The 72,089-nt window shown below is 41.5% G+C and overlaps 1 protein-coding gene across 1 annotated transcript; it reads left to right on the top strand.

Annotated features, from left to right (window-relative positions):
- Positions 1–36,279: 36,279 nt before the first annotated feature.
- On the top strand, positions 36,280–69,999 carry TES (testin LIM domain protein). Its single transcript, XM_081331859.1, has 7 exons — positions 36,280–36,585; positions 51,325–51,410; positions 57,867–58,119; positions 59,219–59,554; positions 62,687–62,902; positions 65,375–65,533; positions 69,251–69,999. Exons 1-7 carry the CDS (start codon positions 36,559–36,561, stop codon positions 69,440–69,442), a joined length of 1,269 nt encoding a protein of 422 aa, XP_081187985.1. The 5' UTR covers positions 36,280–36,558; the 3' UTR covers positions 69,443–69,999.
- The last annotated feature ends 2,090 nt before the right edge of the window (positions 70,000–72,089 follow it).

Below are 72,089 nucleotides of genomic sequence, written 5' to 3'. Positions count from 1 at the left end.
ACGCTAATAAACCAGGTAGATGGTTAGCTTATAGATTGAGGAAAAAACAAAGGGCTTCTAATATAGATAAGATTGAGCATAAAGGAAGGGTTGTGTTTCAACAGGACCTTATCAAGGACGCTTTTGTGGATTTTTATTCTAAATTATATGCTAAGGAGAAAATTAATGAAAAAGACATTGATATATATTTGGAGAATGCTAGCATCCCGGTTCTTACGCAAGTACAAAAAGAGGGGATTAATCAATTGATTACAGAAGAAGAAATTTTTACAGCAATTAAGGAACTGAAGGTGGATAAAGCACCAGGTACGGATGGTTTGACAGCGGCCTATTACAAAAATTTACAATTAGAGATGATAAAACCGTTAAAGGAACTGTTCCAGACAATCCAGAGGGGGGGAAAGGTGCCACCGTCTTGGAGAACAGCTTTTATTTCCTTGATTCCGAAGGAAGACCAAGATGTTACTCAAGTTAAAAATTACAGACCGATATCGCTTTTAAATACAGATTACAAGATATTTGCTAAGGTTTTGGCTAATAGACTGATGAGGGTTCTGCAACAGGTGATTCATGGGGACCAAAAAGGATTTATTAGTGGTAGGCAAATGAAAAATAATGTGAGGCATATAGTTGATGTGTTAGAGTTTTTGGAAAGGAACAACCAGATCTCTGCGGCGCTAATTTTTTTAGATGCTGAAAAAGCTTTTGATCAATTGAGTTGGCAATTTTTGTTGAAAGTTTTAGACAAAATGGATTTTGGGGAAAATTTTGTGCAACCGATCAGGGCATTATATCAAAAACAAACTGCCCGAATTATAGTTAATAATAGTTTGACAGAAGCATGTAATATTGAGAAGGGCACAAGGCAAGGGTGTCCGTTATCGCCCTTGTTATTTGTGTTAACATTAGAGATATTATTGATTAAAATACGGAATTCGGAAAAAATTAAGGGGATACAAATTAGAGATCAGGATTATAGATTGAGAGCATTCGCAGATGATCTGGTTGTTACAGTGACTCAGCCAGAGAACTCTGTTGTGGACCTGATGGAGATAATAACACAATATGGGAAGGTTTCTGGATTTAAAGTTAATACACAGAAAACCAAAATTTTGGCCAGAAATATGACAGTTTTGCAAAAGGCTCTCTTAGAAGGACTAACTGGATTTGAGATTGTTAAAAGGGTTAAATATTTGGGGGTGCTTTTGTCGCCCTCTAATACAAAGTTATATAAAAATAATTATGAAAAACTATGGGGGAGAATTCAAAAAGAATTGGAGAGTTGGGAAAAATTGCAATTGTCTTTGTTGGGACGGATTGCAGCAGTGAAAATGAACGTCCTGCCTAAATTTTTATTTTTATTTCAAATGATACCGATTCTTAAGAAAGATTCTAATTTGGAGGAATGGCAGCGAGGTATCAATAAATTTGTGTGGGCAGGGAAAAAGCCACGAGTTAAACTTAAGATTATGCAGGATACTCGTGAGAGAGGTGGGCTTAAAATGCCCAATTTTAAATTATATTATGAAGCTGCTGCATTAGTAGGAATAAGTGATTGGATTAATTTGACACAAGAGAGATTATTAAATCTTGAGGGCCATGATTTGTTGTTTGGCTGGCATGCATATTTGTTGTATGATAAGAAGGTAGATAATGTGTTTAGAGTGCATATTTTAAGACAGGCATTGCTGAGAGTCTGGAAGAAGTATAGACATAAGTTAGATTACAGGATACCACTGTGGGCAATTCCAAAACACGCAATAGAAAATATACATGCTGGTTTCAAACATGATGTGACTACGTACAAGGAGATCCTAAGTTTGGAAAGAAATGTCTGGTGTTTGAAATCATATAGCCTCTTGCGAGAAGAGAAGGTTGTTCAAAACTGGTTTCAATACACTCAGTTACGGGCCAGGTGGAAAGAAGATCAGAAAAAGGGTTTTACAATGACTGATGAAAATTTGATAAAGCAAATTAGAAATCAGGGACCCGCACATATTAAACGGATATATCTTGCGTTGATAGAGATTGATTCGGAAACAGAACTTGTTAAGGATTGTATGATAAAATGGGCCCAAAACATCCAGGAAGTTATTACAATGGACACGTGGGAAAAGATTTGGGTGAGGAACGTAAAATTCACACAAGCTCAAAATCTAAGAGAGAACTTTTACAAAATGTTTTATAGATGGCATCTAGATCCTAAAAAGCTTGCAAGTATGTATCCGAATTATCAGCCTAAATGCTGGAGGTGCGGTGATGAAGACGCAACATATTTTCACATATGGTGGACTTGTAAAAAGGTTAAGGCTTTTTGGATAAAAGTCTGGTGGAACATGCAGAAGATTTTTAAACAGAGGATTAAGTTTTGTCCGCAACTTTTCTTGTTGGGAATAATTACAGATGCTACAGTTGTGGACACTAAGTTGATGTTGAATTTCATTACGGCAGCAAGACTTTTGATAGGTCAGTATTGGAAGAAAGAGGAACTGCCGACCATAGAAGAGTGGACTTTAAAGGTTTCCGACCTGGCAGAGATGGCGAAGATTTCGGCCTATTTGAAAGATCACTCGCAAGAACGCTATATTATGGAATGGAGAAAATGGATTGAGTTTATCCAGAACAAGTATAGGGTTAAGAAGTTTTATGTAGCATTTGAATAAATCTTCTTTCTTTTTTTCTTTTTTTTATTTTAGTTTTTTTATATATATTTAATAATACTAAGGTTTGTTTTATCCTATATAAGCTAGAGAGTGATGGATTTTAGAGTTTACAGTTGTTAGTATATGGTTGTTTATGATTGTTTTTTTTTATATACCTTGTATTTAGCTCTGGGAAGTCGGGGGGGGGAGGGGGGAGGGGGGAGAGGTAGGGGGGAGGGAGAAGGGAGGGGGAGGGGGGGTTTTAAAGGAAAATTGTATGTTAAAATTTTTCAATAAAAAAAAAAGATTTTTAGTATACTCCCAATTCATCTATCACCATTCCTCACAAAATCTAATATTCAAAATACATATCCCGTTTACTTAACTTCTCACCCTCTATGTCAACAAATTAAGGATACAATATAATATCCTTCCTTTTAGCTAATTTTCAGTTGTTTTTTTAAGTAGTAATCAAAATTTCTTTTTATTTCAATATTTAATACTTCCTCTCTTCCTTTTTGTATCTGCTATCTCTTGCTTAAACTGATAATTTTCATTTTTAACATTCCATATAGACCTATTTATTACTTTCAACAATAGGTTTTTAGCTTGTCTACATTATTCACCTTTACATGACTTTTATGCACAAATCAATGTTCAAATTAGCTATTAATATTTATACTGCTAAATTTTAATGATCAAATTTTTTTCTTTATCTCAGTTCATAACAATGTCTTGTGTTCAACATACACATCTTATCTATTTAGGTACATTCTGTTTCAGATTTCAATAAGGTGGTCAAAACTCCATTCTTCTTGAGTCTTATTCTGGCTTTTTTCCTTTGCCAAATCATCTTCCATGTCCTTGTCTTTGGGTCATCGAACCAATCTCCTTGTAATATCATTTATATTAATTGATATTGGCAAAACCATCCGATCACCATTTTTTTAGAGGACCTGTAGGCCTAGGAGTGGGCCATTTCTTTATTCTTCCATATCTACGTGGTTGTTCTGAATTGTTTATCTTCTCATCCAAGTGTTCTTTTTCTAGATCCTCTAGTTCCTTCTGAGTTGTATAAGAAACCTTTTCCTTTTTCCAAGTTGTCAACGTCTTTTCTGGATTTTCAAATATCAATATTTGTTTAATAGTAGATTCTTCTGTCATAGTATTTGAATGTTTCATTTTTTCTATTGTATTTTGTATAGATGATTCTTTAGTTGTGGTCAAAGTTTGGGCTTTCATATCTGGGCTGTCTTCTTGTTCCTTCCCATAGCCTCTTAGTATTTCATTGGTTGTGGTAAGAATTTGGATTAATGTTTTCAACATAGCGAGAGTTTGTTGATCTTCATCCATAAATAAATTTTGTTCCTGGTCTTCTTCCATATTGGTATTTTAAGCTAAAGGCTTTACACTTAGAAAATCCAAAAGAGAGAATTTTTTTTCTAGGTAAGGAACACAAAGCCTTTCACAGCTGTAGTTTCAAAGTTCTCAAGGTTATGTATCTTATCTATTTCCCTGGGCAGTCAGCCAGGCCCCTTTTAAAGTTTCCCTTCGAGTCCCAAAGTTATCTTAATCTTTTCAGTTTTTCTTTTTTTTTCATAAGAAAGAATTCAGATTTCCAACAGAAGTAGACAATGAAAAATAGGAAATAAAAAATCTTTCAATCCACATGCTTTGAGAAATAAAGTTCCAATTGGGATTCAGTTACTTTTTCAACGTTTAAAATGCCCCTGGGTATTTAGTCGCCACTCTTTCTGGAGGGAGGGCAATAGTTCCCCTTCCCTCTCTGCAGGAGGGAAAATGCTTAGCAGCTTAAGGAGGTACAGAAAGTAATTAGGGTGTAAAAGAGGTAGATCTCACCCAGTCTCTTCCGCACTGCTTTAAGAGTTGCCTGGTGGAAAATGTGACTTCGGCTGTTCACAGCCTAGGGACGAACCATAATGGCTGGTCCTTTCGTCCGCCAGTTTAGACAGATCATCAGGTCTAACGGTAGAGTTGCGGCTCTCCCTCGATCCAGCGAATGCCCCTCCTTGCTGGTCACCTCTTTGGGGTGGCTTTTGGCCCCCCAGCAATGTGAAACTAGACAAGCAAGTCTCTCAGCCGTCCATAGCTGGAGGAGGCAAGAATAGACCACAAAGCCAATCTGTGAGTTTGCTCTCTCCATTGCATGCACAACACCTTCCCCACACAGCACATGTATGTATGTGTGTGAGAGACAGAGAGAGAGATCCCCTTTTTTGTAAGTTTGCTTACTCTGCAACACTTTTGCTTTCCTGCTGGCTCAATTTCTCTCTCTCTCTCTCTCTCTCTCTCTCTCTCTCTCTCTCTCTCTCACACACACACACACACACACACACACACAGAGAGAGAGAGAGAGAGAGAGAGAGAGAGAGAGAGAGAGAGAGAGAGAGAGAGAGACAGAGACAGAGACAGAGACAGAGACAGAGACAGAGACAGAGACAGAGACAGAGACAGAGAGAGAAACCCTTCCTGCTTTCTGGTCCTTTCCCTCCAGCTGCACCTGAACGGAGCAGGAGGAGGTTTAAAACAAGAGAAGGGGGGAAGAAAGGTGGAAGGTCCCCTTTTTTGCAACACAGCTTTCTTCTCCTCCTCCCCTCCTGGCTCTCTCTTTCTCTGTCTCTGTCTCTGTCTCTGTCTCTCTCTCTCTCTCTCTCTCTCTCTCTCTCACACACACACACACACACACACACACACACACAGAGAGAGAGAGAGAGAGAGAGAGAGAGAGAGAGAGAGAGAGAGAGAGAAACCCTTCCTGCTTTCTCCTTCTTCTCACCCTTTCTCTCCAGCCACCACAAAGTTCCAGGCTGCAGCTCTGAATCACTGCTGCGTTCCCCTCTCCGGCCCTACCACATGATGGAGAGGGTGACTGGGAGCCAGCCACCGCACACTCACATCTCCATGCCTTTCATCCCACAGGCTGGGCATACCCCGGGGTGCCAGGCAAGCAAGGAAAGGCATGGCACAGTGTAGCAAAGCAGAGCCGGAGGAGGAAAAGCCCTGCAAAACGGGGCCAGGGATGGGGAGGATGGCCTGGCAAAACAGAGCCACATGAGGAGAAGCCCGGAAAAGTGGGGCATGGCTGGGCATGATGGGGTTAAGCTGGGAGGGGTGGGGCAGGCTGAGGCAAATGAGCTGTAGCTGCTGCTGCACACCACCAGCCCCTGACTGCTAGCCATTTCCTGTACGTGCACCAGGGCACCCAGTTCAGTTGTAGTGGGCCAGGGCTGGGGCAGCGGAGGCTGGTCCCTTGCCATTTCTGGGACAGTCCCGGGGGGGCAAAATCTGGGCCAGATCTGGCCTGCAGGCCTTGTGTTTGACATGTCTGTTCTAGGACATATAACATCTATTTTTTCTTTAGTCTTAGCTAAAACGAAGCAACATAGTTCAGAAGGCTATAGGAACTGATGGAATACTCACTGAAATACGGCAAAAAAACAGCAGAAAAATCAGACTAAGCTATGCCAGCAAATCTGAAGAATGTCACTATGGCCAACAGACTGAAAGAGGTCAATCTATATTGCAGTACTAAAATGGAGTCTTTAATAAAATGTGCATACTATTGTACAATATTCTTAATTCCACATAATAGCAAAATAATGGTTAGGATCATCCAACACAGACTAAAGCTATACATGGAAAAAGATATGCCAATGATCAAGCTGGTGTCAACTGTCCAGTTGGCATTTCCAGAAAAAGAAACTCCTGGGACATGATTTTACCAAGAGTATAATGCTTTACTGAAAATTTACATTGGCACAGAAGAAAACAAAACCAGCTCTGGTTTTTCCACTCAAAGGCTTGCTTAGTTAAACAATAGACTCCCTCACCCACCCACCCCCTACGTTTTCACATTGTCCAACAGTAATATTTCCTCTTGTTAAGGAAACAATCCATTTCTCCTTCGAGTAACCTTGGCTCTTGGTTGCCTAGACATCATCCCTCCCATCTTTGCATTTCATTGTCAAGCTATGAGCAAAAGAGAAATACTAGGTGAAAAGGGGAATCAGTCTTGACAGCTGGCTTTAGAAAAGACCAAGGAACATGAGATATTGCTGATGACTGCTGAATAATTAAGAAAAGGAAAAAAGTCTTTTGATTGTCTCAGTCATGTCAAGCTTAGAAAGTGCTTAGAAAAATGGGAATGTCAGAACATCTCATTGTCCTCATGAGAAACTTACAGATAGATTAGGAAGTCACAGTACTGACAGAACACGATGAAACAGACTGGTTTCAATAAGTAAGACAAGGCTATATACTTCTCCTTTATTTATTGAACCTAAATGACAAAGATGGACTGGAACAAAATAAGCATGATTTTAAGACTGAAGGATAAAACACCAATAACCTGCACTATGATGAAGACATTACCACTATTGCCAAAAAAGCAAAGAGTTCTAGTGATAAAAGTCAAAGATCACAGTGCAAAAAAGGATTAAAATAAAAAGTAAAAAACTACCAAGCTAATGACAATGGATAGGACAACTGGACGTAGATTTGAGAATGAAGACACTGAACCTATGGACTACTTCTGCCTCTTGGGATCAACCATCAACAGTCATCAGGTGCAAGGAACCAGAACAACTCCATGAGAAGGTCAAGTAGTCTCCCTCTTGTTCTTCTATTTATAAGAATCTCACCAGAGTAACTGCATTCTCTTGGGAACAAGTAGATGAAGTCTTCAAGGGTCTTCTTCCTGCACAGCAACTCCAAGCTATATTGCCTCTACTCTCCCCTCTCTGATGGGTAGGTGTTTGCAGCTGTGTGAGGTAGCTGGCAGCAATGACAATATAACTATTGTGTACTGGGAGCAGGAAGGCTGGGGCCTTCCCCAGATCTGCTTGCCACTCTATATCTTTTATCCTTTGCTTCAGGATTTGTTTCAGCTGATTGTATTTCATCTTAAAAACAGAGGAGGGAGAAAAGCCTAGATTTAAAAGATTAGATTGGACAGCCTTGATCTGCTCAGACTCAAAACTGTCCTGCAGAATTAATGATGCTAGGCCTTGAGGATAAAAGGTAAGCTTTAACCAAAGGTTTATAGAAGCTGGAGACACTTTTGATTCAACTTTTATCACACCTATCTCCAGTTGTAGTTGCATGTTTGAGACACAGCAAGGTATCTGGAGAGCTGTTCTGATTAATTTAAATCATAACCTCTCCAAGGTAGTAAAACAAGAAGCTAGTGGGGCCAACCAGAATCCCATAAAGGAGCTGAGCTAGCAACTTGAAAGAAATTAAGTACAAGTGGAACATAACATCCTCCCTTGGAGAGAAAACTTTTTAGGATGGCATTGGCAGTAATAGCAGTGTATTCACAGTGAGCTTTCCTGAAGCCAGTGGTATGCATGACTACTTCTAAATACTTAAAGCAAATCACTTCTTCTATTCTATGGAAATTAAGGTTCAATGAATGGAGCTTTGGCCTATGACCAAAGCCATTATCTTAGTACTTATCTGCTAATTTATTTCCAGATGATCATTGTTGAAGTATTGGGCCAAAGTTCTAAAAGATTTTTTAAGGCCTATTGGCATTCCAAAATTTACAGCACTGTCTGCATGCAGCAGAAAGGCAATCCTGCAATCCCCTGGTTTAGGGGAATCTCATCATACCACTGATATGTATAAGGCAAGCATGACTTTGAAGGCAGTGGTGGGATTCAGCCAGTTCACACTGGTTCAATAGAACTGGTAGCTAATTTTTTGTTGACTTTGGTGAACCAGTTGAAGCCCTAGCCCTTTTCACAAGGCCCAGACTGGACCACCGGAAGTGCATGTACACCACTTCCAGAAGTCCATTCTGAGCCTGGGAGGCCTGGGGGAGGCCTCCCAGGCCCAGAACAGCCTACTGGAAATGCATGGACACCATTCTGGAAGTCCGTTCTGAGCCAGGGAGGCCTCCCAGGCCCGGCACACCAGAAGTGCATGGACACGACTTCCAGAAGTCTGTTTTGTGCCTCGGAGGCCAAGGGGAGGCCTCCCAGGCCCAGAATAGCCCATTGGAAGTGCATGGACACCACTTCTGGAAGTCCGTTCTGAGCCAGGGAGGCCTCCCAGGCCCAGAACGGCCCACTGGAAGTGCATGGATGCCACTTCTGGAAGTCCGTTCTGGGCCTCGGAGGCCCAGGCCCAGAATGGACTTCCAGAAGTGACATCCACACAGAGAACTGGTTGTCCAGGTATTTGAATCCTACAACTGTTTGAAGATGACCTTCACATTATCTCATCCCTGCAGTTCTAGTGGTCTTGTTTCTAGTGCTTCTGCTATGTAACATATTTTATTGAATGCATCTCAGAGAACAGTTCGCTTTTTGCTACCTTGAATTTAAGACTACTAGGACTTTCACACTGGTTAAAAGCTTGCAGGGGGGAAAAAGGCTTCACTAAACTATGTTGCCATCTGCAGTATTTTGTATCTCTCATGCTTTTGTTCAATCATATGCTTTTGTTCAGCAATAAGCACAACTATGACCATACAATATTGGTCTTATCTCCTATTAAATTGGTATAATTTCTGGGACCAATGCAACCATCACTCTTTATAACCAATTATTGATACCAATAATCCATTGAGATAAAGCAGCTGACTTTAAATCCATAGCTATTTATCTTCCTTTTTAAACTGAGGAAAGGAACTCAAATGTGATCTATGATATTTTGCAATACTTGAGCAGACAACATTAATTTATTCCATTCTATATTAAAGTCCACAAAACAACTTTAAATAATTTGAGGCCATATTCATTCCCTCACAAGTTCCTGACTAGAACTTCAAAATAAAATGTTTTTTACTCATAAATTTAAAAAGGGGGAAATGCACATTTTTGTGCCTAGTAAAAAGAGAAAAAAACAAAGGAAAGACCACAACTGAAAATCATTTAAATAAAAGCTTTTAATAACTCACCTTGTTTTATTCTACATACTGTTTATGTCTATATAAATTAACTCACAGATTAAAATTTAGATCAAACAGTGTTTAAGACTTTTTGTCCTCTCAGTATTGACGACTGACATTATTATTATAATAATAGGTGCAGCCACAGTAGTTAGATTTCCAGTAGGTAGACCTTCTGGCTACCAGTAATATAGGAGTTTAATATCTATTATGTTCTATCCACTAGCAAGCTACTATGGGAACTGTAGTCAAAATGAACTGGAGGTTGCTTACCCTCAGTGGTAAAGAACCTTTTGTCCATAAGCAATCCCAGATTCCTCCAGGAAGAGAAAACCAATGCTTGTATGATTTTTTTTATTTTGAAAAATGAAATGGAAAGGGGGTACTGAAGTTCAAAAAGCTTAACACATTTTCTCAATAGCCACCAAAATGTATCAAAAGAAAGGACAAAATTTCAATCACAAATCCTTATCACCATTTCCTTGGCGATCCTTAACAGCTAAATAGATTGTGTGTTGTTTTTTTTTTAAAAATCCAGCCCTGCCCTAAACCTAATTGTGAGATCTTAGCTCCTCTGAATGTTCTCTGCTTTTGTACATAATAATTTCCTGTGTCTAATTTTGCTCCATGACAATTTTCTCTTATGTGTAATAGTTTCATTGTCCTTCTTATTTGTTCTCCGGGTTGAAGGAGTCATTTATTCTCATCTGAGCAATGATTGATTGGAAGGAGCAGTGGATGTAGTGAGCCCTTAAACATTCATTAAAAAATTTTCTAAACATTCTGGCTTCACAGATCATGCCAGACCATAACAGGCTTTATTTGGTTTTGATTTAATATGGTACAGTACATGAATCCAGCCTGTCTTTTGTAAACAAAGGCTTAGCATTAGGTATGAGCCAGACACTGTGACTGATTTATAAAATCATGCTTAAAACAAACTTGTATGAGTCATTCTATCAGGTTTGCAAAAGCTGCTGAAAAATAAACATCTTAGGAGCTGAAAGAAGTCAAAGGCCTAGCCTCAGCTTTGCACTTTGTTCTACTTCTTTCTGAAATCCTTTTCCATATTCTTGCTGGTTCCTATATTCAAGGTCCAGTTTTTCAGAGACTTGTTCCATTCACTTTTTCTTGCCTCAATTCTGTAATACCACTCCCACTAGCTAACCCCTTTTCTCAAGCCATATCCTATCAAAAATCCTTTTGTCCCCCAAGTTTCTTACTAACACTCAACATTCAAGAGTTTTCAATTTCAACTGGAAAAACCATTTCGTTACTCCATGCTACAAACTACACTGCAAATGACTCCACTTCCTGAGCAAATGAATCAGCAAGAACACCCAAACCTGGACCATAGACAAATGGCAGATAAGAGTGACTATTCTGTATCTTTCTGCTGCCAACTTGTGATTGTCCAGGTTTTTGCAGCCCTACTTTTTCCAAGGATAATGTCAGGGCTGCCTCTACTCAAATCCTAGTGTTGAAGGAAAAATCTTCATCATGGTTCAGTTCAAGCCGGGAATAAACAACATGGCAACTACTTTAGGAAGAAGGTTGCAGTTTATTGAAGAGGAGAGCCAGACAGGAAGATGGCTTTGGAAGAAAAAAAGAGAGCACATGTAGGGACTGGGTTTTTATACCCTCTGGGACTTTTTTTTTATTAAAAAGTTTTACAATACATTTTATCTTTAGCAAACCAAAAAAGAAAAAAAACCCTCCCAACCCCCTCCCCCCACCCTATTCCCCCTCCCCCACCCTCCCCAACCCCTCCCTCCCTTTCCCCTCCCCCCCCCAGCTTCCCAGAGCAAAATACAGGGTATAAAAATACAATCATAATCTAACTTACGCAAACAATCCTAAACTATTTAAACTACCGAACTTTAACTCATATAAGAAAACTCCAAACATATATATATATATATCATATCAATAATTATACAAATACAAAATGATACTTTCCAATCTAATACCAAAACACAGGGTATAAAAATACAAACAAACAATCATGATCTAACTTACGCAAACAATCCTAAGCTATTCAAACTATCAAACTTTAACTCATATAGGTAAATTCCAAACATACATATATATATATCATATCAATGATTATTCAAATACAAAATAATACCTTAAATTCATATTATCCTAATATATTATACAAATTAAAATACCATAGATTACTTCCAAACTTAAAATTATTTTTTATATAATCACATCATTCTTATATTCTTATATTCTATTACCTACTCCAATATTGTCCATAAAAGTATTACAAATTAATTTCAATCAGACATAAAACAATTTATATCAGTTTTATAAAACTATTCTTCTATCCAACTAGACTTTAACATACTAAAACCAAATTAATACAACCTTTCCTTCTCCTAATATATTATACAACTTAAAATACCATACACTACCTTCCAGGCTTAAAACTTTCCATCCAAATAACAAAGCATAACCTACAGAATATCAATAAACACTACTACAAATCTTCCCAATTAAATTTTCATAATCATCTTCAAACTAAAGCAACACAAAATATTATATAATTATTTTATAAGGGTGAAAAATGAATCCCCACATACTTAATCCTTCTAGCATCCTTATTACATTATTATCTCTTGCAATTATGCAACTAAATCCTCAGGTTTGCTTCATTCTTCCAGAAACAGCACACCTCTTCCAATTTCTGGCCTTCTCCCGTGGTGATGAGATTTGACCCACTCCTGTAACTTTCACATCTGTCTGCGTTAACCCTTCAACATCTTGTGGATTCTCTCTGGAATGTTGAGGCTCTCTGTCACCTTTTTTCTTTGTAGACTCCAAAGACGATATGGGGACTGCTTTTAAAACATTACTGTAAAAGTCACGTGCCTGAACCACCGTGGTAAGACAATGCCTCGTACCTTCATGAGTCACCACCATCCCCTCTGGTATTTGCCATCTAAACTTAATATCACGTCGTCTCAATTCTTGTGTCAAAAAGGCAAATTCCTTTCTTTTTCTTAAAATTCTTGCAGGAATCTCTTTTAAAATCAAAACTTTTTGCTCATCCATTACAAAATCAATATTATAGGAGGCCTGGATAACTTCATTTCTAATCTTTCTCTTTGTGAAATAAACCACCACATCTCTGGGTAATTTCCTTTGTCTTGCAATCCACGAATTAACACGGAAGATTTTATCTATATCTTCCATTATTTCATCTGCTGGTCACTCCAACACCGCTTCCAAAACCTCAGAAACCATTCTCGTCAAATTTTCCTTAGGATTTTCTTTTAGACCTCTGATTCTCAAAGCAAGCTCCATCTGAAAATACTGTGTCGAAATCAAATCATAATCCATTTCCGCTATCATATTTTCAGTTTCTGTCATTTTGGCTTCCATTCTAGTATCATTTTGAACAAGATCTTCCACTTTTTCATCCAAAATCTCAATGCTTTTAGCCAGATTTAATGTTGCAGATGTAATGTCTGCTCTCATTTCTGCTAATTTCTCTGTAAACTTCTCCTCCAACTTTTTCTCCATTATCTCAACAAATTGTTGCATTTGCTTTTCCATAGTTTCTTGGAGCAAACTCTGCAAATCTTTTACTGTAAAAGCTGATACAGATTCAGATGCAGAGGACAATAAAGTTTTCGCCGAAGATTGCTGCCTCAGGGCAGGAACTTTAGAAGATATAGTCGCCATTTTCACCCTCTATTGTTAACTACTCACTTTCACATGCAGATTCAGCAAAGTCCATTGAGTTAAAGATCAAAACATCATCTTCACCAAAATCTCCTGCATCGCTCTGCCTGCGTCCTCTTTCTCATAAGCTCTTCCTTGCTAGCAGGGATGGTTGCGAACACCCTGTTCTGCTCCAAAAAACCCGGAGCAGAAACGCCTTGCAGTCCGGAGCATGCCCAGGCTTCGGGGGGGGCTCAATCCTTCCGCCACCAAAACTCTAAGTTCTGGCGGCCCCGGAGAGCTCTACCCCTACCTGGACGCTCACCCCCTCCTCTTCTCCCGAGGTGGGGGCTTCCAAGCCGCCGAACAGCTGATCGATGCTGTTTTCAGCGGCTCTACGGAGCTGCGAGGCTGACAGCCAAGAAATGGCTGCCTCCGGCGTCGCCTTGCCATCCGGAAGCCCCACCCTCTGGGACTTTTGTGTGGAGTTGTTTCCTATTCCTGTTTGAGGCTTTGTATTTCCTGTGTCAGGTATTTTGACCTGTGTCCCTTTGGCATCTGTGAGTTAATCCTATTATGTCCTGAGTTTGGGTGGGGTATGCAGATTTTAGGCGTCTTTGTCTTCCTAAGGTTCTAGCTGGGGGCCTCCAACCTTCCTGGATTATTTACATCTGCATTTCTCTAGAGCTGGTTTCTGCTTGGGGGGAGGGAGACTTAAGAAAATTGGTCATGTTTTTCTGCCTCTTTAAGATCTTTAAGAAAATATATTTTTCTGCCCTTTTAATATCTTTCTGCCCTTTTAATATTTCCTTCTCGGGGGGGACTGACTTCCCACACTAGGAAAGAAAAACCCTTCCCTCCATAAATTTAGAGAAAAGGTTCTTTTACTAGGAAAGAAGTGACTGCAGTTAATTCAGGCAAGATCTGAAGCAAAACTCTGTGAAGCATCAAATTGTAACAAACCCAAAATCCCACCTCTCTGTAAATAGGCAACCAAAAATATTTTGGGAAAGTCAGGTGTACCGTCTCTGGCTGTTGCATACCAAAGCTTGAAGAAATGACCTTGAAGAGAAAAAACTCTGTCTCTTCCAGCGTGCTTTCCCCCCTCCCAATTGCCCATTGTGCCCCCTCCCCATTGCCATGGCAGCTGACAGCAAGAAATATTGAAGCTGACCTCTGGCTCCCCCATCATAGGGCTTTTGCTCTGACAAGAAAACAAAAATTACACAGGCAAAACCGTATTACAAAAAACCACAGAAGAACACTGATTCATTCAGGGCTTGTCAGGATATTTTCTATAAAGGTTTGGAGGACTAAGAGCTTGAACATGTTTAGCATCCACCCATTTGGACTGTATAGGGGAAACAATGTTTCCATGCAGCTAGGTTGTCATGGTTCCAACAGATGAAACTCTTCAAAGAACTTTGAGGCATTGTTTACCTTAAAGAATCTTTATTCGAGTGGCATAGCATCAGCACGTACATGGTCGAAGCCAAAATCTGAATGACCCTCCCCTGAACACATAGTATCAAAGCACAATTCTCTCCTCTAATTAACAGTCATAAATCACATTCTCCAATTAGTTTGAAATGCAGGCTTTCCCTCCAGTCCTCCAACCCATTTCTTATCATCTCTTATTTCAAAAAATCTTGAATCATACACTACTATGATATTGCTATGTCTAACTAATTCCCATCCACATTCTTCCTCCTCCCCCTCCCCCCAGTATCATCTAATTCTAACTCTAAGAGTAACACATAAGTTAAGGAAAATGGCTGCATCTCAATATATTGTCAAAGCAAGAACATCCGATGTTAGCAGCATTGACATCCGGCCCCCTTACAAAAAGGACAGATCCTGTAATGTAAACAACAGCATAAGTTAGGGACTGTCTCTCGGTTTGTTGGGGTGTTTCCTATAAAACCTTTTGATGAATCTGTCAGCTTTCACATCACTAGATTTCACCCAAGTGGCTTCAGGCAGCAAATATCCCTTCCATTGTACTAGGTACTGCAATTTCCCCTTAAAAATTCTAGAATCAAGAATAGGCTTTACTTCATAATGAGTCTGACCCGCCACTACGAGGGCCCGGGTGCCTTCTTAGGGGGAGGTCTTAAAGTGGAGCCCCAAAAAGGTTTCAGCAAGCTGCAATGTAAGACAGGGTGAACTCTTCCTAAAAACCTAGGGAGTTTTAATTCTACTGTGACCAGATTGATGATCCTTACAATGGGGAAAGGCCCCCAAAATTTCAATCCTAATTTCTTACTGGGTAACTTGAGGCATAAATATTTAGTCGACAGATAAACCTTTTCTCCAACTTTGAATGTTCTTTGGGGAATCTTCTTTTTTTCTTTTTCTTTTTTTATAAATTTTTATTGATTTTCTAATATTACATTTAGATATTTGAAAGCAATGTGGCGGCTGAGTACAATAATTCCATTATACATAGATATCATTAGTACAGATCTCAAACTATTAGAATCCACATTCCCTCTCTTTCTCCCTTGATATCTACTGTGTCATATTTTAACTAATACAATTCTTGTTCTGTCAATCAAATGGAAAGTAACTTTCTAACATTTATCAATAATTTTTAGTTAATATATATCTTAGTTGTTTTAACTTCCAATCTTTAGACAATCAATGACCTAATCAATTTTTCTCAGTTTTAATTTTCCATTAATATTTAAATTTAACATTTAATAATTATCATTTCCACACTTTAGATGATCCCAATTCCTTTATCACCATTCCTCCCAAAGTCTAATATTCAGGATACACATCTTATCTATATAAGTTCTCACCATCTATATCAACAAGTTAATAAGGCAATCATAGTATTCTTATTTTCTAATAATTCTCAAATATCTTAAAAAAATTAATAACCAAAATTTCTTTTATTTCCACATTTAATACATCCTCTCTCTTCCTCTTTATATCTACTATCTCATATTTAGAACTAATAAAAAATTTCCCTTACTGCTACATAAAGACATATTTATTACTTTCATCAATAAGGCTTTTATATATATATATATATATATATATATATATATATATATATATATATATATATATATATATATATATATATATATATATACATAGCATAAGTCAATATTCCAATTAACCTATTAATATTTTAACTTCTAAGTTTTACATAACCAAAATTTTCTTTGTCTCAACTCATAACAGCATCTTATATTCAAATTACACATCTTATCCATTTAAGTATATTCTATTTTAAGACATACAGACATATTTATTGTTTTCATCAATAAAGTTTTAGCTTATATGTGTCTTAATCACCTTTAGAAGACCTTTATGCACAGATCAATATTCAAATTTAATTGTTAGTGTTTTATATTTCTAAGTTTTACTTGATCAAACTTTTCTTTATCTCAACTCATAACAATATCTTACATTCAAAATACACATCTTGTCTGCTTAAGTATATTCTATTTTAAGTTCTCATAACACCCATCTTATCTCTTTAAGTATATTCTATTTTAAATCTCATCTATAAATCAAAACCCCATTCTTTTTCAGTCTTATTCTAGCTTTCTTTCTTTGCCATATCATCTTCCATGTCCTTGCTTTTGGGTCATCGAGCAGATCTCTTTGGGTTGTTATATCTGTTATTTGGTGTTGAAATAACCATCCAGTTGCCATTTTTTAAAGAGGGCTAGCAGATCCAGCAGGTCTTCTTTTTGTTTTTCCATTTCCTGAACTGTTTATCTTCTCTTCCATCTGTTTCCCTTTTAGGTCCTCAGGCTCCTTCTGCTTCAAATAGGAAGTCTTTACCTCTTTCCCTTTTGTCAATTTCTTTTCTATATTTTCCATTGTCTGTATTTGTTGAGCAGTTGAGTCTTCTGTCATGATATTTAATTGTTCCACTTTTTCTGCAGTATCCTGCGTAGATGATTCTTTAGTTATGGTCATAATTTGCTTTTGCATATCCACGCTGTCTTCTTGTTTTTTTCTGTAGCTTCTTATTTCATCACCAACTGTAATTAAGGTTTGAAGATTCTCTTTCAACAGACAAAGGGTTTGGTCCTGCTCTTCTTCTATAAGGAAGATCCATTGCTCCCCCATCTTGTTAGCGGATTCCGTGGCCCCATTGGTAGATGAGTAAAAAGCAGGTGATAGGCCTTGAGATAATCCAATTAAAGAAAGCTCTTCTAAATTTTCACTGTGAACTGCACCTCCCTGTCCAAAATTATTCACTTAGGGGCACCATGCAGCTGGTAGATATGTTTCAAGAACAATTTAGTTAGTCATTGGGCAGATGGGAGTCCTTTGCAGGTGATGAAATGAGCCTGCTTCAAAAACAGGTCTATCACAGTCCAGATGACATTATTTCCTCTACTTTCAGGTAGGTCTACTATAAAATCCATAGCTATTTCTTCCCATGGTTGAGAAGGGTCTGCCACCAGCTGCAGTAACCCAGGGGTTTTCCCTGGAATTCTTTTCATGGTGGCACATACAGTACAAGTCCTGGCATAGTTTTCCACATCCTGTTTTAACCTTGGCCACCAAAATTGCCGGTGGATGAGATGTAGAGTTTTTAAATATCCAAAGTGTCCAGCCTGTTTTACGTCATGGTTGTGTTTGAGAGCGTTAAGACAGAGGGCTTCAGGCAAATACAGTTTCCCCCCCTTGTAAGCCAAATCATCCCTGCATGTTAGGGATGTTTGATTGTCTTTGAACCATTGATCGATGAGGAGCTCTCATTTTATTTTCTTTGTCCCAGGGTCATCAGGATTAGGGGCCCTGCGAGGCATGAGTTGAGCAGCAGTTTGTGGATTGGAGATAATTGTCTTGTTAACTTCTTCGCATTTGCTTTTGTACTGGGGCAATCTTGATAGCGCATCAGCTAGGAAGTTTTTTCCTCCCAGTATGTAGAGTGAAGTTGAAACAGTTAAAGTACTGTGCCTGCCGCACTTGCTTTGGGGATAATTTGCGGGGAGTTTTCAGTGCTTCTAGAGTTTTGTGGTCTGTCCATACTTCAAAAGGCACCTTGCTCCCTTCTAGATAGTGTTGCCAGTTTAATAGCCCCCACCTAATTGCAAACGCCTCCTTCTCCCAGATTACCCATCTCCTTTTGCTTTCAGTAAATTTCTTAGAGGTGTAGGTGCAGGGTTGCAAGATTCCACTTTGGTTCTTTTGCAGTAATACAGTTCCGACGGCCATGTCACTGGCATCATCTTGAATTACAAAGGGATCCCCTGGGCAGGGGTGCTTTAGGACTTGTTCAACAGCAAATAGTCTTTTTAAATTTTCAAAATCTGTTAGACAGCTCATAGTCCATGCTAGTGTTTGGCTCAGTTGCGGCTTCCCTCCTCCTTTGCCTGTTTTGAGTAGTTCTGTAAGGGGTAGGGTAATCTCAGCAAAGGAGGGGATGAATTGATGATAGAAGTTGGCAAAACCTAGAAAACTCTTGAGCAGTTTGTGAGTCTTTGGGGGCTGCCATTCAATTATAGCCCTCACTTTGGATGTGTCCATTTCAATGCCCTCATTGGGAATTCTGTAGCCAAGATAATCTAGTCGGGTCTGGTGAAATTCACATTTTGACAATTTGGCATAAAGCTTGGCATTCAATAGTTTCTTCAACACTTCTCTCACCAGCTTTATATGATCAGTCATATTCGTGCTGTATATCAGGATGTCATCAAGATACACCAGAACCCCTTTATATAAATGATTATGTAGGACCTCATTAATCAACTGCATGAATACGGCTGAGGCCCCCTGTAGTCCAAATGGCATGACTTTGAACTGATAGCTCCCCATGGGACAGTTGAAGGCAGTTTTCCATTTGTCTCCCTCTTTTATTCTCACCCAGTAATATGCCTCTTTCAGGTCTAATTTAGTAAAGACACTCCCCTTAACCAGGTGGGTTACTAAGTCCTTCAGGACGGGGAGGAGGTATTTATTTTCCACACTCACAGCATTGAGACCCTTATAGTCAATGCAGAAATGAAGAGATCCATCTTTTTTTTTTCTTTAAACAGCACAGGGACATGGCTGCCGGTTTCCTGTGAGCAGGAAGCAGTTGAGGGATTCAGAATGCCGAGCCCTTCAGCTGAATTTCTTTCTGTTTGGGGACCCTAAATGGGCCAGGAACCACCCCAGAGAGGTGGCAATAAAGGAAGGTAGTCCCAGGGACCTAGGAGAGATGGTGGTCTCCCCAATCGGTCCAGGAGAAGCCTTCCAGAAACCAACAGAAGAAAGGCTAGCTAACTCCATAGCCCAAGCTGCAAATAACAGAAGTCAAAAGCTCTATTTCAAGCTGATTGTAATCTGCGCGTTTGAATCTGGGTAAGAATATTGATTTTCTCTACCCTATCTATTTTCCTGAAGAAGAGAATTCCCAAAGCAAAAGACCTCTGAGAGAGAGAAGGAGGGTTTTTTTCCCACACACCTTTTGGCTATTGGAAGCAGTGAATTTCACCCTTTAGGAAGGGAAAAGATTAGAAAGATCTGAAAAATGAACCAATACTGACACCTACTGATGGACAAGGATTATTTGGGGACAATTTTCTGCCTCTGACCTTCAAAGTTCTCAATAAACACAGCTGTTTAGATAAAATGAGACTTACAAATCTGAGGGAACAGAAACAAAAAAAGACCTTTTTTATGAACTCTCTGGACTATACACATCTATTTAATTCTGACTTCAAAGCCATTTCCAAAGGGGGGGGGAGGAAAAAAATTTGGACTTTTGGTCATTATGGAAAATCAGAGACTTATAGAAAATATTTATCAAGAAACAATGAATACTTCACAAGAGGAAATATATGATAAGCTGCAACCAATTCAAAGGACAATGATCTCAAACTACAAAGAAATACAGAATAACTTTGAAAGTATAAATCAACTTATCTCCAATTTAATTGTACTCCAAGAAAACTCTTAGGAAAATATGGCAGAGATGACTGAACATAATTCTGAGGATAGAGACTTAAAGATGGAATTTTACAAAACAAAAGAATATGATTTAATTCAAGTGGAAGAAAAGATAACTCACATTTCAACGCTTCAAAGCAAATTTGAGGATGAGAAAAAGGATTGGAAAAAAACATTCTACAGAGATATGAAGAAAAACACCAGAACTGGAGAGACAAAAAGTGACAAGAGAAGTGGAGAGAAAAGGAAGGAAAAAGATTCCTAATAAAAAGGAGTGGGCAAACGCCCATAACAAAGATACTGATTTACCTTCTTTATCTACAGTAATACCTATGATTAAACGGAAAAATCTTTTGATTCAGCAAAGTACATTGATTAAGAAAGACACTGGGCAAAGAAAAAAGATTAAAATGGAAACTAAGATAATAGATAATGGGAGCTATCAGAGAGAATACTTAAAAAAGAAGCATTTGTTCGAATATGGTTAAAGAAATAAAAAAACCTTTGGAATATACCACTTTAAGAGGGATGAATTCTCCAAATAATATAGTATGCTTGTTTCTTTTCTGTAAAAAAAAAAGCTGAAATGACTTAAATAAAGCAAATGTGACTGAATTTAAGAAAAATATTTAAAAAAAAAGTTTTGTATTAGAGTCAAGCGACTAGATGACTAGATCTATTGAAGGTAATGTTTAAAGATTAAATATATTCTTAGTTATGGTTAAAAAGAATAAGAAATTGAGGAAATAAATATATATTAACTTAGGAGGGATATATATATATATTAAGTAGTATGTTATTTCTTATGTCTCATTGCTCTTGCTTTTTTCTTTTTTCTTTTTTCTTTTTTCTTTTTTTATTATTTTATTTATTTCTTAAGAAATATAAAAGTGTGAGGGCTTATACGGAAAAAATAGAATTAAATCTGCCATGTAAATGTAATTAATTGTTGAAAAATTTTTCACTAGTAAGAATATTTAGAACCTGGTGGGAGAAATAAACTAAAATAAGTATTGTAACAGTATTTATGATAAGGCAACAAAAATGACTAATAAGAAAAGAAATATTATACTAATATGATTATTATTCTTTAGGAATATTGGGGAAACTATATACTCAATTGTTATTTATCAAAACAATAAGAATTGTATTAACCCAATGTTTGCAAAAGAGGACATTTTGAGGAAAGAGGAAATCAACTAAAATTAATATATGGAATATAGATTGTAGAAATTAATTGTTAAAGATTGTTCTACAAATGTAACCCAGACACACTGTTTACCAATTATTGAGTAATTTATGCTTTGTTTTAAAAAATCAATAAAATATATATATTTTTTAAAAAAACAGCACAGGGCCCCCCACAGCAGACTTGGCCCATTCAATGAATCCCCTCGCTATATTTTTATCCACATATCACTGCATTTCCTCCATTTCGAGGGGGGACATAGCATACATTCTCGGTCATGGGAGTTTGGCTCCCGACAACAGTTCAATAGAGCAATCATTGGGTCAGTGAGGAGGCAGGGCATCACATTCTTTCTCACTAAATGCCTCTGCTAGGTCCTGGTACTCGGGGATGAGTGGCTTGCGGTGAGGCAGCCATGTGTGCTTGCTCATTAGGTGGACTAAAGTGTCCTGTAACATCTGTTGAATCAGTGGGGGATTTAGGCCGTATAGGTAGCCTCACAGTTCTCATTCCTTTCTCCCACCAGATATACGGCTTCCATTTGTCCAACCAGGCTAATCCTAGGATCACAGCCTGTCACTTTTGGAGCCACTAGGAAGCAAATAAACTCCCAGTGCTCACCTATTTCTAGGCGTAGGGGCTCAGTTAATTGCATGACTAAGTCCCTCCCATCAGAGAGCTATCGGCTTACTCAAACCTCATGAGTTTGGAAAGCAGTTTTGCTCGTATGCCCATTTTCATGGCAGATGGCAAGCTAATAATGCATCGGGAGCATCCAGAATTGACTAGAACTTTTAAGTTTACCTGGGCTCCTGACTTAGGGATTATGAGTTTGGCAGGCAGTGAGAAAGGTGGGACGTGTTGACTCACCATCAGGTCATTCTCTCCTTCGTCATCACAGGGGCAGATCCAGCCTTAGTCCCAGTGTCCTCCTTTGTGGGGTATGTGACTTAGGCAATCAGTTCCTGTGTGATCCAGTTGGATTTCTCTCTCATTGGCTGCTGAGCTGGTTTCTTTCTTGCTGCTGGTCCAGGTCTGTTCTGCTGTAGGGAGTAGGGAACTGAGCAGTTCGCTCCTCGATGTCCCTGCTGTCTTCAATGGAAGCACTTGATTGGTGAGCCTGCAGGTGGCCTGGGTCTTTCAACAGTCACAGTACTTGGAGGTTTTTTTGGGGGGGGTTGCTACTTGGGTTGCTCTGGCTTCAGCTTGGCTTCAGGTGGGGGAGGCTTCCTATAGCAGGCAAGCTGAACGTCTATTCTTACTGTTGCCTGGTACCATACTTGCAGCTGATCAGGTACTGCTCAATAGATGCAGGCCTGAGAGACGTGATGGTCTAACCCTTCTCTGAAGTGGACTATGGACTGCTCAGGCCACCTCTCTATCCAACCGGCTATCTTGCAAAACTCTCATACATACTCCAGATCAGGCCTGCCAGCTTGCTTTATCTTATGTATTTGTTCTTCTGCTTTGAGGGCAATGGAGGGGTCCTCAAACCTTGCTCTCAGTCCTAGGAGGAAGAGATGAGGGTCCTTCAATTCAGGGGCTTGCTCGTTATATAAATTATTCAGCCATTCAGATGCCTCTCCCTCTAAGCTGGATGCAATCAAGTGGACCATAGCAGCTGGGTCTGGGTAGAGATAGGCCTAGCAGTTCAAATGAGAGCACACTTGATTGAGAAAAAAAATCAACTGCTCTGGGTCCCCATTGAAACTTGCTCTGAAAGGTGGAGCAATCATTGGCAGCTGGGGCCCCCACTTTGGCTGTTGCACCCCCAGTTGCTGCTGACCCGACCTTGGCTGCTGCATGTTCGGGGGCTGTAGCCACCCCCCCTGTTGTGGTTGCAATACTGGCAGACATGGCCTCCTGAGTTGCTGGAGGTCTCCCAAAGGTTGCTGTCTGGGTGGGGGCTGCTGTTGTCCTCCCTGCTGCTGTAGGCCCCTCAATGATTTCTGGATGGTGAGGGTTGCTGCCGTCCCCCCTGCTGTTGGCCTGCCAGGAGCTGTGTTATCTTCAATTGCTACAGGGACCCCTGTGGCCTCAGAGGGGGTTGTTGCTGGATCTCCCTCATTTGTGGGCCCCTCAGTGGTTGCTGTACATTTGGGGGTGGTGACCAACCCCCTTGCTGTGGTTGTCCTCCTACCAGTTGCTGATCTCCTGGCCTCTGCTCCACCCCAAGCTGCTGTAAAGCCTCTATTAGTTGCTGCAAGCTCAGAGATTGCTGACCTTCCACCTGCGGGGGCTGCCATATTCCCCATTGCTGCAGGGGGCCCAGATTAGGTGATCAATATGCACAACAGTCTGGGAATTGTCTGTCCTGGCAACTGGAGCTGTCTCTCTCTGTGGGGCTGGAGGTCCTGGCAGGGCACTTCAGGGCCTGGAAGGCTGTCTGATCTGCGAAGGAGGGGCTGGGAGCTTCTCTCAACAGGAGTTGATCTCCACTTCTCATTTCTAGCTCTTCAAATCTTTCCACTGACTGACTACGAGCTGTAGACAAGTATTTCCACTCACCCGAGTCCCCAGTGGCAGATGATCTGGTAGCTTTCCACCGGTCTGGGGAATGCAATATGTGGGAATCCCTTCATGGTAGCACAACCTCTTCTGCCTTTGAAGCCCTTGAGGATGGCAAGGCCTTCTTGAGGCATCTGGAGTCTCCGCTGGGCTGGGCCCAATCTGATGACCAGATCAGGTCTCCTAGCTGATGAACCAGAGATGCCAGAAAATGACTATGATGATGACCTGTTGGTAAGTGCGCCGATCACGCCAATGACCATGCCCATAAAACTGTTAATCCTGGGCAGAGAAAGAAAAGTGGCCCTGACTGCCCTTTTAGATTCAGGGTGCATCAGATGCCTGGTCAGCCCAGCCCAGGTTGGGAAATTAGGGGTCTGGATAAGAAGGTTAAAAAAACCATTTTATTCTGCCAACTTGACGGGTCCATTGTGAGGGTCGTCCCAGCCACATTAGCTACAGAACCCTGGGCTAAACATAGAGCCTCTAATTTTCTTCATGGCCCCTGGAATGGAGTGGCCTCTCATCCTGGGGTTGGCATGGCTGAAAAAATGGAACCCACTGATAGACTAGACAGAGGGATGTTTGAAATTCCCCAAAGACAATAATCCCTTCTTAAGCAAATGAAGCCGGCCGGGAAAGGAACAGACCAGGGAAATAGCCACTTTAAGTGGTGAAGCCATGCAAACCATACCTAGGGAGTACCGAGATCTGGCTGAAGTCTTCAGTGAAAGGGGTTTGGACAAACCACCACACCCAACAACCTACAGACTATGCTTCCCAGGGCAAAGTGACCAAAGCTAAAGTTGTATTCAATGACACCCAAGGAATTAAGTGAATTGCACAAATTCATTGACAAAAATCTGGCCCATGGGTTCATACAGTCAGCCAGACCCCAGGTTGCTGCACCCATGCTGTTTAGGAAGAAGAAGGATGGTTCTCTTCATCTCTGCATGGACTACAGAGGTTTGAATGCTTTCTGCATGGAAAATGTGTACCACCTGCCCATCATGAAAGATATGCTGGCCCACCTATTGAAAAGAAAAATATTTTCTAAGTTGGACCTGCAGGAGGCATATTATAAAGTTAGGATTAAGAAAGGGGATGAATGGAAATTTAGAGTACACCCTTTTGGTCTACAAGGGGCCCCAGCAGTGTTCATGCAGCTGATCAATGAGGTGCTCCATGAGCACCTGTATAAGGGAGTTTTGGTGTACCTGGACGATATCTTAATTTACACCTAAATGAAAGTGGAACACATGATGTTGGTCAGAGAGATCCTAAATAAACTCTGGGTGGCTAAACTTTACGTGAAGTTGTCAAAGTGTGAATTCCACACAAAAAATCAACTATCTGGGCTACAGGATTTTGCATGATGGGATGGAGATGGATCTGGAGAGAGTATGTGCCATCTTAGAGTGGGTATCCCCCTGCACCAGAAAGCAGCTACAAGGCTTCCTGGGTTTTGTGAATTTCTACCGACTGTTCATCCCCTCTTTTGCCCAGATTGCTTTACCTATCACAAACTTGTTAAAAACAAAAGGGGTTGATAACTGAAACCCAGGCAGCCCCTGAAATGGACTATGGAATGCCAAGTGACATTTGAAAAACTAAAAAGGCTTTTCTCAGCACAGCCAGTTTTGAAACACCCAGATCCAGGAAAGGCATTCGTAATCCAGGCTGACACCAGCAATATAACAGTAGCACAATGTTTCTCCAAGAGAATGAGCAGGGAAAATTGCAGCCCTGTGCCTACACCTCCAAAAATTATCAGAGACCAAACAGCATTAGGCAGTTTCGGAAAAGGAAGCTTATGCAGTAAGCTGGGCCCTCCTCAGCTGGAGACACTCCCTGGAAGGGAATAAAATCCCTTTCCAAGTATGGACTGATCATAAGAACCTAAAAGCTATAAAGACACCCAGGAAGTTGTCTCCCAAGTAAGCACGATGGGCCCAACACTTCCACTGATTCAATTTTACTCTCCACTACTTACCAGGGGGGAAAGAATTTCCTAACTGATGCTCTATCTAGAATGCCATAGTACAACAGCACCAAAGTAGAGGTAGTCAAACCTTTGTTATCAATCCAACAATTAGCAGTGCTAGTAGTTACAACATCACAGAAGAAAACCCCAATGCTGTTGGACGGCACTACCTCAACAGTGTTCAAACAGGCTCTAGAGAAAGATGAGTGGGAGGAAAACTGTATGTTCCAGGCACCCAAAGGCTGAAAACTATTCAAGCCTCCCATGATTTAAAATTGGCTGGGCACCTAGTAAAGAGGCAGTTCTGGTGGCCATCATTGAAAAAAGTCATTGAAAGTTATGTAGCCAGCTGCCCTATTTGTGCTACAGTGAAATGGAGGCAAGGAAAAATGCCTGGACTTTTACAACCGGTAACAATCCCTTCAGCACCCTGGAGAGAGATCTCTATGGACTTTATTGTGGAATTGCCAGACAGCACAGGAAATACAGTTATTTGGGTCGTAACTGACTTGTTCTCAAAACAGGTCCACTTCATTTCATGCCAGAAGAGCCCATCTGCCGAAACCTTAGCTAAGATGTTCCTCCAACATATCTATTGGTTGCATGGCACTCCCCAATCCATAATTTCAGACAGTGGTGTCCAATTTACTTCACAGTTCTGGAAGGCCTTTTTGGACCTATTGGGCACAGAACAGTGCTTGAGTTCTAGTCATCATCCTCAAACGAATGGGGGACAGAATGAACTAACTCAGTTTTAGAACAGTACCTTAGATATTTTATTAACTATCAACAAGATAATTGGACTGAGGGAATGACATGCTGGTAGAAATTGGCAAAGCCCAGGAAATTCTGCAACTGCTTCCTAGTGTGGGGAGAGGCCCACTCTAGTACAGGTGTCACCTTTTCTGGGTCCATTTCCACTCCTTAATTGGATATGTGGTAGTCCAGGTAATCGATTTTATCTTGGTGAAATTCACACTTAGAAAGATTTGCATACAGTTCAGTGGCTTGGAGCCTTTTTAGGACTGCTCACACTAATTTCACATGTTCTTCCATAATTTCAGTATATATTAATATGTTATCCAAGTACACCAGTACCCCCTTGTATAAACAGTCATACAGCACTTCATTGATCATTTGTATGAATACCTCATGGGGCCCTTGTGGACCAGAACCCAGAATTGGAAACATCCCAGACAGCAGTTAAATGCAGTTTTCATTCATCGCTTTCTTTGATCCGAACTTGGTAGCAAGCTTCCCATAAGTCTAACTTAGTGAAGATTTTGCCTTTGGCTAAATGTGCCAAATGTCCTTCACCAAGGGCAGCAGGTAGACATTTTCCAAGCACACTGCATTTAGCCCTCTATAGTCCATACACAGATGAAGAGTTCCATCCTTCTTTTCCCAGAACAAAATTGGAGCTGCCACTCGCAGCCTTGTCAGTTGAATAAATCCACATTTTATTTCTATGAAGGCATGAAGCTCATTTAGCTCATGTGGAGTCATTGAGTAAAGTTAGACTTTGGAAGTTTAGCCCTGGGAAGGATTTTGATACTAGTTAGTGGGGTGGGAGCATGTCAGAGCCTTTCTCACTAAATACATCCAGCAGATCCCAATACTCCTCTGGGATTCTACACTTCCTTGTTGGGTGTCCCTGCACCAGGAATGGGATGACTCACTGCAGCCAGGTGGGCATGACCTACCAGGCATGGCCATCTGAGTGCCACCAGGTGGGCGTGTGTGAGTGGGCATGGCTGGGTTGACATGAATGATTAGGCGCAGCCCACTCGGGGTGGATGACTCGGGGCAGGTGGGTGGGTGTGGCCAAGTGGATGCAACCATGTCAATGTGGCTGGCTAGGTGGTGCCAGGTGGGCATGGCCAGTTAGGTGCAGAACAAGTCACCACAGGGAACTGGAGGTAGAGCCAACCTGGCACTCCACCAAAACAAAAATCACCCATAGACGTGCTGGCAAACAGGAAGCAAGGAAGTGGCAAAATTTCAAGCTCAAAGGATGGATTCCCCCCTCCCCGTTAGAAAAATGCACCTTTTTTCTTGCTGCTTCCTGAGCAGAGATTGCTATCTCTGGCAGGGAAGGGAGGGGCTGGATTCCTCCCCCCCAAACATAATTGTTACTTTGAGAGTTGACATTGGAGTGCTAGGTAATGCTCCAATGGCCAACACATGATAAATAATATTGCCTACTGTATATACTGAAACTTTATAAAGGATAGCAAAAATGACCTAACTTGCCTAACTGAAAATGACAGAATCTTGGAGGCCTTCAGTTTAGAAAAATGGCAAACAATGGGAATATAAAAATGAATGGATGTGGTGACAGCAGATAGGCATCTCTTTAATAATTCTGGAATTGAGTTCATAATTAAAAATAATTAAGGTAGATTCTCTCTTTCCCCCCCAAAAAAAATCCCTCATAACCAAGTACTTCTTCACATAGTTAGACAATGAAACTCAAATCTCATCAGCAAACAGTCATAAAAGGGGCTAGTCAATTTCACATAAGATAGGTTTTGTTTATCTATATTTGTTAGTAAGGATGATTAAACATTCAGCCATCTAGTGGGATGGCCTTCTCATAGATATCAAGCTCTCACTTTATCAATCAATCAGAATAGAGCTGGAAGGGACCTTGGAGGTCTTGTAGTCCAACCCCCTTCTCCAGCAGAAGACCCTAGACCATTTAAGACAAGTGATTGTCAAGTCTCTTAATGCAGGATAGGACAAGGCTTGAGCTATCACTGTGTTTCTTCATATTCTTATGATTTATATTCTTTTTTTATTGAAAAGTTTTTCAATACATTTTATCTTTAACAAAACAACCCCTCCCCACCCCCACCCCCCCTTCCCAACCCAACCCAACCCTCCCCCCCTCCCCTTCCCCCCTCCCCGACTTCCCAGAGCTAAATACAAGGTATAAAAGTAAAAAAACAATCATAAACTACCATATGCTAACAACAATAAACTATTAGGTCTATCGCACTTTAGCTCTTGTAAAATGACTACAAGCAATATAAATGTCCCATCAATACTTATTCAAATGCTAAATGAAACTTTTTAGTCCCATATTTATTCTGGATGTAATCAATCCATTTTTTCCACTCCACGATATATCGTTGTTGCGAATGGTCTTTCAAATACGCCGAAATCTTTGCCATTTCCGCCAGGTTAGAAACTTTTAAAGTCCATTCCTCTATAGTCGGCAGTTCTTCCTTCTTCCAGTATTGCCCTATTAAAAGTCTTGCTGCCGTAGTTAAGTTCAACATCAACTTAGTGTCCACAACAGTAGTGTCAGTAATAATACCCAGTAAGAACAATTGCGGAGAAAACTTTATCCTTCTCTTAAATATCTTCTGCATATTCCACCAAATTTTGATCCAGAAAGCTTTAACCGGTGCTTTTCCAGAGCATCTTGCAAAACTTTAACTGTCAAAGCAGGCGAAGGTGGAGGTGCAGGAGGCAATAAAGCTTGCAACGAAGACTGCTGCACTGGGGAAGCCCCCGCACTTCTAATAACTTTGGAAGATTTAGCCACCATTTTCCCCCACTTTTACTTACTACGCACTTTCACTTTCAAAGTCTGCAAAGTCCATTGAGCTAAAGATCAAAAGTCCACTTTCACCTTAATCTCCTGTATCGCTCTGCCTGCATCCTCATTCTCCAAAATCCTTTCCTGCTGGCAGGGATGGTTGCGAACGCCTTGTTCTGCTCCTAAAAGCACGGAGCAGAAACGCTGCACAGCCCGGAGCAAACCCAGGCTTCGGGGGGGCTCAATCCTTCAGCCGCCAGAACTTTAAGCTCTGGCGGCCCCGGAGAGCTCAACCCCGACCTGGGTACTCACCCCCTCCTCTTCTCCCGAGGAGGGGGCTTCCGAACCGCCAAAACAGCTGATCGGCACTGTTTTCGGCGGTTCTACAAAGCCGCGGAGCGGACAGCCTGGAAATGGCTGTCTTTGGCGGCGCCTTGCCACCTGGAAGTCATGATTTATATTCTTATGATACTCTTGCTTGTAATCTTAGAATCTCTTGCCTGATAGGTCCAAAGAAATAATGTGCATAGGAAGACATAGACCAATAAAGTCAGGAAATCAAAGAAAACAAACTGGTACATCTCCTATGCACAGTGACTTTCCTAACACCACCTGTGGAGGCAGAGCAAGAAAATTAAATGGCTGGAATAAGAACCAGGAAAAAAACCTAGCCCCCCCAAACATAACAAAGAAATCTGTACTCAGAAAGCAGCAAGAAAAAATGCTCTGTCTCACCAAATGGGGGGTGGGGGAATCCAGCCCCTCATTTCCCTGCCAGAGATAGCAATCTCTGCTCAGGAAGTAACAAGAAAAAAGGAGTGTTTCTCTAAAGCCGGGGGGGGGGGAGATCCACCCTTTGCTTTTGAAATTTTGCCACTTCCTTGCTTCTTGTTTGCCAGCATGTCTCTGGGTGATTTTTGTTTTGGAAGGGTGCCAAGTTGGCTCTACCTCCAGTTGTCCATGGCGACTTGTTCTGCACCTACCTGGCCATGCCCATCTGGCACCCTCTAGCCAGCCACACTGACGTGGTTGTGTCCACTTGGCCACACCCACTCACCCACCCCAAGTCAGCCGCTCCAAGTCAGCCAACCCGAGTGGCCTGCACCTAATAATTTGTGTTAACCAAGCCACGGCCACTCACCCATGCCTACCTGGTGGCACTCAGATGGCCCTGCCTGCCCAGTCACGCCCACCTGGCTGCAGTGAGTCATCATAGACTCTCCCCCCCCCGCACCACAACTCCCAGCTCCCTTGGTTCTTTGGCTTTCTTGCCTCATCTAGCTGGCAAAACCCTAACCTTCAGCCATTTGAGTCTCAGGCCCAGCTTTTCATTGACCTCAGAGCTAACCATGCACCTAATGCAGCCTGAGTTCAGTAAAGCCAACATCCTTTCCTGGATCCCTGAGAAAGGCACCAGTAGTTCCACAAGGATCATGTGTCGACTTACCAGGGGGTCATCATCGTAGTTGTTTTCACTCACCCAAGCTGGTCACAGTTCCCAACCCCTCAGATCCAGTAGGAGTGAACTCTACAACAGGGCTTTTCAACCTTTTCACCCATTGTACCACTTTTAGGATAAGGCAATATCCGAGTACCACCAGTCACCCAGCAAGGTGTCAAAAACTTGACCAAAAAAAGGAAAAAAATGATAAACTACACTTAGTCCTCGATTTACAACAATTCGCTTAGTGACTGTTTGAAGTTACAACGGCACTGAAAAAAGTGACTTATGACCATTTTTCACACTTATGACTGTTGCAGCATACCCAGGTTCATGTGATTTACATTCGGATGCTTGGCAACTGATTCATACTTATGACAGTCACAGTGTCCCAGGGTCATGTGATCACCTTTTGCAACTTTTTGACAAGTGAAGTCAATGGCCAGGGGCGGGGGGACAGCTCATCACTCAGGTTGCAGGGTGCCTGTGGGGGGGGGGGGAATCCATGCGTGTCTGGTGGAGAGGGGTGGGACTGGGGTGGGTGCCCTCCTTCCCTCCCTCTCTCCCATTGTCCCTTCCTTCCTTCTTTCCTTCCTTTCTTCCCTCCTTCTTTGCCCCTTCCTTCCTTCCCTCCCAGTGTCCCTTCCTTCCTTCCTTCCTTCCTTCCTTCCTTCCTTCCTTCCTTCCTTCCTCCCTTCCTCCCTCTCTTTCTGTCAGAATCCAGTTATATTTCATTTCTATCTATCTTCTCTAAAAACCAATCCTTACTATCTCATGGATTCTGTCACACTAAAAAAGGGGAGGGGGTATGCATGGGGGTTTTACTACTTTCACTTCCTGTATACAATATAAAGTAACCTTTTGTTGATTCACTTCAGGGCTGCTAACCATAACAATGTAGCCATCTGCTGTTCATCCTATGCCTCTCGGAAGCTCTTCTCTTTACTGACAGCGAGGGAAATGGGGAGGGGGAAATGAAATGGGGAGAGGGAAATGAAATCGGGGCAATAAGAAGATTTAATGATCATGCCAATGGAGCTGGACTGATGTTATCTTTCCTGAAGTAACACCTCGAAATCTGCCAATTTGAATCTCCTGGAAGAACTGTGGGTGGAGGGGATGCTTGGGAACACTTTAAAACATTGAATGGTGGTGGGGGATCCCCTAGATCCTGTCTAACATGCCTTCAGTCAATTTCTCTTAATAAAAATTCCTGTTGGAAGAAACCGCTTCCATGAGTTCTATTTTCTTAAGATGTAGATTGAAGTGGGTCTTTACACTTTCCTTCCTTCCTTCTTTGTCCCTTTCTTCCTTCCCATTGTCCCTACCTTTCTTCTTTCCTTCCTTTCTTCCTTCCTTCCCTCCCTCTTTTTCCTTTCCTTTTGCAAGCAGAAAATCTTACACAGGAATTGCAGCCGGGGATTTCTCCCCCCACACACACACACACTTTTTCTCTGGCTTGCCCCACATCTGGGGTTTCCTCATTTCTTCTTTCCTTCCTTTTTTCTTTCACTCTTTGTCCCTTTCTTCCTCCCTCCCTCCCTCCCTCCCTCCCTTTCCTTCCTTCCCTCTTTTACCCTTCCTTCTTTCCCTCCCATTGTCCCTATCTTTCTTCTTTCCTTCTTTCCTTTCTTCCTTCCTTCCCTCTTTGCATAGGAATTGCAGCCGGGGATGTCTCTCTCTCTCTCTCTCTCTCTCTCTCTCTCTCTCTCTCACACACACACACACACACACACACACACACACACACACACACTCTTTCCCTGGCTTGTCCCGCATCTGGGGTTTCTTCATTTCTTTCTTCCTTCCTTCCTTCCTTCCTTCCTTCCTTCCTTCCTTCCTTCCTTCCTTCCTTCCTTCCTTTCTTTCTTTCTTTCTTCCCTCCCTCTTTGTCCCTTCCTTCCTTCCACTGGGAGCTCTTTGTGGACTGGAGCCTGTCAGCGGAGGTCAAGGCCGGCCATATGGAGTCACCAGCTGATCAGCGGCCTTGGATGCGGCCTCCCAGGCACACAGCATTGCGCCCATCCACCGGCCTTGCTGCATTGACCCACTGGGAGCTCTCTATGGACTGGAGCCCATCAGAGGAGGTTAGGGCCAGCTGTACGGAGTCACCAACAATGGGGGGGGAGGGAGTCAGGTGGGCACGTTTTTTCCTCCATGCCCGCATTCTTATGGCTTCACCTGGTGCGCATCAGCAAAACAAACGTGGGCCTTGATTCTCACCTGCTGCCACAGGATGAGTCCTTGAGGAGGGTGTGCACCATCTGGCTGCTTTGCTTTCCCCTCTGTAAAGCCAGACACCTCAGGAATAGGAGGGGTGAAAAGTCTCAAACCCGGGAGGCAATGTGAGGGCCGTGAGCAGTGAAGGCACATCGCAAGCTCGCTGGGGAGGGGAGAGAGGAAAAGAAGATGTAAGAGAGTGAGGCCACAACAGAATAAGAGAAAGAGAAGGAGAAAAAGGAGGGGCAGTTGTGAGGTTGATGCTCAGGGCCGCGATGCAAGTGCTCTCAAACACCTACCTGCCAAGGGAGTGGATGGCTCTGTCCCCTTCAGGCTCGCACTTGCTTCTGAAGTAAGAAGAGGGGGGAAAGGATGACACAGATCCTGCATGAGAAGAGTTCGATCTGGTTGCTGCACAATGAGTCCCTGGGGAGGGTGGGGCCTCACTCTGCGCCTGTGCTCTTCGCACACCCTCAGTAGGGTTTCTGCAGGCTGCAGCCAAGCAGCATGTTCTCTGGCAGCAAGTGAGCTGGGAAAGAGTGGAGCAGAGTGGGGAGGCAGGGAGGGAGGAAGGCAACACCGTGTACCACCAGTCAGGTGCTCGCGTACCCTTGGTGGGTTGGCATTCCACAGCTCAGTGCCCCTTCTTCCCATACTTGGAACATGCTGTACTTGGTCTAGGTCTGGAGTGGCTTTTTGCTGACCTCAGGGCTTTTTTCTGCACAGGGGGGGAGATTTGTTCCATACACGGTTGCTACGGTGTCGGTTCAAGGCGAGGTCGATTTTTGGGACTCCCCATATTTCACCCCCAATGCTGGGACCTTTGGGGCTTGACACCTTTGACGGGCAGCCCCTAGTGGCAGAGGACGTGCTCAGCAATTAGTGGTGGTAGTGGTATTGCTTGCATTGGCGCCAGTCCAGCCAGAGTAGGTGCAGTGCCACCATAGTAGTTCCAGCCTTGGCTAGGCTTGGGTTGACCCAGGGAACATGGGTATTGGTCCTTGCACAAGTTTCCCAGGCTCTTTGACTCTTCATTGCTTCTTAGGGAAGGGCCTGGTTCAGCATCCTCCAGATTTTCATCAAGAGAGGCTCTTCCCTTTTCCCTACATCCTACATCCTGTGACTATCTGGGTTTACAGGTCCCTTACCAATCTGCCTAGTCTCAACTGCAGTGTGGTGGTGGTGGGGATGTCATAGCCCAGGGTTCCTCCAGTTCACTCCCGTGGTTGGACATTAGAGGCTTGGTAGACTGCTGTCTCTGGGTTGACCATTGAAGCAGATCTTGCCTAATGTCTCAGGGCTACCTCTACTCAAATCCTAGGAAAGAAAAACCCTTTACTCCATAGATTTAGAGAAAAGGTTCTTTTACTTGGAAAGAAGTGACTACAATTAATTCAGGCAAGATCTGAGGCAAAACTGTGTGAAGCATCAAATCGTAACAAACCCAAAATCCCACCCCCCCTGTAACTAGCAAACAGAGTTCACACAGCCAAAAAATGTTTTGGGAAAGTCAGGTGTACTGTCTCTGCCTGCTGCATACCAAAGCTTGAAAAAACGAACTTGAAGACAAAAGCAAAGTCCAAACTATCTGCAACATGAAAACTTCATGAAAAATTTTCCACCAACTCTGTCTCCACCAGTGGGCTTCCCTCCCTTAATTGCCCATTGCCCCCCTCCCTGTTGTCATGGCAGCTGACAGCAAGCAACTGAAGAATGAAGCTGACAGATAGCTTGGTTTTATTTTGAACATAAAATCAGTCAGATACAAGAAGTCAATTAACAAAAGTATAGGACAATCATGGCAAAACTTTCAGAGACTGAGTGCCCAAACTGCAACCTAAAACCCACTTATGTTATCATTGGGTGCTAAGTGGGCATGGCCCACTGGAGGAAAATTCCACTTAGGGTTAGGGTTAGGTCACCATGAACTCATACAGGAAAATGGACATCGCCAATTAACTCGGAGGGCTTAGGTATGGTTAGGAGGGCACTTACCTTTCTAGGCGGCCCTATCTGTGTTTCCTGGTAAAATAAATGGGAAAATCCCATTGGAGGAAAATTCCACTTGAGGTTAGGGTTAGGTCACCATAAACATATACATGAAAATGGACATTGCCAACAAACTCGGAGTGCTTGGGTATGATTACAAGAACATTGACTTTTATAGGCTGCCCTATCTATATTTCCTGGTAAAATACAAGGGAAAATCCCATTGGAGGAAAATTCCACTTAGGGTTAGGGTTAGGTCACCATGAACTCACACAGGAAAATGGACATCACCAACAAACCCGGAGGGCTTGGGTATGGTTAGGAGGGCACTTACCTTTCTAGGCTGCCCTATGTTTCCTGGTAAAATACATGGGAAAATCCCATTGGACGAAAATTCCACTTAGGGTTAGGATTACCTCACCATGAACTCATAGAGCAAAATGGACATCACCATTTATTTATTTATTTTGCACACAGTGGCGGAGGCCTACAGTGAAAAGGTTTTATAAAACCCAGCTGAAGGCCTAGGATTGGGGTGACAACGTGCATGCCAAGAGAGAGGGCTCTGCATGCCACCTGTGGCATGCGTGCCATAGGTTCACCACCACAGGTATAGGATATAAAATGAGAGGCAAATATCTTCTTCAAGAGAACTCAACTCCTGATGACTCCATATGTATGTCCATGCAATTTTTCCATTGCCTTCTTTTGATATTTTTCATTTTCTACAGCCTTCAGATTTCAAGGTATCTCTTATACTCTACTAAGGGTGGACCACCATGCCTAGCTTTTGTAGATCTGGCGAGGCAATGCCATCTAGCTGAGTCCAAAATTCAAGAGAGCGGCGGGGGCGGGGGGAGGGAAAGATTCATTAATTACCCAAACGCGGGGAAGTAGTTTTTCAAAAGAAAGAATAATCTCGTTAAGAGCAGTCCGTCCCTCAATCCAATCCAATAATAAATTGTTCGTGTTTTTTCTTCGTCTTAGATGAGAAAGAAAACATAGTCAAATGCACCAGCAGCAATTGGCTGAGCTGGGCGGCTGCGTCAGCAAATACCTTTGCCATGACCTTCTCTGACACCTCATTCATTGACTGACTCAGAAACCCTGCGAAAAGTCCCGCTTTAAGCCTAGACTTCGGTTGGCTCAAACCGCTGCCAAAGCTCTGACTTGCGTTCACTTAACGCACGCAATTAAACGCGAATTGCCCCCGGGCAAAAGCCAACCCGCCTGCCGAGTAAAGGTATTCGGAAGCCCCGCCATTGGCTGTCAGACTTGCAAGCTGCTGGGGTTTAATTGGCTGCAGGGCTTCCTTTGTTCCTTTCCCCGCTGCCGCAGAAGACGGAAGTTTGACTCTACTCCGCAGCAGCTGGAGAGATGCAAAAGGAGACCAGGAGCTAGCGTGTGGAGCAATCTCGCGAAACACATTTCCTTTCTAACCACATCCTTCTATCATCAGTAAAGGTGGAGGAGGAAGGAAAAAGGCGTCTCTGTTGCCGTTGGTCCCGGAATCTCGTGTTCTCCGTGCCGAGGATCCCGACATGGATTTGGAGAGCAAAATCAAGAAGGTAAGAGAACAGTGAGTCAGGAAACTGGGTAATTGGTCAGAAGTTACCTGTATGCGCTGGGCAATTCCGGAATCCCTTGGAATCTTGTCTTGCCCTTTGACATGGTCTCAAATTTGGCACCCCACCATTTCAGTCCTTTTTCACCGAAGCCAGAGAATAGTGTTTTGGGAAGGGAAATTGATGATTTTCTTTTTGTAGAGACTAACTATTTGGTCGGTTGGTTGACTGGCTGTTGATTGGGTTGAAGGTGAGACTATATGCATGTTTATGGTACATAAATGTTTATATAGTACAATATGATCATAATTTAGGTAGAGGTAAATCTTGTTCACTCCTTTAAATAAAGGTTACATTGAATTACCTACTTCCTCCAGCTGAATACAAAATATAAATGGTGTGTGTGGGGGGACCCTTAATAATGTACAACCATTTCAGTTAGGAATGTTGAAATGTTGGCATAAAATTGCATACTTACATATTGTCCAAAATGCTACCTGAACAAAGTTGCTCAGGCAAACCCCCAACATAAAAAGAAACCTATCTTCATTTCTGCTGCCTATCTACACAGGAAGACTCCAGAAACAAAAGTTCTTTGAGTACAAAGACATCAAGACATATGTTTCTATGATAAATAGATTAACTTATGTCAATGTTTTCTATAATTTTTGCATTTGCTTCTGGCTTTGGTGACTTTAGATGAGCTGATCTTGTGCACATATTGTAGTTCAAGACATTAGGTTAAAAACACTGAAATAGTTAAACTTGTCATCCCTTATTCAAATTGATGACTTTAATTTTGACTGTATCACGTTACCTGGAGATGAATCTTCCCAAAGTTAGGATCTTAGAAAATATTAAAATTGAATGAAACTTCTTCCTCTGGTGGCAGATAAAAGCTTTGCTTTATTTGGGTAGGTGGGGTGACAAGAACAGATCATATGTCCTGTAGCATTCTTTACTGACTATTGTTACTGCTATTGTTTCTGAATTGGTTGAAATTGTGGGTGGTCCTCAATACAAACTCTTTGGAAGGCCTGTGTTCTTGGGCCACGATATGAAAAGCTGATAAATATAAATCTCAGGCATGTAAACAACATAAATATTAGATCTATTTTATGATTAAATGTCTGGAAAGGTGCATCTGAATAATGGACTTTGCTACATCAGTTTGCTGTATAAGCTTTTTTTTTTAAAAAAAAATATATAGCTGTGAAATGTGCTTTTTAAAAATTATAGATAATTTTCTTTATAGAGCACACTAAATATTAGAAATTTGCAGAGAAAGCTGTTTATTATTATGGCTTGTCAGACATTCTATTTATCAAATGTTTCTGCTTATAATAACTAAAAAAAGATGAGATATACAATTCCTTGTCACCCTTGAAAATGATGCAGAAGTCAAATTGAATGTAGAAGAATTAAGTCCTGGGACGACTGGAGTCTTTATCTTTTTCGTCCTGTTTTTCCTAAAAGAGAGTTAAAAGAAATAATGTATGGAAAACCTATATAGGACCAAAAGCTTGTGTCAGAGGTTAAGAACAGCTCTAATGTTGTTGAGCTATACATGTTAGTAATCTTATCAGCCCTGCTATAGTGGACGATGCATCTATATGGGAACGGACTATATAATTACCGTAATTGTATTTGTAGCCCAAGAGCTGCCTACCTATGCAGTAACATTCTCCCAACCATAAAATGGTACTCAGCAACTGGCTGAAATTCAGATGCGATGCTAAGATATTAAAATCAGAGTTTGTTGATTTTTTAAAAAAAATGTAACGCTAAGCAGCAACAGGTTTCTATATTCCTTTGAATGTTTTTATTTTTGGTCAGGTCATTCTATTTTGCCTTTTCTCTGTCCAAGTATCTAGAAATTAGATTCATCTTTGCTGTACAGAGCAGTGTTTCCCAGTCTTGCCTATGTTAAATCTCACCAATCTTCTAGGAGAGAGACCCATCAAACTACATTGCATGTGTAATGCATTCAAAGACATTTTGTTATTAAATGTATCAGTTATGGCAGTGGTGGAGAACCTTTTGGAGACCAAGTGCCCAAACTGCAACCCAAACCCCACTTATATATCGTCGGGTGCCGAGTGGGCATGGCCCATTGTCTGGGTGTGGCCCATTGGCTGGGCATGGCCCATTGGCTGGGCGTGGCTGCGGTGGTAATGGCAGACTGGGTGGGACTAAAAAGTTCAATCAATTCCAACTTTGCGAGATCTTTTTTTCCCTGTGAGAAGTTGAAATTGATTGATTGAACCTTTTTTTTTGCACATGGCAGCAAAAGGTAAAAGGTTTTATAAAACCCAGCTGAAGGCCTAGGACCGGGGTGACGGCGCGCATGCCCACAGAGAGGGCTCTGTGTGCCACCTGTGGCATGCATGCCATAGGTTCACCACCACGGCATTATGGTAACTTTTAGCAATACAACAATACTGTGGAAAATATTTTTTCTCAAATAGATGTAAAATAATGAGCGAGAATTAACCAAGACTGTTTGCTGTTTTAAAAGCAGTCTTCTTTTGAGTCCAAATCAAGTATAATTCAAATAATGAGAGAGATGCAAACTATAACATTTTATTTTAGATGGCTATAATCTACTGATAGATTTGTAACTATACTGACCTCTGCTATGTTAGAAAAATAAGCATAATCACACCTAGTTAATACTTGGGTGGAAAACTTCCAAAACATTCCAAAGTTGTAGACTAGAGTGTAAAATCAAAAATACATACTGTACTTCACTAAGGAAATGATAAACTGCTTCTGTATTGTTATCAAAATACCTACATTAATATGTCTATAAAGTCATCAGAGTGGGGCTAGACTTAAAGAGACTTGCCTTTATTTATCATCTACCCAGAAAAAGGATGAAAGTAAGCTGAAGGACTGCAAAGGGCAGTGCAGAAAAAAAGGGCCTGGTAGAAATCTGTACTTTTCATAGAGTTATTTCCCCATAGTAGCCATTTTACAAGAAGAACCACAATATGTTCTCAGAATCCTGAATGTTTCTATCACCCTCAACAGACATCTTAACCTTTCAGCAGTAAATGTCATAGAGTTCAAGTGTAGGATCTACATTGTTTAAAATGCCTTGCCTAATTACCTATGAGAAAAATCCATAGTCTCTCACATTGTTTTATTTCACCTAATAGTATGTAAAGCAGTGAAATCATCTTGGATGTAGGGAGGGGTTGACAAAGATAAAATCATAAGCATGACATCAATTTATGGATGTAATCTCAGGGAGATTGTTGATTTTCAACAATAAGCTTGAATCATTCTTTTCAGGGAAAAATAGGCGTGCCCTGAGCAATACATGGTTTGGAAGGATAGAGCCTAAATATCAATATGTTTTAAAGATCAGTAATTAATAAACCCATTTCTATTGATGTTTTTAAATGCCAGGAATGTCTTTAAAATTAGTCAGAGCTATTCCACAAATAAAGTTTTTTCTATTATATATAATTTAAAAGTTGTGTGTCTGTGTTTTTGTATATAGTATGTTTGTACAAATATATGAATTTGTGTATTTTCCATATGTATGCACATAGACATTTTATATATTCCCCAGAATATATCACATTCACCATAAATCTGTCAAAATCAATCCAGTTCATCCTTTATTAAAAGCTTCCTAGATCAGCTTTTGTTCCAGGCTGGAGTCTATGTTGCCATCTGTAACATTGGTGACCTCCATAATATATGTCATCAGGTCACAGACACAGGCCAATTTGCATGTGAAGCTTACATAGTTTATCTCAGGAAAAAAGAAACTGGCACAGTCATGGGTGTTCAATCCGTCTGTCCCTCTCTTTGGCAAATAAATATTTCTATTCAGATGATAAATCTTTGACTTGAGGTATATTCTTGGATGTGTGAAAAATTAAAATGAAGAGAGTCAGAAATGCAAGCTGGCTTAATCATATAGTACAAGGCTGTTTAACATACTGTGTTTTCCCAAAAGTAAGACCTACCCCCAAAATAAGCCCTAGCTTGATTTTTGGGGGTGGATGAAATATAAGCCCTACCCCAAAAATAAGCCCTAGTTTTGGGGTGAGGCGCACACCTAAAATCAAGGTGGGGTGTGGGGGTGCCCCATGCACCCCACACCCGCTTACCAATGCAGCGAGGCCTCCCATGAATCGACACCTGCCTTGCCTCACCAGCCCATTTCTTCTGCAGCATTCCCCGGCCTGCATTTTGCCATCAGAGGCCTTCAGGAAATGCCTCTGCAGCTGAGAATGGAGCTCTGGATTCCCGCCCCCCACTTGCATTTTGCCATCAGAGGCCTTCTGGAAAGGCTACTGCAGCTGAGAACCGAACTACAGATTCAATCTGTAGCTCAGTTCTCGGCTGCAGAGGCCTTTCCAGAAGGCCTCTGATGGTGAAATACAGGCTGCAGCTCCATTCTCAGCTGCAAATGCATTTCCTTTGGCCACAGAAGAAGTGGCTGGGCTGTTGGTTCCGCTGCCGTGAGGTGAGATCATGGAAAAAACACACCCCGAAAATAAGATCTGGTGCCTCTTTTGGAGGCAAAAAAAAAAGAAGACCGGGTCTTATTTTCTGGGAAACACTGTATAAGAATAAAGTTTTGACTCCTATTTACTGCAAAGTGCTAGTTGTTCATTCTTTTCATACAGCTTTTCTCAATTCTTCTTGCTTTGTGTCTGCTACTTTGGAAACAAGGAAACATAGAAATCACTGTTTTAATTACTCTGAAGTTGGGTTCAGTGCCATCATTGGGTTGAAGTTGAGTTCAGTGCAACTTGTCTGAAATGAGGCCAAATGAAAACATCTTCTTCTTAACAGACGTACAATTGCTTTAGTATTTTATGCAAGCAATTTTATAGAAGTGGCATTATCACAAGAAAACCCTCAATTTATTTCTATACTTGGACTTGTATCAGAGCAGAACTAAGCAAGAACTGTGTGGTGATGCTTACAAGCAAGGAATCTGTCTAATAAAATAACTTAAGAGCATAAAATAATAACATGAAAGGGTAAGCTTTAAAAGAAACCAAATGTTCATCCCAAAAGCCAAGGTAACAAATTGTTTCCATCTATTTAAAACCTTATTGAACAAAGAAGGGCTCTATAGTGTTTATATTCATATAGTGTTTACTAGCAATATCTCTTTCAGCCTTTCTATGTATGTCCATGTATTCTTTCACTTCTGGACCTTGGCCACATTTAGCCGTGTGAGCTTCAACTCTCTGAATTCTGAATAATGGCTCAATAATAATACTGGTGAAAAAGATGCCAGAATAGGATCGAGTTTGCTTTTAGAAAGGCACTTTCCAGAGAGCACTGAACATCCTCAGCTGGATAACCAAATTATTTACTTTGCCTTGCTTTAGAAATTAGCCTACATTTGTCCAGGCTATCATCCCTGGTACCCTTTTAAGTTTTCAAAAATGTGAAGAAGGCAATAACATTTCTTGCAAATACTACAATAAGAAAAAGGGAATATCCCAGATGTACATCATTTTTACAAACAATGTGCGTCCGTGCACACAAACACAATATATTTGTCTATGTATATATGTGTTGTGGGTATGTATGTGTGTGGGTATGTATACATATGTGTATACATACATGTATGTGTGTATGTATCTGGTTTGCAAACTGCATTTTCAAGTGCAAACAGTGTTGATTTTTTAATATTATAACCTTGTTTCAAAAATACAAAATTCAAATGCAGACTAAACTCAGTCTGGACTCTACTTGGGCAGGGTATAGCTTGGTGCTTGGAGAATTCTCTTAGGCATATTATCTAAGGAAATGAATAGGTTCATCTGCAGGGTGACCTTGGCTATCTGTAGGCTATTTGTAAGCTGGTTCCTCAGCCCTGGCTCCTTTGGGTGGCAGAAGGAAGGGATTTCCTGCAACCAAGAGATTATTAACGCTTGTGAGAGGAGAACATGCCTGTGGTTTTGAAAGAGGCCATGGTGCATCCCCTTCTTAAGAGGCCTTTTAGGTCCATCCACGTTAGACAACACCATTCAATCTCTAACCATACTGAGCTTCATAGGTGAAATACATTGTTCTGACCCATGAATCAGGGTTCAGGCCTGGGCATGAGACCAAGATTGCATTGTTTACTCAAGTGAATGACCTTTGTTATGACTGCCTGCAGGGCAGACACTCCTTAGCAGATTGTACCAGTCAATTAGAGAACTGCTTCCCTATGGACTAATGCAGTGGTCCATCCTCTCCCTTCTGCTTTCTACATGAAGCTGTTGGGAAAAGTCATCTGGCAGTTTGTGGTTTTAGTATCATGTTTGCCAATGATGCCTAGCTTTATATCACAGCCCCAGGCCATACTGAGGATGCTGCTGAGGAGATTAAGAAGACCAAGTTGGAACTGAACCCAAGCAAGACAGAATTGCTCTTTGTGCATTGGGGTTCTCTTTCAAGCCCAATGATTACTTTGGACAGGGAGGAGTAGATCCATGACTTGGGGGTCCTTTTGGATTCACACTAAAGCAGTAGATGGGAGCCATGAGCAGGACTCATTGCAGTTTCAGTTGCAGATTTTCCTGGGATAAGAGGTCCTTTTGACAGTGACTCCTGCCCTCATCATCACACATCTAGATTAGTGCAATGCAGCCTACATTGGTCTACCTTTAAAAACCATTGAGAAGCTTCTTATTTATTTTGGCATACAAAGTCAGGGAAATATACACATGGTAGACACAATGCAGTCTAACAGCCTAGGTTACTAGTTCATCAGCACTTGCATGTCAATCCTTGGTGCACAGCGGGGGACAAACTATCTTTACACTAATTAGTTAGCACCTGGCTCTTCCAGGCTCCTCTGCCACTCTAGTCACGCCTTCACCTCCTAGCGTCTGGCCAGGGTCCATCGCTGGCTTCCTCTCTCCATTCATGTGGTCACAGCTAGATTTTTCCCACCAAAGTGGTACCCATTTATCTACTCACAATATTGCATGCTTTCAAACTGCTGGGAGGGCAGGAGCTAACAGTCAGATGCGGGGAACTCACAGAGCCAAGCTTGAACTGTCGGAGTGCAAACCATTTCTGGCCGACATTCCCAGTGTCATTAAGCCACTGCACCACCATGTTCCCTCAAGATGTTTTAGTTGATACAGCATACAGTCACCTGGATGCTCACTGGCAGTTTTCACTGCCAGTGAGCCTTGCATTGATTCCCCTTTTAGCTTCTGGGTGCAATCAAAAGTGCTACTGACAACTTGTATGGCTTCAAACCAAGCTACCTACGGGACAACCTCTCTCCACAGAAATTGGCCTGAACATTGGTAGGTGAGTTGGCAATTGATTGTTCTCCAGTTTCAGGAGGCCAGGAGTTCAATGCTCAGAATTGTTTCTTGGTAGTGGTATTAGACCTTGAAGTAGCCTCCTCCTGGAGGATGGGTCTTTTTGCATTGCCTGTTTTATGGTTTTTATAGTTCAGTATTTTTTCTATTTTTATTATACTGTATCTGTAAGCCACCAAAAGTCTGTTGAATTGCAGTGGGGTAACCGTGGATAATTCAGATCAATTAATTAATTTCTCCCTCATTCCCATTTGATCCAAAATATTCCTAGGAAAATAGTCCTTTCTATAGTTTTTCACAATATGGAAGATACAACACAAAAAGAAAAAAGTGAAATTTCATTCATTTCATTCTTAAGTTGAAACAATAGTTCTTCTTTGATGACAACCTGATCCAGTTCTTCAAAAAAACCCTGAAAGCGTTTTTTTCTCATCTCATCTTATCTTCCATTATTGGAAATCATGATCACTGGCTGAAGGGGCTGGATAGCATTTTCTTATTCCGCAGGACAGAAGAAAATAATAGGCATCAGCTTGTATATTCCTAACATTGTGAGGTTATATGAGAGTCCTGCAGTAACAGATTACTTGCTCTAAGATGTTCAAATGGGATGTGTGGAGCTTTGGTGTCATGGTATCATTTCTGTAGTCTCTTGTGGCAGGACATGTGATTGTTTCAGTCTCTGTGGCTGTGATCTGGGATTTGCAACAAATTGACAAATCTACTCTCCCTTGTGGAAAGGCTGGTAAGATTGAAGCTGTAAGGATAGGAGAATAAAGGAGCGGATGGATTCAATTTCTGGTTAGGATGTAGAGTGTAAAGCAGATGTGTAGTCTGGGCTTGTGGTTCCTGCAAGTTACAGCCATCCAACTGAGGACAGGATGCTGGTTAGGATGCTTTTCCTCTTAAACTTTGTGTCAAACCCAGTCCAGCCCAGAGTAACTGGGACTCCCCAAGTTATATCTTTACAGAAGTCAAGAGTTGCTTCCAGGCGAGACCATGCTTTCAAGATGTTACTCTCTGTAATTTCCTTGAGGCTCCCAGGAAGCAACATGGAGCGCAATCTGTTCAGAAGGCTGATTTGGGGGCTGAAGTAAAACTAGCCATGTTAAGCTAGGAATACCTAGCTTAACATGGCGGCATATCTTCCATGCAAAAGTCAAGGTAAGATTCATTTGAGTGAGGCCAGATAAAGACTGAAGACAACACAGTTTAATGTAGAAGTCGACTAGTGCTGACCCCACCCCCCTAGAGCATTCCAAGCTGATTAAATCAAGCCCTTTGTTTCTTCAAACATTAGGTTGGCTGTAACCATTTACAACACTAGGCTCTGAAGTAATATTTTAGTCATGAAGACACTGTGAAGCAGATGATTTCAATCAGTCCACTTATAATGCCTTTCATATGCCGTCAGGTTTAAAATCTGACTAGACATGTTTAAAATGCCAGATGTTTTTAGAATTTTTAGCAACTGACATACAGAAATCTCTTCTGGCAACATTTCAAATGACCTATGTATCTTAGTTTCTTCCATGATTCCATTTATGGAGAAATTAATTCCATCCTCTGTTAGGCTGTTGCATGGGCCAATTTGTTATAATTTTGGATACATTGGAAAATTAGTTTTAGTGTTCAGAAATAATTCCATGTCAGTCCAATGTATAGTTTTAGCAATTATAACACATGTTCTGAGGCAAGTAATCACAATGATGACAAATGTAGCAATGCTTGAGATCTGCTTTTCCTGAAGCTTTTTAAAAGGCATTCAAAGTTCAATGTAGTTAAATCAAAATAAATCCACTTGTTGACTGCAGTAGCATATATTGTTTGTTTCCAGAAAAAAAAGTTAATTTTTCTGCCTCCTAAATCTGCTTGCTCAAACATTGTTATAGAACAGGGGTGTCAAACTGCCGGCCCGTGGGCCAGAACGTCATGGAGAAACCGCGCCCATCCCATTTTCGGCAATGGGAAAAAGTTCCGATACATCGCGCGACGTCACGTGACGTCGCGAGTTTGACATGCCTGTTATAGAACATAAATTCTGCAGAGGTTTTAAATTATATTCATGTGTGGAAAGGTTTTACTCAAGCACTTGCACACATTTTATGCTGAGGATGGATTAATCATTTCTACTGCAAAATAAATTCCTGAATTAAGAAAAATGGTAGACTGTTAATCACTGTTGCTTTTCTGTATTGATTAAAATCTATTGACTAAAACAGTATATAAATATTGTAATTATTACAATAAATCAGTTTAAAACAATATAGCATCTAAACAGTTCATTTTATATTATTATACTATAAATTGTTTATAACAGTATGGTATAAGCTGTTTAATACAGTTCAGTTCACATTATTATGCTATAAATGTATTGCTAAATAAATAACCGTGATTGTTTGAAATGCAGTGTGCTGGTCTCAGAGTTGTGTGGTTTACTTCATAGATCAGATATTCCAAATAAAGAAAGGATTTTCTTTATTTCACTTGTGATGACTTGTGTCCCTAAAAAGACGATAGTGTGATAGTGACCAAAATTACAGCTCCATCCTGGGCTGGAGCGGGGTATCTTTTTTGACTTCTGGTTGATTTTATTATTTATCTACACAGTTCAGAATTAGCTATGATAACTACTTTCTAATACCTTTTGATCTGCAAACCATTCAGAGGACTTCTTTACAATTCACTGCTACAGTAAAAGGACTATGGCGGTTTGATGTAATAGTGGAATATGTGAGAAAGACCTTGGGAGACTGAGTGAAGAGATGCTGCCACCAAACTGTCAGATAAGAGATAACATAGCCCATGGCTTGATAGTGAGTGAGGCAAGTGGCTCAGAAGAGACCCTCGCTAGTTTTCCAAGCAATAAAGGAGCAGAAGGAGAATTGTACTTTCAGATTTGCAAGTACTTGTCAATGTATCATTACAATAAAATAGAGTTGGCTCATCTGAGGCTGATATCAGTCTTGCAAGTCTGAAAGTACCATTCTCTTCCTGCTCCATCTCCAAATAGCCCAATTAACTGTTCAAAAGTACTGGTTTCTGACAACTATTAATAACTGACAATTTTTTAGAGTTATATTTAACAATATCCTGTTTAGCAATGATTCACAAGTACAGTGGTGATGAAAAATGATAAATTCTCAGGCTTTGCAGTTCAGTAAATCAAGGGAAAGTTGAAGTAAGATCATGAGCATAGTTGCAGTTTCACTGAGTGACCATTTCACTTAACAACCAAGTTACCAGTTCCAACTGTGATTACTAAATGAGGACTACCTGTATACTTCCTAAATTCCAACCAGAATTTGGTTGGATTTTACAATATATTACAAATGATTTAATTTTATGTGGAAAAATCTACAGATGTTAAACATACAAGGCCAAGCTGAATTAATACTAAGTACTATTTATATAAATAAAATATAAATAGTAAAATATATTTTTTATATTTATATCATATTTTTATTACACCAAAATATCACTTGAAATCAAGATTGCCAAACAGAGGCTGTTATATTTTGATCATGTCATGAGAGCTGACTTACTCAAAAAGTCAACCATGCTAGGAGTGATCAGAAAAAGGAGAAGGGGCCAGCTGTTGGCTGGACATAATAAAGGATGACACCAAGATGATGATGGCAGATCTGAAGGAGGCAATGTGAGACAGAGGGGCATGCATGGAGTACTGATCCATAGAGAGGCCCAGGGTCAGACACAGCTGAATGGCTGATGACAGCAATGACTATTTATATAACAAGATATTGTTCAAAATCCTTTCAAGAATAGATTACCATGCTCAGATTCCTATTTTTAATCTACCGTATATACTTGAGTATAAGCCGAATTTTTCAGCCCACTTTTTGGGCTGAAAAAATCCACTTCGGCTTATACTCCAGTGAACAAAAAAAAAAAGAACTTACCGAGGACTTGCGCGCGGCCGAGGCTTCGGTGCTTCCGGGATCGCGCGCACCTCTCCCAAGCCGCCGCCGTCCGGAGACCTGCCGAAGTTTGGGGAGGTTTGGGGAGGTGCGCGCGCACCTCCCCAAACCTCCCCAAACGTCGGCAGGTCTCCGGACCTCCGCGCCCTGCCTGCCTGCTTCTTTCCGCTGCCTGGCTGCCCTACGATGTAACTCGCTTCATGATAGAGTGCGACGCCTGCAAGGACTGGTTTCATGGCAGGTAACACAAAGCGGTCATTCTCGCCTTTCCCTCCCCCCCTCGCCCGCCCGCTCGCTTGTTTTTTCCTCTCAAGCATCACTGGACTGGGCCAGGGAAATCAGAGAGAAGCTGGGTGTGCAGCGTCACGGCGACGGCTGGAAGCCTCGCCCAGCTAGAGACAGAGAGGAAGGAGGGAGGGAGGGCGCGCGCAGGCAGAGAGGGTTTGGTCAGGGTGGCGGCGGCGGCGGCGGACACGGGGAGCTGAGGCGCCATCCGGTAGGTAGAGGCCGTTATGGGAAGGAGGCGGGAGAAGGGACGTGTGGGGGAAGTACGGGGGCCGTGTAAACGGAGTACGTGCGGCGCCGCGTGGGTCTGATAGAACTGGGCCGGCAACGGGTGCTTGTGAAGTGGCTGAGGGCTGGCTAGGAAGGGGGCGGCGGCGGCGGCGCTGGCGTTTTGCAGGTGGGACAAGGCTCTCGAGAGAGAACATGGTGGAGGCGGAACCGACCCCGCCGCTCCCTGCAGGGGAGAGAAGCCGGGCAAGCGCTGCTCCAGTCCTCGCTCTTCTTCCCTCTCCCGATTTTGCCTTCCTCTCCAAGATAAGTTCGAGCGGTAGGGGAAAGTTAGAGCCCCTTTCTGAGGCCGCCCCTTACTTGGGATTGTTGGGCGAGAAGGCGACGTGGGCATGGAGGAGGAAGTAAGTCGCGCTTTACTCGTCACTGCGGGGCGGGGAGAAAAAAAGTTCTTGCCGGCCAGACTTGGATGGTGGCAGCGGCATCAGCTGGGAGCCGCAGCCCCGCCTAGTCCGGCTGAGCTGAACCAGCTCAACACAAAGCGATCGGGCCTTTCCTCCCCCCCCTTTCCCTCCCCCCTCCCGCTCTAGGGCAGAGATCCCCTTCCTATCGCTCGGGGCCTTTCGTCTCTTTGGCTTGCCAGGGCTTGAGCGGCGAGAGCGAGCGGCAGAGGAGAGATGGTGGGCTTTCCTTTCCTTTCCTTTCCTTTCCTTTCCTTTCCTTTCCTTTCCTTTCCTTTCCTTTCCTTTCCTTTCCTTTCCTTTCCTTTCCTTTCCTTTCCTTTCCTTTCCTTTCCTTTCCTTTTCTTTCCTTCCCTTCCCTTCCCTTTCCATTAGAGAGCTACCTTCGTGATTACAATGTGGAGTGGCCGACTGAGGCTGAAAGCACATTAGGTAGCACTTGAGACATGCAGGCAAATCCTGCTAAAGGGCTTTTCCCCCCCACTGGATCCGCGCTCCGCAAGCCTCTGCCGCCGGCGGAGGGTGGATCCGTGCTCCGCAAGCCTCTGCCGGCGGCACGGCGCGGATCCAGCCGGCGGCAGAGGCTTGCGGAGCGCGGATTCACCCTCCGCCGGCATGCAGGCAAATCCTGCTAAAGGGCTTTTCCCCCCCACTGGATCCGCGCTCCGCAAGCCTCTGCCGCCGGCGGAGGGTGGATCCGCGCTCCGCAAGCCTCTGCCGGCGGCAGGGCGCGGATCCAGCCGGCGGCAGAGGCTTGCGGAGCGCGGATCCACCCTCCGCCGGCATGCAGGCAAATCCTGCTAAAGGGCTTTTCCCCCCCACTGGATCCGCGCTCCGCAAGCCTCTGCCGGTGGCAGGGCGCGGATCCAGCCGGCGGCAGAGGCTTGCGGAGCGCGGATCCACCCTCCGCCGGCATGCAGGCAAATCCTGCTAAAGGGCTTTTCCCCCCCACTGGATCCGCGCTCCGCAAGCCTCTGCCGCCGGCGGAGGGTGGATCCGTGCTCCGCAAGCCTCTGCCGGCGGCAGGGCGCGGATCCAGCCGGCGGCAGAGGCTTGCGGAGCGCGGATCCACCCTCCGCTGGCATGCAGGCAAATCCTGCTAAAGGGCTTTTCCCCCCCACTGGATCCGCGCTCCGCAAGCCTCTGCCGGGGGCAGGGCGCGGATCCAGCCGGCGGCAGAGGCTTGCGGAGCGCGGATCCAGCCTCCGCCGGCATGCAGGCAAATCCTGCTAAAGGGCTTTTCCCCCCCACTGGATCCACGCTCCGCAAGCCTCTGCCGGCGGCAGGGCGCGGATCCAGCCGGCGGCAGAGGCTTGTGGAGCACGGATCCAGCCTCCGCCGGCATGCAGGCAAATCCTGCTAAAGGGCTTTTCCCCCCCACTGGATCCGCGCTCCGCAAGCCTCTGCCGCCGGCTGGATCCGCGCTCCACAAGCCTCTGCTGCCGGCGGAGGCTGGAACCGCCGGCGGCAGAGGCTTGCGGCAGAGGCTTGTGGAGCACGGATCCAGCCTCCGCCGGCGGCAGAGGCTTGCGGAGCGCGGATCCAGCCTCCGCCGGCGGCAGAGGCTTGCGGAGCGCGGATCCAGCCTCCGCCGGCGGCAGAGGCTTGCGGAGCGTGGATCCAGCCGGTGGCAGAGGCTTGTGGAGCACGGATCCAGCCTCCGCCGGCGGCAGAGGCTTGCGGAGCGCGGATCCAGCCGCCGGCGACAGAGGCTTGATCCGCCGTTCTGCAAGCCTCCGCCGCCGGTTAATACCCTGTATTCAGCTCTGGGAAGTGGGGGGAAGGGGGAGAGAGGGGGAGTTTGGGAGGAGGGGGAGGGGGAGCTCCACGGTGCAAAAATAAATCCCTGCCGCTCTTCGCGTTGCTTGCCCGACTGGCTGTCACGGGACCGCACGGATCGCCTCGCTCCCACCGGCAGCTGATTCCTTCGAGTTTGGTCTCGAGCGATTTTGCATTTTCTCCAGTGCTGAAAGCCACTCGGCGGATCCCAGCCTCGGCTTATACTTGAGTCAAGAACTTTTCCCAGTTTTTGGGGGTAAAATTAGGGGTCTCGGCTTATACTCGAGTCGGCTTATACTCAAGTATATACGGTAGTTTGTAGTACAGATTATGCTCTGCTTTGACTCTTTTTAGGTATTGAGTATCAGACTAGTTGTACATTAACAAAATTGAATGTTGTATGCTTAAATGTACAGGCAGACCATTAATGAGTATTCTTCTAAAATCTAGCCTTTAATGGAAAAGTGTCCGTTGCATATGTACATACCAGCATCTGCTATCAGAAAAATGTGTTGTATATTTTTTTTCTTCATTTTAACTTCTTTATCATGATAATAATCATTTATGGATACCCAAATAAAGCACCAGAGCATGATTTATTTCATTGCAATGCCAAAGTGGCAAGTTTTTTATTTTATTTTGGAAGTATGCCACTGTTTGCCCCACCAGTAAAAGATATCATATGCCTTACAATAATATTATGCTAAAACTGTTTTTCCCCCTTCTCTGTTTCTCTCACTCTAGATGGGCTTAGGACATGAAGAAGGATTTGGAGCCCCATGTTTAAAATGTAAAGATAAATGTGAAGGATTTGAGCTACACTTCTGGAGGTAAAATTCTGTATACTTAGAGAGAGAGAGAGAGAGAGAGAGAGAGAGAGAGAGAGAGAGAGAGAGAGAGAGAGAGAAATGCAGATAAAATCTGATTATATAAGGCATTAAATTTTAATAAATAGCCTTTGTTTTGATATAATACTAAAAAGGGAATGAAGTTTGGAGAGTCTCTATATTTGGAATTTTTAGAGTATGTAATGGATCCTTCCCCAAAATGGCCAGCATAATTGGTGGTTCCAAACAGAAAACATCCCCTTATCAAATGGGCATACTTGCAAATATGTTGGGCTGCAGCTACTTACTTTTATGTTTTAATAATGTCTCTGTGGGATATGGAAGGTTCAGAATCATTTTTGGAAATAAAGATTATCCTTGAAATTGGTCCTCTTTACAGGGAAATAATCTAATGAAATAGGTGGGAGATAAGTATCAAATAATGGGTCTACAAGCACATTAGTGCCTTACAGCATCACACTGTGGATCCATGCAGTAAACTGTGGCATTTACAGGCACACAATTGGACATGTTTCAAATCAGGTATGTTTAGTGAAGGCCATAAAGCTGACACAGAGAGAGAAAAAGACATGCACACGCGCGCGCACACACACACACACACACACACACACAGAGGTATACGATTTGCTTTAAAACCTACAGTTTAATATTTTTCCACTAGATGGGAGTATAATACTTGTTACACTATATTTTTTGCTATAGATGTGGAGAAAAAACTCCATTTAGTTATAAGGAAAGTTCCTAACATACCAGTTCAGGAATTTATATTACTGCTATGTGACTAATGATGTAAAAGGCCTTAAATCTGCATAATTGTGATCATCAAAAAATTCTTTTTGGATAAGGTATACAATTTGGTATTCTTGGACCATATATGGCCTGCACTTCAGTGTTTTCAGATTTTGGAATCTTGGTTGCTGTTCACATCATAGAAAGAAGAATGTGAATAAAATCTTTATATTTTGAACATTTTCAGAAATCTGGGGAGATTTGTGTTGTGCAGAAGAGACTCCAAATTGCTGTTAATAATAAAAACATAAAAATATACCTGCTGGATCAGATTGGTTATGGTGATCAAACAGAACTTTGTGTGGTGACCATAAGCAAAAAGCAGAGGCAGATATATATTCCACTGTTGTGTGCCTCTCATTATTGAAAGGGATACTGTCCCCAAATTAAGGATAAAAATTTAATCTCAGAATCAATAGTTTTGAAAAGTCCTGTTTTGTCTTTGCCTTGGTATGTACTGACCTAAATTAAAATGATTATCAACATAGTTCATTTTAAATTTTGCTGAAATGTAACTATTATTTTCCTAATTGTTTGGATGTAAATTGGAAAACAGTGCATATCCTCTTCTGTATTTAAATATAATTTGGAAGGAAAACTTATAGTTTAAAAATTGTAAATTGAGACAAAAATCAGTTAAGTGTGTTATAAAAACTAAGGATAAAGAAAATACAATAAAATTGGTAGCTTTAAATTATAGAACAACAAACATCAAATGCTGTTTCATTCTTCCCTATATATAACTTTATTTATTTAACAAGTTTATATAACCATTCAATTCACAAATAGCATCTCTGTGTTAAAAATCCAGTAACCCCCCCCGGCCCCCTCCCTTTGGCTACTTATTAATAACAGAACAAGTAAGAAACTCATACTACCTCCCATAAGGGCAAGTACTGAAATTTGGATGCTACTTAAAAGTACTTGTCAAGACTCACTAGATCAGGCATGTCAAACTCGCAATGTCACGTGGCGTCACTCTACATATTGCGACTTTTTCTCCATTGCCGGTAATGGGGTGGGCATGGTTTCAGTGTGATACATCCAGCCTGTGGGCCGGCAGTTTGACATGCCTGCATTAGATGCTCATAGAAGAAATGTCTGTGGTTCAGGGTTAAACTATTGAGTGCTTAATGCTCTATGAGCTTGGTTTTTTTCTTGCAGAAATTTCTTTACCCAACTAGATACAATCTTCAGTGCTGAATTAAAGTAAATCCTACACCCTTCTAGCACTGAAGATGTTACCTTTTGGGGTAATTAAATATCTGCAAGAAAACAATCAAGCTCAGAGAACATCTTGGATTCCACCACTCATTAGATGATAAAACAAATAATAAGGCTTCTAGTAATTGTAGGTAACTGAGAAACTTCTTTGGTTTTTCTGGACATTTGTTCATAGTTTTTACTAAATAATAAATTTCAGCAGTAAAGAAAAGTGGACCTATATTTGTGATGACTGTATGTCATAATTACAATTGGGATTCTGCTGGGCTGAATAAGTTCTACAGTTGCAAGAAAAAGTATGTGAACCCTTTGAGATTACGTGGAGTTTTGCATGAATTGGCCATAAAATGCACTCTAAACGTCATGTAAGTGACAACAATAGAAAAACACAGTCTGCTTAAAATAATACTACACAAACATTAGCTGTTGTCATGTTTTAATTGAAGATAAGATGGAAACATTCACAGTGCAGGGTGGAAAAAGTATGTGAACCTTTGGACTTAATAACTGGTTGACCCTCCTTTGGCAGCAATAACCTCAACCAAACATTTCCTGTAGTTGCAGATCAGACCTGCACAATGATCTGGAGTAATTTTGGACCACTCCTCTGCACAAAACTGTTTCAGTGTAGCAATATTCTTGGGATGTCTGGTGTGAATCGCTCTCTTAAGGTCATGCCACAGCATTTCAATCGGGTTGAGGTCAGGACTCTGACTGGGCCACTCCAGAAGGCGTATTCTGTTCTGTTGAAGCCATTGTTTTGTTGAATTACTTGTATGCTTTGGGTCATTGTCCTGTTGCATCACCCATCCTCTGCGGAACTTCAGCTGGCGGACAGATGGTCGTACGTTTTCCTGCAAAATGTCCTGATAAACTCTGGAATTCATTTTCCCATCAGTGACAACAATCCGTCCAAGCCCTGAGGCAGCAAAGCAGCCCCAAACCATGATGCTCCCTCTGCCATGTTTTACAGTGGGGATGAGGTTTTGATGTTGGTGTGCTGTGCCTTTTTTTCTCCACACATAGTGTTGTGTGTTTTTCCCAAACAACTTGATTTTGGTTTCATCTGTCCACGGTATATTTTGCCAGTACTGCTGTGGAACATCCGCTGGTCTTCCGTTTTGCCACTCCCCGTCGTGGGGTCATTGAACCAACAAGATGGTTCCGCCCTAGGTGCTTAATGGACCCTGAGCGGTTCCAGGCCATGCTTGAGTCCCCACCTGCCACCTTCGCTCACAGTTCAGCCGATGCCCTAGTGGAAGCCTGGGAAAAGGCAGCCACAGAGGCACTCGACCGAGTTGTACCCATGCGGCCCCTGACCCGGTGCAGATCCCAGTGGGCTCCATGGTTCTCCATGGAGCTCCGGGAGATGAAGCATCGGAGACGGGGCCTAGAGAGCTGTTGGAGGTCCAGCCGGTCTGAATCCGACCGATTGTGACTAAGGTCCTGTATGAGGTCTTATCTCGCGGCGATGAGGACGGCAAGGTCTAATTACTTTGCTACCCTCATCGCATCTGCAGATAATCACCCGGCCGCCCTGTTTAGGGTGACCCACTCCCTCCTTAATCAGGAGGTGAGGGAGGAGCCCTTGCAGGGTCGTGCCGAGGAGTTTAGCCAACATCTGTCAGACAAAATCGCTCGGATCTGGACCGGTTTGGACTCCAACTGGGGAGAGTCTGACGGTGAGGACATGGGCGGTCTTGGTGATGTCATCTGGGAGGAGTTCGATCCTGTGACTCTGGAAGATGTGGACAGGATTATGGGGAAGCTGAGCTCCACCACATGTTTATTGGACCCGTGCCCCTCCTGGCTAGTTTATGTGGCTCGGGAGGGGACACGAGGCTGGCTCCAGGCAGTGATAACTGCTTCTTTGAGTGAGGGTAGCTTTCCCGCCGCCTTGAAGGAGGTGGTGGTGAGATCCCTCCTCAAGAAGCCTGCCCTGGACCCAGCTGTTTTAAACAACTATCGTCCGGTCTCCAACCTTCGCTTTCTTGCGAAGGTTGTTGAGAGCGTGGTGGCGCATCAGCTCCCCCTGGTTCCTGGAGGAAGCTGATTATCTGGACCCGTACCAATCGGGTTTCAGGCCCGGGTACAGCACGGAGACAGCATTGGTCGCGCTGGTGAATGATCTCTGGCGGGCTCGGGACAGGGGTTGCTCCTCTGTCCTAGTCCTATTAGACCTCTCAGCAGCTTTCGATACCATCGACCATGGTATCTTACTGCGGCATCTCAGGGGTTTGGGACTGGGAGGCACTGTCTTGCAGTGGTTCTCCTCCTACCTCCTGGGACGTTCGCAGTAGGTGTTGGCAGGAGGGCAGAGGTCGACCTCGAGGCCTCTCGTTTGTGGAGTCCCTCAGGGGTCGGTCCTCTCGCCTCTCCTGTTCAACATCTATATGAAGCCACTGGGTGAGATCATTCATGGTTTTGGGGTTGGGTATCATCAATATGCTGATGATACCCAGCTTTTCATCTCTAATCCCCAAACCACCCCAGTGATGCCCTCGATGTGATGATCCGTTGCCTGGAGGCGGTTCAGGTCTGGATGGGGAGGAACAGGCTTCGGCTTAATCCCGACAAGACTGAGTGGTTGTACGTGCCGGCATCTTGGGAAATTCAGATTATTCCACCTCTAATTATGGGGGGTGAGTTATTACCCCCCGTAGATAGGACTCGCAACTTGGGTGTCCTTCTAGATTCGCAGCTCTCCTTGGAAGATCATATAGGAGCTGTGACTAAGGGGGCCCTTGCCCAGGTTCGCCTGGTGCACCAGTTGCGGCTCTATCCGGACCGGGATGCCTTGCGTACAGTCACTCATGCGCTCGTGACCTCTCGTTTAGACTACTGCAATGCTCTCTACATGGGGCTGCCCTTGAGGACTACTCGGAGGCTTCAGTTGGTGCAGAATGCGGCCGCGCGAGTGGTGGTGAGGGTTTCCAGATACTCCCATGTAACACCTCTACTCCGCGAGCTGCATTGGCTTCCGGTTGCCCTCCAGGTGAGATTCAAGGTGCTGGTGATGACCTATAAAGCCCTAAATGGCATTGGTCTGGATTACTTACGGGAGCAACTGCTGCCGGCATCAATTTCCCTTCGTCCAGTGCACTCCCACAGAGAGGGCCTCCTCAGGGTGCCGTCGGTCAGAGAGTGTCGACTGGCAGCCCCCAGGGGGAGGGCGTTCTCTGTGGGCACGCCAGACCTTTGGAACCGTTTACCGGTTGAGCTCCGGATGGCTCCTGACCTTCGCTCCTTCCACCGTGACCTAAAAACTTACTTATTTGAACAAGCCGGCCTGGTCTGATGGGTTTGGGGTATTTTAATATTAATTTTATTGATTTTTACTGTAATTGGGCTACAATATTTAATTCTTTCTTAACTTTTGTACATTGTATTTTTATTGTATTTATTGCCCTGTACACCGCCCTGAGTCCTTCGAGAGAAGGGCAATATAGAAATTAAATTATTATTATTATTATTATTATTATTATTATTATTATTATTATTATTATTATTATTATTATTATTATCATTATCATTATCATTATCATTATTATTATTATTATTATTATTATGCTCTTTTGCAAACTTCAAACGTGCTGCAATATTTTTTTTTGGACAGCAACGGCTTCCTCCGTGGTGTCCTCCCATGTACTCCATTCTTGTTTAATGTTTTCCTTATTGTAGATGTGTCAACAAAAATGTTAGCATGTGCCAGAGATTTTTGTAGGTCTTTAGCTAACACTCTAGGATTCTTCTTTACCTCATTAAGCATTATGCACTGTGCTCTTGCAGTCATTTTTACAGGACGACCACACCTAGGGAGAGTAGCAACAGTGCTAAACTTTCTCCATTTGTAGACAGTCTATCTTACCGTGGACACATGAACATCAAGGCTTTTGGAGATACTTTTGTAACCCTTTCCAGCTTCATGCAAGTCAACAATTCTTGATCATAGGTCTTCTGAGAGCTCTTTTCTGCGAGGCATGGTTCACATGAGACAGTGCTTCTTGAGACCAGTAAACCCAAAACAGGTGTGTGTTTTTAAAGGGCAGGACAGCTGTCAGCAACACATCCAATATCATCACACTGGTTGGAGTCAAGGTTGGCTCACTCCTGGCTCCAATTAGCTCTTGGAGAAGTCATTAGGCTAGGGTTTCACATACTTTTTCCACCCTGCACTGTGAATGTTTCCATCTTATGTTCAGTTAAAACATGACAACAGCTAATGTTTGTGTAGTATTATTTTAAGCAGACTGTGTTTTTCTATTGTTGTGACTTACATGACGTTTAGAGCGCATTTTATGGCCAATTCATGCAAAACTCCACATAATCCCAAAGGGTTCGCATACTTTTTCTTGCAACTGTACAAGACCAGTTCTATTTCCATGTATCTATGTTGTCTAAATTATGCTTCTCTTTTGAACCTAGAAAAATATGTCGAAATTGCAAGTGTGGGCAAGAGGAACATGATGTTCCCACCAGTAATGAAGATGACCGCAAAGTGGGAAAGCTCTTTGAGGATACAAAGTATACAACTCTAATTGCAAAGCTGAAATCAGATGGTATCCCTATGTATAAACGTAATGTAATGATACTGACTAATCCCATGACAGCCAAGAAGAATGTGTCCATCAATACAGTAACTTACGAATGGGCACCTCCTGTTCAGAATCAAACCTTGGTGAGATATCAATTTATTATCATAAAGACTCATATGTTACTGAGGAATACTTATCCTTTCTGCTTATGGTGGAGTTGGAAGGAGACAAGCAAGTCAGGAATAGTCTCTCTTGGCAGGCAGAAAGTATATATAAGGAATGTAATATGCAAATGGCATAATTGTCTCAGCTACAATTAATGACTGAATGTGCAGATAAGAGGAATTTATTTTCCTGGTTTTCTGAGGGCATGTTTCTCTTCAAGCAGCGAGTGCAATTGGTTTGCAGCATGGACATAAGAAAAATAATAGTGTTTGAGTGAGACTAAAAAGGAAGGGGAGGTGAGTTTGTGCTCATAGTTAGGAGTAAGTATTACATTGGAGGCATCCCTGCCACTTAAGATGATTGATGAATCCTCAAATGAACCATTTTAAAATGACATTCTGAAATGGGACACCACACTGGGGAAAAACCTATGCACCTATGTCATCACTTAAATGCTGAGGAAAAGCACTCAAGCATGCACAATTCTGTTACTGTATATGGTCAGAATAAATTCAGTATTGTCAACCAAAAGAAAAAGCTCCCTCTGGTTTATTAAATTATTCTTCTAGACGAGTTAGTTGGATAGCCTTGGGATTTTTCTTTTTTCCTTTTAGTGCTTCAATCTTAAGTTTATATAATGTCATGCTGGGTGATCTAAAACAGAAGCACTTGTAAACCTTAAAGGGTTAGGTTTTAGGGATTATTTAAGAAACTCTGTGAAGATATTTGTCAGATTTGTTATATTTTGTTATTAGAAAAAAACCTATTTTGAGGGAGAAAATAATGCTTCTGTTGTCAGGAGACCAACAGCAAATCATAGTTAGGATAAAAGCTAATTAATAGCTAAAAGTGTTCAGTGTTAGTACTGAGTGACAGTGGAGGAAAGCCACACTTTTATAACCTTAAATCTAAATTCTGGTGACTTAGCAACTCTATCTCCCCCATCCACATCTTGTTCTCCGTTTCCCCTGAAGATGAGCAATTTCTACAGAGCATTCCTAATCTCCTTTCATTTTTTGTTTAGAAAGCTGGAATCCAATGGACCATTAATTTTAGTCCTCTCTCCTTACTCTTTAGGCGAGGCACTATATGCAGATGCTTCCAAAGGAGAAGCAGCCCGTGGCTGGCTCGGAAGGGGCTCAGTACCGCAAGAAACAGTTGGCCAAGCAGCTGCCTGCTCATGATCAGGACCCTTCCAAATGCCATGAGCTGACACCTAATGAGGTGAAGCAGATGGAGCAATTTGTGAAGAAATACAAGACCGAGGCGCTGGGCGTGGGTGATGTCAAGCTTCCCAGTGAAGTGGAAGGGAAAGCCGGAGAGAAGAATGTCCTGAGTAATGGCAAGAAGGGAACCTCCGCTACTGTAGGAGCCATAGAAGACAAACAGGCTGGTCAGAAAGGAACTCAATATGTAAGTGGGTGATGCGTGTGTACGTGAGTGTGTGTGTTCAAACAGCAGATCAAAGAAAATAAATTATTTGGAAGTTTATTCCCTCATAATGTGCTCCCTGAATTTGCAGCTTAATGTATTATAATTTTGTCTCTTTTAAAAAAAGAAATGAGAGTTTTTGCTTGGATAAAATTCTATTCCTTTAGATGTTGCTATTTTAAGGGGGGTTTCTGCAAACTAAAATTGATAGAACAAAAATAAACACCTATGGTGACCAGAACTGGTGATTACTGATAGGAGAGGGATCCACAGAATCTGACAATTTCTACTACTGGTTAGACTTTAATGGGAAAAATGATCTTAAGAAATCACCTAGGCCAGCCCCAATCTCAGTGCAAGGATCTTTCTGTTAACAAGTAACAGACATGTAGCAGTGCAGGATTTGTTTAAATACCTTTAGGGGCACCCACCATATATTAGACAGCCTCAATTAAAAAAAATTCAAAAGCTGAGCCAAAATATCCACTTTATAATTGGAATATCTTTTGGGCAGCAATAGAGAGCAATTCAGTCATGCAGAGCTCTTACAATAATATTAATATAACATGCCCAACTGGAGATCTGCATAGAGATCAATATTTTGTCTTTTGCTGGTGAGTGAACTATATTTAGATGAGAGACATTAGTTCCCCAAAGTGGTGTGCTGTATTATTTCTTTTTAAATGTTTTTCAAGAGGAAAACTGATAACCCTGCAGGAAAATTAATCTCCCTAGAGGTGGATAGAGGAAACTGACCATTGAATGGAAGCCAACAAAAGAAAGCCATTCTTGTTTCCTCTTTTCCCACTTAGTTTAAAAAGAAGGTGCTTTGGTACCACTTTAAAATTGAATTTACAACTTCTTCATTGTTTGTTTCAATCAATCAGTCAGGAAAACAGACACACCAAAAAGCCAGTGTGCTATACAGATACAGAAGCAAATCCCCCCTCAATTTATTGATGCTCACGGGGAGACTTTCTCAACCCAGCATCCCTTGTATGGTTGAGGTGGGGGAAAATATGATGAAAGTTTGATAACCTGAAATTTAGACACTTTTCTCTTTCTCCAGAGTGGCCATAAAAAGCAGACTTCGAATATCTGCTTTATATATTATCATTTTCTGAAATCCAAACTGAGAAATAAAAGAAGGCAAATGGTTGTAGCCTAATGTAATGTTTTTCAGCTTGGCAACTTTAAGATATGTGGACTTCAACTACCAGAATTCTCTAGCCAGCAGAGGTTGAGAAACACTGGTCCTAGTGCCTTTGTTTGAAAGTGTGTTCAACTTTAGGCAACAATAGGAAGTTTCCTGGAAGACAGTGAACAACTTCAACTGTTTCAGGGACTTGTGCCCATCACATACTTCCGTAACTTTCCAAAGGTAGGAAATTCATGAAAGACATCAGTTTATGGTCCATAGTATGTTCTTGTCACATATAATGACAAACAGAACTTCGTTTTTTAAAAAAGTTGTGTTCTAACTTTTCTTTGCAACCATACCAGGAAATATATTTCAACAATATTCTTGTCTGTTGCTGATAAATGTTTTCTAATGTCTGAGTTCAAACTGTTACAAAACTTGATTGTCAGTCTCAGGGGTCTTTGGACTCCTTGGTACATCTCAGGCTGATCTACAACTTAATTTAAAAGATCTATTCAAATCAAATATGAGCTAGAGCACAGATTAAAAAGAGCTTTGGAGTGTAATTAGATTACATGTATTGCTTCTAGGGCAGGCATGTCAAACTCACGACATCACGTGGCATCGCGCGACGTATTGTGACTTTTTCCCCATTGCTGGCAATGGGGAAGGCACGGTTTTGTTGTGATTCATCCAGCCCGTGGGCAGGCAGTTTCACATGCCTGTTTTAGGGCATTCCGAAATATTGCCCTATTACTAATTCTTTGTGCTCCCACAATAACTCTGAGATATGATAGTTGACTTTCTCACATTTTTCATTAATCTAATCTGATAAATGGAATCTGCAAAAGGGGAATGGTCAGGAACTAATACTCCACATATATTCAGCTACAATTTCTAGTATACCTTATGATTGGTCTGCTAGAGGTTGAAATTTGGATCATAGGAGTAGCATAGAATTTCCTTCTCATGCTAAATCATGAACTATTCAGTAATTGAAGGTTCATCACACATCCAGCCATTCACCTTTAAGGCTGATTTAAGACTAGCAAATTTTCAAATCTCTTACATAAACATATACCAAAAGACCTAGTAGTTCAAGAAGAAAAAACAGGAATCATCTACAACATATAGTGTAAAGACGCTATAACAGCCACTATGTTGGACAGACAAGCAGAAGAGTGCATCCATGAACACTAAGCAGTTGGAAAATACGATGAAAACTCCTTAATTTCACAACACATGGACAAGCTCAAGCATAGTTTCAACTGGAAAACTGTGAGATTCTATACCAAACTAAATCTTAAAATACTTGGAATTCTTGGAAGCTTGGCCCTCAAAACTCATCCATCAACAGGCACATGAAATCACATTTATATATCATTCAAAAGGAATTAAAAGAGTCTAAAAGAGACTCAAGAGACTAAAAATGACAAAAGCTAAAAGGGACAAAAAAGATCAGCAATTAACATCCAGATAGACAGGGATTTACACAAGGATTAATACCAAAGAAACAGTAAGCAATACCCTAATCAAGAAACTATCAACTCAGACAATCAAGCAGTAAACAATTTCCTAATCAAAGAACTGCCAAGGAGAAAAGAACTCCCTACTAATTTTGACAGGGCAAGCTACTGTACAGTATATGACCAAACCCCATTCTTTTCTAGCACAGAAGATGTTACTTTGCCAGCTAATGAAACATCTGCAAGAAAACAACCCAACTCAAGAAAGAACCAAGGACTCCGCAGTTTATTTAGCTGTTACTGTATCTATTATCTCCCAATCTGAATATCTTTTCCTTTTCACGTTTTGTGTGTTGTACTGACCTTTCATGCTTTTAATCTATTTACCATCCAGAGCTGTTCTGAATGGATTGCCTAAAAGTATGATTAAATAAATAAATAAATAAATAAATAGTTCAGTTCCCCAATTAAGCAGATTCCAGTGTGATTTTTGTGGTTTCTTTGCAGTTCTGTTTCCAGTGCAATCAAAATATGAAAGAAGGGGATCCAGCTGTGTATGCTGAGCGGGCTGGATATGACAAACTTTGGCATCCTGCTTGCTTTGTCTGCTGCACCTGCAGTGAACTCCTGGTAGATATGATCTATTTCTGGAAAAATGGGAAACTGTATTGTGGCCGACACTACTGTGACAGTGAAAAACCTCGCTGTGCTGGATGTGATGAGGTGAGCAAGAGTTTTCCTAGTTGTTCTTTAGTGCCCAGAAGAACTAATGACTCATGAGGCAAGAATTCCTTTTGCCCAGTTTTCTATCTCCCAAGATTGGCCACCAATGCCAGATACATTCTGGTCAGAATCACAGTGTGATGGATCTGCTTAGCAATTCTAGCTTTTAACTTTGCCAGATTCTTGTTTTGTACAAAGAGAAAAAAAGTTAAAGATCTCCATGCAATTTTGAATTCCATTGGCAGATTAATTCCTTTGACTCTTGAAATAATTTAATTGGTTGACCTTAACTGCCATGTGTGCAAACATGTTTCTGAGTTCAAAGGCATTCTTTTGGTACTACCAGACAGTACTGAATACAGTAGAAGATAAGGCATAGAAGCCAACATACAGAATTTTGGATTCACCTGAATTTTGGATAATGGGGGATGAACTATTTTGCCCAGGAGAGGCTTTAGGAATATTCTTGATAGAACGATCCTCATGGATCAGGCCAAGATGCATTTTATTAGAGCATTTTTCTTCTCACAGTGGCCAGAGGACACTGCCTAAGTTGTTCCATTGCGAGTGGTGTTAAGAAGCAGATAAAGCCCTTCATATATCTATCCTCCATGAATTTATCCCCTCCCTTTTGAAAGACATCCAAATTAATGGCCATTACCATGTCCTCTGGTAATGAATTCCACAGGTTAATTATGCACTTTGTGAAAAATACTTTATCTAAACTTTTCATTCAGCTTAAACAACCCTAGTCCTGGAGCTTGAAGAGAAGTACCTTCTCTGTCCTTTACATTTTTTATGCATCTCAATTAGGTTCTGTTCAGTCAGCCTAAAGAATCCCAGATATTCTATCCATTTCTCATAGGAAGGTGTTAAGGTGTTAAAACCCCAACAGTGTTGATTGTCCTCTTTTGCATTTTTTCCCATTTCTAATATGTCCTTTTTAAAAAATGTGGAGAGCAGAAATTGGATGGTATTTCAGACGCAAATATGTAATAATTTTATTGTCATTACAACATTCTCATTTTTATTTTTGCCTGCTTTTCCGAAGGATCCTAGCATGATTATATTTTTCCCTAGATTGCTGTATTCTGAGTTGATATTTTTCTTGAAATATCCCAAGAATATTTTTCCCATTGGTTCTAAGTGTAAAGTTATGGTTTTTGCCCTAATGTGCATTCCTTTATGCTTACTTAAACTGAACCAATGGATAATGGTTTTAACCAATTTTATAAAGTTAACTATGAATTCTTATCAGTTTACCCAAAATAAAAGTGTTTATTTAGACATATTAGGCTTCATAGATAGTGCCAGAACCCACTCCAATCCAATCTTAAGAAAGAAAAACTCTTGGAGACAAGATTGTCCAAGACATAGATGACAGAGGGTATAATAGACAGGATCTGAAAACTTTCTCACAGATTGATATTTTTAAAGTGTCCCCGAGCAAAACCTCACCCCTCAGTCCATTTGGTCAGTCCCGGATCAGTCAAGTCTCAGGTGTCAAACCCCTCGTGGGAAAGGGAGAACCATCAGAACATTCGCAGCACAATTACTTCTTCCCCTTCACATTCCATCTGTAGATACAAACCAGAATTTCCCCCACCCCCTTTCTTAGTTGCTCGTAGATCAGAGGGAGAGGGTTCCTTTCATTGATCTTTTTTGCAATGGCCAACAGGCAGGCTAGATAAACAAAAAGTTACATCTGAGGGAAAGAGATGAGGGCAATAAACTCCCCTGTCTTCTCTTTCCTCCTTGGGAATGGCAGAATCCAGAAAGGGGTGTGTGTGAGATTTGGGTTTGCACAGAGAGGGAGTTAGAAATGAAATATAAATGGATTCCAACAGATACATTCCCCAGCTTCAATGCACTCATTATAAACAGTGGGCTTAAAAAGGCCCTGGATTTCTTTTCTGAGCTTATCTCAGTATAATACTATTTTTAATTGAGAACTACTCTGTAGTCAATCAGAAAACTCTTAAATAAATTTTGTCCTAGTTATAACATTTAGTCCAGGTATTCTTCACTTCAGACAGATGTGTGCCTCTCTCTTCTGTTACATACTGTTTATACATACAGATGGTATGGCTGATAAATTAATTACCTTAGTATCATTCAGTGAGAATTAAATTCTGTAAAATCAATTCAATGCATCAGTTGCACATGGCAATTCAATTGACACATGATAATTTCCAGAAATCTTTAGCATTAGCCAGAACTACAGTTTTCTACTGCTCTATAAAAATAATTGGTTGCTAACTGAAATTGAAATGAGGAGGATGGCTGTTCTTCATTTTCATTTTTTTTAAAAGGGACCCTAAAAAGTGTTATTTAAAAATCCTGTCTATTAAATAGAACAAACTAATACCACACCATGTCATACAGGAAGCATGTCTTAGTTCATGTACTGTGGTAGAAGAAAACAATTGTGTAAGTATGTTAATATGAACCTGGTAACTGGCTTTCCTCTAGCTTATTTTCAACAATGAGTACACACAAGCTGAAGGTCAAAACTGGCATCTGAAGCATTTCTGCTGCTTTGATTGCGACTGTGTTTTGGCTGGAGAAATCTACGTCATGGTTAATGAAAAGCCCGTCTGCAAACCCTGTTATGTGAAGAATCATGCTGTGGTAAGAAAATCTAGCTTTGCCTGAAATATATAATTACTGTGTAAAGTTACATATTTAAGTGGACTTTCACAAACCTTGTTTCATGAATAGTTCCTTGAAAGACCATTTTCCAGGAGAAAAATAAGAGACAATACAATCTTATACATTTTAAATCTTTATGGCATACTATAAATAAGATAATGCAAAAATAAAGTATTTAACAACTACTAGATGATTCCCAATCTTCCTTTTTAGATTTTTGAGAAAGTGATGGTGCTTGTAAAGGTTATCAGGACCCTTTTCATTCAGGATTCAGAATGGGAATTCTGGACATGGAGCAGAAATTGCACTGATCACCCTAATGGTTGGTCTATGTCAGATGTTTGATATAGGAGGGTACTCCTTCTGGTCCTTTTATATTTCTTGATAGCCTTGACTACTGTCACTCATGTTTGCCTCCAAGACTGCCTGCAACTGTTGAGAATCAGCATCTGCAAGTTTTGAGAATCACAGGCATTCTTTTAAACTATTTCAATTCCTTCCTATTCTACCTCTATATGAAGCAGTTGGATAAGTTCATATTTCAGTTCAGCTTACAGGACCTTCCCTAATGACACCCAAACATCATCATTCTAAGTTAGGTAGGAATTCAGTAGAAATGCTGGCATGGTGTGTCAATGGAGATTCTCAGTCATCCAAATCATAGTTATCCCAAAGGTGCTTTTTCACGAGGCAACTGAACTTTGTTTTCCTTGAAGACATTTTGCTTCTCATCCAAGAGCTGAAGAAGCTTCTTGAATGAGAAGTGAAACGTCTTCAAAGAAAAACAAGAAAATCCCGTTGCTTTATGCTGGCATGGTGTCAAAAACAAGACTTACTCCTGCAGCATACAAAATTAAACTATTATAGAATGGAGTATGTGCTCTTAACATCAGCAATATGATTATTAATTTCAAGCTGTCCTTGTATGGTGGTTTGAGCACAACTTTGAAATCAGGAGGGGTATGGTTCAGTAGTAAAGCATGTGTTTTGCACTTGGACGGTTCCAAGTTCAATTTCTAGATAGAGTTGGAAAAACTCCTGCCTGAAATCCCTAAGAGCTGCTAATTCGCAAATATTGATGATTTTGGACCCTTGGTCTGAAACAATATGAGTTGTTCCATATTAGTTAAGGACTGGTCTAGGATCAGGAAGATTGAGTCCTAAGGTGGCCTTCAGCTATGAAAACACTTAGGGGCATTTATTTTCTTAGTCCAGTCTCACAGATGTGCCGTTACAATAATAAAAATGAAGGAAGACCCCCATGTAAGACCCCATTAGCTCCTGGAGGAAAGATGGCATATAAATTAAGAGAACTTCCTGTGTTCTATATGGGAGCATCTGTGCAAATGGCTATAAATACATACTGCAGAAATGCAGAATAAAGTAGACAAGCTGAACCACAATGGTCTTGCGTGACCACTAAAACTCTTTCTGAACACAGTTCCTGAAAATCAGCAACATAGTTTTTCCAGATAGGAAATGAGAGAAAATTGTAATATATATATACATGCTCTTAACACACTGTTGCTCACTCTGCATCATTATTGCATGCCCTATGGTCCTCTCCCAGAAATGTTAAGTATGGTGGTATCATAGGTTAATGGTAAATAAATAATTGTCTTATTGTCTAAAACAGGGGTCTTCAAACTTCGCTCTTTTATGACTTGTGGACTTCAACTCCCAGAATTCCTCAAGTCATAAAAGGGCCAGGTTTGAAGACCCATGGTCTAAAATATTGTATCTGTTTGTGAAGCAGAAGTAGTACAAGATACCTGGTTTCTTACTTCCTTTATTCTCAGAGATTGAAAATATAGTTTAACACTGATTCTTTCTCTTTAGCTGCTCCTGTTGGTGAATGAGAAAAGGGAGATGGTTAATCTGCATTTGTAAATGATAAACCAGAATTCTGAGCAATTCTGATCTGTTCTTATAGTGTAAATGTGACCATCATAATGTAATTTATTATTCCAAAAGATAAAATTGAATATATATCTAAGCTTCAGAGAACCTTGAAGATGAAGTTCTTATTCCCACTTTGTTACTTAGAAGTAAATACTATTGAATTCAGAGTCACTTTCTTCTGATAGCTCTGACAAGAATGGATTGTTGATTGTTCATTTAAGTGTTATGATCTACTGAGAAATAGGTTCTATTGCATTTTGTGATATTTTCATCTAGATAATCCCACAAAATATTAGAATTGTATCTTAATATTCAATTTATATTTTTTGTCAGCTATAATAATTTTAAATGTTTTAAATCTTGCCAAATATTCCATCTTGTCATTAGGTATTATCCACTATGACTCAACTGTACCTGCTCAGATTTTATATTAAGGAACTTATAGGTCCCCAAAGACTTTTGGAAACAGCCAATCATGAATAGGTTTCCTACATATACAATATATCTTCAGGGAAGGGGCCAATTTCATTTCCATGAGCAACCTGTTCTTGCTGAAAATTTATGGCATACCTTCTTTGTCCTCATACTTTGTAGGCAAGTTCTACAGTGAATACTGTAGTCTCAAAGGTAATTGGGTCCTAAGCTATAAAGGGCTTTAAAGATTATATCCAGCATCTTGAATTGGCTGTCAGTGCAACTCCTACACAGTAGTAACAGATTAATATGGCAGAAATAGGTTTGGCTTATTGACAAAAGAACAGCTGCATTCTACATCCAGAGAGTCTTCAAGCATACACTGCAGTATTTGAATCAAGTTTTAACAAGGATATGAAGTGCTTATCTATTCCAGAAAAGACAAACTGGTATATCCACTGAAATTGGGCAAAGGACTTGTTAGCCATGGTCTGTTCTTCATGCAATAGCCATTAATCCAGGCTAATGCAAAGCTGTCCTTTCAGAGGGAGCATCCTGAAGCAGCCAGCTTCTGAATTAATAGGTACTCAGCTATCCTAAGCTGATATTACCTATGCAGGTTCTTAAAAGCCTCCAGGCATCTGTTCTTTCACCTAGGATTGTCATGTATCATGTACAGTAGAGGTTGAAAAAATGAAGAAAGGGCTGAGTCCTGGGAGCTGATATGGGATGCACAGAGTCTTGATCCTCATTCCCAACAAACAATGACAGGAGTTAGGAAGGAAGGAGCAACATTATAAGACATTCTCCCCATTACCAACCCTTCCAAGTGACTCAGCAGAATGCAATAGCTGATAGAATCAGATGCTGAAGTATCTAAAAGGACAAGGAGGAACACAGAATTCTCATAATGGATCATTACAGGAGTGATCAGTGCAGTATCCATTATTCTTATTATTTTGTTCTAAATAATGCTGATTAAAAATTATACACTCCACATCTGAGCTTCCATCCTAGCTAAGAAGACATCCATTGTGGTTTAACTTTCTCTGAATTAAAATACTACAGATTGTATGGCCCACTTTCAAATCCTGCATTAAAGTTAGGTATGAACTAGATTATTCTCGGATAGCATTTTGAATGTGAAAGACTCTTAAAATGTATTTAAGGTGGTATGAGGGGTATTGTTACAAGGGGGAAGAACCAATATGCTAAAAATGCACATGCATTTAAGTGTACTGCAAGTAATAAGATCACTGGCATTTTGTGGCATAGATCTAGAAAAGTTGACTAATTTCAACCAGTCACTTATGAATATTCTGATCTTCGTTACCTTCCAAACTTTGAAAGAAATGAATGTTGATTTCCTTTACTCCCCAGGTCTGCCAAGGCTGCCACAATGCTATTGACCCTGAAGTTCAACGTGTAAGTTACAACAACTTCAACTGGCATGCTACCACAGAGTGTTTTCTGTGCTCCTGTTGCAGCAAATGTCTGATTGGCCAGAAGTTCATGCCAGTAGAAGGAATGGTTTTCTGCTCAGTGGAGTGCAAGAAAAAGATGGTGTCCTAATGGGAAGGAAACCAAACTGTGAAACCATGTTTTGCCTTATTTCAAAGTCCTCTGCATGTCTACTGTATTGGGGGATTTTTAACAAAATCAAAATTATTAAATGGCAGAATCCAAAGATTTTTTTTATTACTAACTTGATTGCTTATGATTTTAGTTCTTAGGCATTTCTCAGTGCTCTTGATTTCTTGATGCAGGATGTTTCTCAAGATAGGGACTTTAATATAGTCATACCCTTCAAAAATGTTCTATAAAAGGATATAGTACCTCAGGCCATTAACACTGGGCTGCATTTTCCATTGTGAATAGTTTTTGGCCATGAGAATGAATCCTGATGAGAGTTGTGATGAGGAAGACCATTGGCTTTGTATTCTTGTCCTATAGTCCTTAGGTTTTTCTCCTATATTTGACATTATACAGATTCTTCAGTAACAAAATATTGATTGGGTATGTTGTAAACCTTATACCTTATTTTCCAACCTAATGCATTCAAATGTGCTTTGTTATAATTCCCACACTTGCCAGCTAATAAAATACACCAATAGTGTACTTATAGTGTGAGTCTCATACTGAATTGTACTGATTTAGACTCCATGGATATATGCACACATGAGCTGAGTGTCAACGCTGCAAACATGGGATGTTTTTGCTCTGACAATATAAGAGGCAGTCTTTCTTTAAACTGTTTGCTCTGATTAAAATGAAGCTGAGTGTGTGGGGGTGGAGAAGGCTAATCCGGTTGTTTAAATAAGATAAGGAATGACATGCTATATAACGGAAGTGAAGCTTGTGTTTTGGGCTAATTGGAGAATGTGATTTACAATGTCCAAATAAGGGAGGGAATTGTGTTTGATACGATGTGTTCAGGGGAGGAAAATTAAGATTTTGGCATCCATCCATGAGTGCCGATGCTTCATTCTCATTATTATAGACTTTTTAGAATAAACAATGCTGGAATGTTCTTTGATCTGTCTCATTAGTTAGAACCATGACACTGAGCACTTAGTACTCCATTTATTGCAACTCCCTGTATGTGCCAATATAGCACAGTGTAGGAATTACACTTTTGATATTTTTATTTGCTCAGGGAGTTTTTAAAGGGTGACATAACATTCAACAATTGAACCCTTTGCTTTTAGAGTATTATAATACAGTAAGGTATGTGACAGTGGCAAATATCTGTAGCAGGTGTAGGATGAGAGTGGATGTTCATTCATCAAGCTTGTGGTTTGGTTTCTGAATGTTTTGTTACCAGGCTAGGCAGTGGTGGGATTCAAATACCAGTTCTCTGCATGCACGCCACTTCCGGAAGTCCATTTTGGGCCTGGGCCTCCGAGGCCCAGAATGGTCTTCCGGAAGTGGCATCCATGTACTTCCAGTGGGCCGTTCTGGCCTGGGAGGCTTCCCTGGCCCAGAACGGAGTTCTGGAAGTGGAGTCCATGCACTTTCGGTAGTCCATTCCGGGCCTTGTGAAAAAGGGTAGGGCTACCGGTTCTACCAAACTGGTGCAAACCAGCTGAATCCCACCACTGAGCTAACATCTTCAGGGGGGTTTGCATGGCGGTTGGCTGTGTGGTACATTGTGGTTTGGGAGCTGTGTGTTCGAATACAAAAATTTTTGGATAGCTGTTACAGAGAAAGACCGAAGATGCCTGGTATCGAAATGTGTGGAAACCAACCCACAAGCTCAGATAGCAAACCTCCACCTTCATAATAAGGTATACAGTAGATACTTGCCTCAGAAGGGAGCAGCCTTCAAGCATAATTCAGATGATTTTTCGAAAGTCTTTTAGCTCTCATTACCACAACAGATTGTACAGCATTTACCAATTCTGGCTGATGCTGAAAAACATTAAGCAGCACCAAATGTAATTAGTATTTATGTTAGAGAATATGATAAAGTTCTAGGACTGTAGGCTGGACATGGACATAGAAAAAAAATATCCTGGAAAAAGGAAAAGGCCAATTGTTTGACAAGAAAACAATTATTCCAGTGCTTCAGATCTGAAGGAAAAATGGTGCTTCAGAGTACATATGGACATGCATATCTCTAGACCTGGGTTCTCATTCACCCTCAACCAGAGAAGCAGTTGAGCTTGACTTGAAAGTGTCTTAATTTAGTTTTCATTGGGCTTTGGCGACAAAAGTCTTGGCATTTGTCATTATTTTTCAATATTTATTTAAGGACACATTTTGCTAGGGTTAGAATGTGAATCTGCAGGAGCTGGATGTAAATATGCATTAGTCTTTTCACCCTGTTTTTCAGGAAGTTGGATTTATTGTAGAATGTGGCCAGTTTATCTTGGGCAACCTTTGATATTAGGGACCTAATTGCCTTTTGTCCTCCAGATTAATGGTTTAATTTTTTGTAACAGCAAATCCAGGATTTTGAAATTTTCATTAGCACAAGCTCTTTATTTGTCTTGGTTTTTTTACTGCAACATTCTTAAAATATCAAAAGATCTAATTAATTCCCTGAGCAATGAGGACATGGGCTGTACAATTCCAATAAACTTTTGAAAGTACGAAAAAAACCAAAACTGCTCTGTTATGCTTTGCAATAGCTCTGGGTTTGCCATTTCCCCTCATACTGATTTGCTGGATCAAGTTAGATCACAAAAAGCCATTTGGATGACCTTCATTCATGTAA

Source organism: Vipera berus, assembly GCF_964194415.1.
Source record: "Vipera berus genome assembly, chromosome: 6".
NCBI classification, from domain to species: Eukaryota; Metazoa; Chordata; class Lepidosauria; order Squamata; family Viperidae; genus Vipera; species Vipera berus.
The sequence above is the reverse complement of the archived record's forward strand: the minus strand, read 5'-3'. Positions and strand labels throughout refer to the sequence as shown.

Bases quoted from the DNA above. Each gene is read 5' to 3' on its own strand.
- TES (XM_081331859.1), top strand. From the start codon at position 36,559: ATGGATTTGGAGAGCAAAATCAAGAAG. The intron at 58,120-59,218 runs GTGAGATATCAA...CTTACTCTTTAG, and splicing joins CTGTTCAGAATCAAACCTTG to GCGAGGCACTATATGCAGAT. The intron at 65,534-69,250 runs GTAAGAAAATCT...TTTACTCCCCAG, and splicing joins ATGTGAAGAATCATGCTGTG to GTCTGCCAAGGCTGCCACAA.